The sequence below is a fragment of the Callithrix jacchus genome, chromosome 3 (assembly GCF_049354715.1).
Source record: "Callithrix jacchus isolate 240 chromosome 3, calJac240_pri, whole genome shotgun sequence".
Taxonomy (NCBI): domain Eukaryota; kingdom Metazoa; phylum Chordata; class Mammalia; order Primates; family Cebidae; genus Callithrix; species Callithrix jacchus.
Genome location: NC_133504.1, coordinates 181,317,398 through 181,389,486, shown reverse-complemented (window position 1 = coordinate 181,389,486; position 72,089 = coordinate 181,317,398). Strand labels below are relative to the sequence as shown.

General features: G+C 37.1%; 1 long non-coding RNA gene and 1 pseudogene across 5 annotated transcripts; one reads left to right on the top strand and one right to left on the bottom strand.

Moving 5' to 3' along the window:
- Positions 1-2,032: 2,032 nt before the first annotated feature.
- Positions 2,033-2,936, bottom strand: LOC100391916 (ADP/ATP translocase 2 pseudogene; annotated as a pseudogene).
- A 25,110-nt stretch (positions 2,937-28,046) lies between these two features.
- Positions 28,047-61,162, top strand: LOC118152349 (uncharacterized). Of its 5 annotated transcripts, none has more exons than XR_004741072.3 (5): positions 28,047-28,255; positions 40,127-40,248; positions 45,507-45,645; positions 51,921-52,105; positions 56,489-61,162. It is a non-coding gene; the product is annotated as an uncharacterized LOC118152349 (long non-coding RNA). The 5 variants fall into 5 exon arrangements; XR_013533533.1 differs by lacking the exon at positions 45,507-45,645 and adding an exon at positions 52,897-52,992 and having other exon boundaries at positions 28,048-28,255; XR_013533530.1 differs by lacking the exon at positions 45,507-45,645 and having other exon boundaries at positions 28,049-28,255.
- The last annotated feature ends 10,927 nt before the right edge of the window (positions 61,163-72,089 follow it).

The window sequence follows — 72,089 nt, the reverse complement described above, 5'->3', positions numbered from 1 at the left end:
TATGAAACTTAAAGATGTGTATTTATGCATTTGGAAGCAGTATTGCTATTTCCGGATAAAGTCTTTTCATACATTGGATTACGTCCTTAAGCAATTAGCAGATAAATGCAGGATCCAGGTAAGAAAGAAAAATAGTTAATATCAAAAGGGATAGTGGAAGGGTTGGAAGTTGTTTAATTCAGGATGTATTTTAAAAATAGAGTTGAAAGAGTATGTTGAGGGACAGAATGTGGGTTGTGAGATAAAGACCAGTCAAAAATGACACCAAAGCCTGGGTGTGGTGGCTCACACCTGTGATACCAACCCTTTGAGACCATGTAGCTGGAGGATTCCTTGATCCCAGGAATTCTAGACCAGCCCAGGTAACATAGTGAGACCTCCAGTCCCTATAAAAAGGACTGATAAGACAAAATTTGCTGGGCAAGGTGGCACATGCCTGTAGTATCAGCTATTCAGGAAGCTGAGATGTAAGGATTGCTTGAATGGCTAACATCAAGGCTGTTGTGAGCCATGATTGTGTCATTCCACTCTAGCCTGGCCAACAAAGTGGGACCTTGTCTCAATAAAAATATATATTTTTTAAGCAGACACTGTGTTCATTTTCATTCTGCTGATAAAGACATACTCAAGATTGGGTAATTTATAAAGAAAAAGAGGGTTAGTGAACTCACAATTTCACATGGTTGTGGAGGCCTCACAATCATGGTGGAAAGGGCTGTCTTACATGGTGGCAGGCAAGATAGGATTAGAACCCAGTGAAAAGGCTTTTCCCTTGTAAAACAATCAGATCTTGTGAGACTTATTCACTACTACAAGAGCTGTATGGGGATAACTGCCCCATGATTCAATTATCTCCTACCTGGTCTCTCCCACAACACTTTGGAATTATGGGAGCTACAATTCACTACAATTCAAGATGAGATTTGGGTGGGGACAAAGCCAAACCATATCAGACACCAATGTGTTTGGTCTTAAAAAATGGAAGAAATGAGTTTTTCATAAATGAGATGGAAAGACTGTAAACGGAAGCTGGTTTGCAAGAAAATATCAGTAATGCTATTTTATATATCTTAGTTTTAAGATGTCACAAACATATAAACCTGCCTTTAATTGCACACTTATGTGTATGTTTCTCTCTTGTTATAAAAAAGAGATGATTCAGTGCTAACAGTTCCATTCTATCACGGATTTTATCCCTATTTTCAAGGGTCATCAATCTTTTGATTTATATTTCATCTTCAGGTTTTCCCAAGCTCTACTTGTTCCTTGTTTTTCTGTCTTTTTTTTTTTTTAAGACACCTTGGAAAGTCTTCCTCCTTTTCCCTTTTTCTAGAATCAGTGTCCCTCAGGATCTGCCTTAGGCCTTTTGCTCTCAGACCCATGTGTTCTTCTCCAGGAGTATCACCTATACCCAAGTTCAAAGTCCTTGTCATCAGCTCAATCCTGGACCTGCAGTTCCAATCATGCCCACTGGGTTTCTCATTCTCACAGGAGCACTTCAAATTAAGTACATTCTTCAAAACTGAAAATCCCATTCTCCTCAATGCTCTTAATCAAATAAAGTTTTCTTGGTTATCTATTTTAGTAAAAGATACATTCTACCTAGACCTAAAACTTCTTCTTACCTCCCGTGTCTATATTCTTAACCAATTCAACTTTATAACTTAAAGAGGAAATAGAAAGAAATGGAAACAGATAATAATGTACTCATTCTTTTCAGATGGAAGCTGCAACACCTCACCCCACAAAGTAAATTATTCTTTTTCATTTTTTAATTTTAGATATTTTTATTTCTCCAAATCTGTTATTTACCAGGAGTGACTGAAATAAAATATATAATTGAGTTCCATCATCATCATCATGGAAATAGTTTTAAGAGAAAACTGGTCAGATGAATATTATTGCTTCCCATTTTCAACCAGTAAATAGTTGCCACAGATAAATTGACAGCCAGCAGTCTGTCGAGAATGCTCAAGATACGTTATGTAATACAACATGTCTGTTCATAGGGGGGAAATTTCTAGGAAATAACTTATGTGTACTTCTTGATTTCATCATACAAGACAAGAACAAAAGCACCAACCATGCCTTTGAGAACAATGGACCATGCATCCTTGAAAAAACTTTGCCTCCTTCATCACGAGCAATCTTCCTCCAGCAGTCAAGCATCCCTGGGTACATGATGTCAGTTCCTTTGAGTCTCGACTGCATCATTAGCTGGCACCTAACAGTGTCAAATGGATAGGAAGTCAACCCTTCAATGGCAGTGACACTCTGTGCAATCATCCAGCTGATGACAATGTGAATGTTCCTGGGATCCATAAGCAGTCCCTTTGCAGTGTCATAGATACCGAAGTAGGCAGCTTGGTAGATGATAATACTCTGCACAGACACGTTAAAACCTTGGTACAGTCCCTTAATCCCACCAGATTTGTAGATCTTAACCAGGCAGTCACTGAGGTCTTGGAATTCCCTTTCAGCTCCAGCTTTACCCACATCTGCTGCTAGACAAGTACGGGCAAAATCAAGAGGGTACACAAAACACAAGGAGGTAGCCCCAGCAGCACCACTTATGCCAGATTCCCTGGAAAGTAGTGCCAAAACTGGGTCCTCTGGTCCACACCACCCAGGAAGATCTGCTTGTACTTATCTTTGAAGGGAAAGTTAAGAGCCTGGGTGGGGAAGTAACTAATGACATTGGCCAGGTTACCACGCCAAAAGGATAGGACTCCCTGCTCCTTGGGAATACGGACCACACAGTCTATAATGCTCTTGTATTGCTTATCTGCAGTGATATGCTTGCTGGCATGCTGCACCTGCAGCAGCAGCTTGACCCACTCAATGGGCACTACCGCCATCTTGGAAATGGCTGCGGCCACTCCACCTGCCAGGAAGTCCTTGGCGAAGGACACAGCGGCATCTGTCATGTTGAAAGGAAAGAGGAGGCAGGCTACTGCAGTACAGGACTGGGCTGAGAACCAGTTTTGACTCTGGGACTGTGGGCAAATTATTCTTTTCCTATTATTAAAATAGAATAGAGTGGATTATATTATAGCTTCTAAGTTTTTCTTTCTTTTTGATGATTGGTTTTTTCATCTGAAGATACGTTATATCAACTTCATGTCAGACACCATGAATCACACTATCAAATTACATTCATGGACTTCAAATCACAGTTGGAATTATATCCTATGTACGAATAGATGTGAAGTTTCAGGGAGAATAGGAGAGTGAAATCATTTAAGTACTTCTTACATCTGCCCTCTCATTTACATCTCACATCAGTCATTTGAAATGATAACCAGCATTTCTTCTTTATGCATGAGAGAATTGAGACACAGAATTGTTAAGCAAATTGCTCCACATCACAAATTAGAAAGTTATGAACTTAGGTTAATACACGATTTCACTAAAATCTTTTATTTCTGCTATAACAAAATGCTATGTATATTTTCTTATTCATGACTCTTGACACTTTTCTGTTGAAATTAATAATAAGCACATTAATTGGAGGTTATATTTTATTGCATAAATTTTTGAAATAGAAAGTAGTAAAGGAGATTAGCAGCTGGTGAGCATTAGGTATTATGCTATGTGTTTCACATGAGGTATTTTATCAATTCATTCATCATAATTGTATTACTGGCATCACATTTTACAAAATAGATAGTGGTCTCAGGGAATGCACATCAGGAATCCTTCTTTACCAAATGCTAGAAACAAAACTCAAATAATTTAGGTATACAGAAAGTTTTACAGCTTATTTAATTGAATAAGAAATAGATGGTTTAGGAAGGAAAAAAATGAATAATATAAAGAACATACATATAACTAGGCTTGAGAAACGATTCACCAGAACAAATTCACTCACTCTCTCTCTCTTTTATCTCTATCGTTATACGTAGTATTTTTTTTACACAACACACCTTATTATTTAAGGTTATCCGAAGAAAAGAACCAATAAGAGAAATATAGACATATAGATATATGGATGTATAAAAGACAAATTATTAGAATAATTTACTTATATAATTATGGAGGCCGAGAAGTCCCATAAAAGGTTGCCTGCAAGCTTGAGAACCTGGGCTGCTGGTAGTGTCCCAGTGCAAGCCAGTAGTGGTACAGTTCAAGCCCAAAATCCCCTGAACCATAGAAACCAACAGTATAATTCTCAGACCACAGGACTGAAAACCCAAAGGGCCACTGGTGTAAGTTTTGAAATCTAAAGCTGCAAAAGCCAGAAGTTCTGTTGTCTAAACATAGGAAAAGAGTGTCCCCGGTTCAGAAGAGACAGAGAAAAAAAATCTTTAAATTCTTTGCTTTTGTTGTTTCATCCCAGACCCCAGTTGATTAGATAATGCCCAGCCACAATGAGGGCAGATCTTCCTTGCTCAGTCCACTATTCATATACTAATCACTTCTGAAAATAACCTCACAGACACAGCCAGAATTTCTCTACCAGGCTTCCAGGTATTCTTTAATCCAGTAGTGTTGACAACTAAAATTAACCATTGCAGGATTCAACCAAGAAATAGGAAGTTTTAGAATCCAGGAAACCAGGCATTTGATATAATAAAAAATGCTGAAATAGGGGAAAACAAGATGGACAACTGATAAAGCCAGGTGGAACAGCTCCTACCAAGGGACTGAGACAACTGGCATGCTCCAATCAGAAGGAAGACACTGAGAGTGGATGGAGAGAGGACACAGAATCTGGACTGAAGGCAAATAAATCTGGGAACCCTGTATGGCCTACTGCATACCAGGACTCATTCCTGGCTCTGGGAGAACAGGTGAGTTGAACTAATGAGGAATAACTGCCTCTTACCATGAGCCTCTGGAACCCCAGCAAGAGGAAACCCCTTGACCACCATGACCACCCAAATTGGCAGAGAGAGCTGCTTAGAGTAGTAGTAGGGGCAGCAACCCAGCTGATTTGGACCCCAGAGAGTTTGTTGTGGGATTGTCTAGCAGATCATGGACAGGGACATCTGTCTTCTTCGGTTTGACTCACTCCCATTGGAGACTTTAGCTTTAGGGCAACTGTCAGACCTAATCTCTACAGGGCAGTCTTGCACATCAGACAGGGCTAAGCTGACTTGAGCAGCCCTTTGTCTGCTGGCCTCTCCTGGGGCCTGAGCTTGGCCACACCTGTTTGCAGAGCAGTCTCAGGTGCCCTGGGGACCTGTACAATAGCTTCTGTGCTAGTGCATTGTGCCTGACCAAGGCTGTGTGGCCATAGAGGCCACAAATCAGCCCAACCACTCGCTACCCACATTGCAGCTTCGCCCAGGCCTACAGAATCTACTCAAATCACTCTTGCTGATGTGTGTCTACATGGATGAGTTTAGCCTTTCTTGCCCCACCAACATACAGAAGTGTAGTCTGCCTTTCCTCCTCCTGCCAATCACCATTTCACACAGAGCTTTGGCAGGCACAGAGCCCCCACCAGTGCCCAGCCCTTGTCCTATCACTGCACAGAGAACAGCAGATCCTTCCACACCCTGTGCAATCACTCCTGCTTGTGGGGCACAGAGAAGGCACCCAGTCCTGTGCCCACAAGTTCCTCAGTTTAAACCAACACTACCTGCAGCATGACTGCAGAGACATTCCCCAGTAGTTTGGCCCCTGCTCCCTGCCAAGCTGCATTGCCTCCACCACCATCATGAATGCCCCCAGGGACCAGCCACCCAGGCCCCACCAGCACTCTGCCACAGCTGCTGCACCTTGGCCATCCCAGTGCAGTGGATTATTAGACTTGAGGAGTCAGAGAAACAAAACTGGGGCCCAATACGCATCCCTTAGAGTTAGAGCACCAGGAGTTGGGAGTTTTGTGTTTACCCCAGAAAATCTTTCAGAAATGAAGTCATTTAGCCAAATCTACTGTACACCAAAATCAAACCCTCCGGTCATCAAATAGGATAAAAGAAAAGAAAAAAAAAACCCAAAGATCAACAACTTCAAAGACTGAAGGTAGGTAAGCCCACAAAGATGAGAATCAGTGCAAGAAACCTGAAAACTCAAAACAACAGTGTGCCTTCTTTCCTCCAAATGATCATTTTATCTATCCAGCAAGGGTTGTAAACAAGGCTGAGATGGCTACACTGACAGAAATAGAATTCAGAATATGGATAGGAACAAAGATCATTGAGCTACAGGAGTATGTTGAAACCCAATCTAAGAAAGCTAATAATCATAATTAAACAATGCAAGAGGTGACAGACAAAAAGAGCCGATATAGGAAAGAACATAACTGATATAATGGAGCTGAAAAACACACTAATAGAATGTAATAATACAGTTACAAGTATTAATAGCAGAATAGACAAGCAGAAAAAAGAATCTCAGAGCTTAAAGACTGACTTTCTGAAATAAGACAGTCAGACAGTAATAGAGGAAAAAAAAGAAAAAAAATGAACAAAAGTTTCATGAAATATTTGATTATGTAAAGAAACAATGCATTTGTATCACTAAAAGGGATAGGGAGAGTGAAAACAACTTGGAAAATATATTTCAGGATGTCCTGAACTTCCTGAACTTGCCTAGAGAGGCCAACAGTCAAATTCAGGAAATGCAGAAAACCTAGAAAGATACTTCACAAGAAGTTCATCCCCAAGACCCACAGTTAACGGATTCTCCAAGGTCAAAATGAAAGAAAAACTGTTAAAGGTAACTAAGGAAAAAGGTCAGATTACCTACATATAGAAGTGCAACAGACTAAAAGTAGACCTATCAGAAGAAACTTCACAAGGCAGAAAAGATTAGGGGCCCATATTCAATATTCTTAAAAAAAAAACTTCAATCCAGAATTTCATATTTGGCCAAACTAAGCTTTACAAGTGAAGGATAAATAAGATCCTTTTTATAAAAACAAATGCTGAGGGAATTTGTTGCCACGAGACATGCAATACAAGATACCCTGAAGGAAGAACTAAATATGGAAAGCAAAGATGTTTTATGAGCCACTACAAAAACACTCTGCAGTACACAGACCAGTGACACTAAAAAGTAACCACATTAAAAAATCTGCAAAAAAACCAGTCACCATCATGACCACAGGATCAAACCAATATATATCAATACTAACCCTGAATGTAAATGGGCTAAATGTTTCAATTAAAAGACACACTGGCAAACTGAATGAAGAACCAAGACCCACTGGTATGCTGCCCTGCCTTCAAGAGAACCATCTCACATGCAATAAAACACATAGGCTCAAAATAAAAGGATGGAGAAAAAAATCTACCAAGTAAATAGAAAACAGAATAAAGCAGGGGTTGTTATAGTAGTTCCAGATAAAACAGACTTTAAAGCAATAAAGATCATAAAGAAAGGTATTACATAATGGTAACATGTTCAATTCAATAAGAAAATCTAACTATCCTAAATGTATATGCACCCAACATTTAGGGATGACCTAAATTTATAGAGCAAATTCTTAGAGAACTTCAAAGATACTTAGACTCTAATACATAATATTCGGAGATTTTAACACTCCTCTGGCAATATTAGACAGATTACTGACACAGAAAATTAACATAGATATTCAGGACCCAAACTCCACACTGGATCAAATAGACCTGATAGACTTCCACAGAAATCACCACCCCTCCAAAAAAATCCCCAAAATATACATTCTTCTCGTCGCCACATGGTACATACTCTAAAATCAGCGACATTAATGGAAATATAACACTCTAGAGCAAATGCAAAAAACCTAAAATTATTACAAATGATCTCAGACTACAGCCCAATCATATTAGTAATCAAGACTAAGAGATTAACTCAAAACCATACAATTACATGGAAATTGAATAACCTGCCCTGAATGACTTTTGGGTAAATAATGAAATTAAGGCAGAAATCAAGAAGTTCTTTGAAATTAATAAGAGCAAAGATACAACATACTAGACTCTCTGGGACACAGGTAAGACAGTGTTAAGAGGGAAATTTATAGAAATAAATGCCCACCTTAAAAAAAAATCTCATATTAGAGACCTAACATTACAACTACAATAACAAGAGAACCAAAAACAAACAGATACGAAAGCTAGCAGAAGACAAGAAATAACCAAAATAGAGCTGAACTTAAGGAGATTAAGACACAAAATCATTTAAAAATTAGCAAATCCAGTAGCTAGTTTTTGAAAAAAATTAATAAAATACATAGAACACTAGCTAGATTAACTAAAAAAAGAACAGAAAGACAAGTCAAATAAACACAATCAAGGACAACAAGGGGGCTATTACCATTAACCCCACAGACATACAAACAACCATTGAAGAATATTATGAATACCTCTATGCACATAAACTAAGCATGTAGAAAAAAAATGAATACATTCCTGGATCTGTCACCCTCTCAAGAACTAACTGGGAAGAAATTGAATCCCTGAACAGATGACCAGAAATGAACTCTGACATTAGGTCAATAATGAGTAGCTTACCAGGCAAAAGAAAGCCCAGGAATCGTACCTGAATTCCACCAGATGTACAAAGAAGGGTTGATACCATTTCTGCTTAAATTATTCAAAAAAATTGAGAAGGAGGGATTCCTTTCTAACTTATCCTGTGAGGCCAGCATCATCCTGGTAATGAAACCTTGTAGAGACACAATAACAACAAAAATAGAAATCTTCAGGCCAATATCCTTGATGAACATTGATGCAACAAAGCACTGGCAAACCAAATCCAGTAGCACATCAAAAACTTAACCAACATGATCAAGTTGGCTTCATCACTAGGATGCAAGGTTGGTACAATGTACACAAATCAATAAATGTGATTCATAACATAAACAGAACTACTGAAAAACACACATAATTATCTCAATAGATGTAGAGAAGGCTTTCAAGAAAATTCAACACTCCTTCATGCTAAAAATTTTCATAACTAGGTATTGAAGGAACATGCCTGAAAATAATAAGATCCATCTGTGACAAACCCACAGCCAACACTATACTGAATGGGCAAAAGCTGGAAGCATTTCCCTTGAAAATTGACACAAACAAGGATGATCTCTCTCACCACTTCTATTCAACATATTATTTGAAGTCTTGTCTAGGGAAACAAAGCAAGAAAAAGAAACAAAGCGCATCCCAATAGAAAGAGAGGAATTCAAAGTATTCCTGTTTGCAGAGGACATAATCTTATATCAGGAAATCCTATAGTCTAAGCCAAAAAGCTCCTTAAGCTGATAAGCATTTTCAGCAAAGTCTCAGGATATGAAATTAATTTCCAAAAATAACTAACATTCCTACACAACAGCAATAGTTAAGCCAAGAGCCAAATCAGGAACACAATACCCTTTACAATTACCAAAAAGGAATAAAACACCTAGAAATACAGCTAACCAGGGAGGTGAAAGATTTCTACAAAGAGAACTACTACAAAACATGGCTCAAAGAAATCAGATATGACTCAAACAAATGGAAAAACTTTCCATGCTCATTGATATAAAGAGTCGACATCCTTAAAATGACCATTCTGCCCAAAATAAATTATAGATTCAACAGTATTCCTATTAAACTACCATTGAAATTTTTCACTAACTAGAAAAAACTATTTTTAAATTATTATAGAACCAGAAAAGAGTTTGAATTCCCAAGACAATCCTGAACAAAAAGAACAAAGCTAGTGGCATCACGTTACCTCACTTTAAACTATACCACAGGGCTGTAGTAACAAAACAGCATGGTACTAGTACTAAAACAGACAAGTAGACAAACGGAACAGAACAGAGGACCCAGAAATAAGACCACACACTTACAACCATCTGAACTTCATCAAACTTGACAAAAACAAGCAATGGGGAATGGATTCCCTATTCAATAAATGGTGCTGGAAATAATGGGCTAGTCACATGCAGAAGACCAAAACTGGACCCCTTTCCTACATGATATACAAAAGTTACCTCAAGATGGATTAAAGATTTGCATGTAAAACTCAAAATTCTAAAGTTTTTGAAAGACAACCTAGGCAATATCATTGTGAACATAGGAATGGGAAAAGATTTCATGACGAATCACAAAAAGCAATTTTAACAAAAGCAATTATTGACTAATGAGGTTTAATTAAACTAAGGAGCTTCTGCACAGGAAAAAAAAGATAGTTTAATTTTTTTTCAACAGAGTGAACAGACAACCTACAGAAAAAGAAACTTTTGCAAACTGTTCATCTCACAAAGGTCTAACATCCAGCATTTGTTTAAGAAACTTAAACAAATTTCCAAAAGAAAAACAATCTCATTAAAAAGTAGGCAAAGGACATGAACAGACACATTTAAAAGAAGACATACATGTGGCCAAAAATCAGATGACAAAAGAAAGCTCAACATCACTGATCATTAGAGAAATAAAAATCAAAATCATAATGAGATACTATTTCACACCAGTCAGAATAGCTATTATTAAAGAGTCAAAAAGTAACAGATGCTTGTGACATTTCAGAGAAAATGAACATTTATACACTGTTGGTGGGAGTGTGAATTAGTTCAACCATTCTGGAAGACAGTGTGGTGATTCCCCAAAGAAGTAAAACCAGAAATACCATATTTGTTTGTTCTTGCACTGCTATAGAAACTGTCTGAGACTGATTTATGAAGAAAGGAGGTTTAAGAGTCACAGTTCTGCGGGCTGTAGAGGAAGCATGGTTGGGGAAGCCTCAGGAAACTTACCATCCTGGTGGAAGGGTGAAGCAAGCAGTTTCTTCACATGGTGCAGTGGGAGGAAGAGAGCGAAGTGGGGAGGTGTTTCACACTTTTAAACAACCAGATCTCATGAGTACTCTATCACAAGACAACACTAGAATAGTGCTAAACCATTAGAAACCACCCCCGTTAGACTCCACCTCCAACTTGGAATCAAGATTCAATATGACATTTGGGTGGGGACACAAAGCCAAACCATATCAAATACCATTTCACCAAGCAATCTCATTATATGGTATATACCCAAAGAATATAAATCCTTCTATTATAAAGACACATGCACATGTGTGTTCATTGCAGCACTGTTGACAATAGCAAAAGAAATGAAATCAACCTAAACGCCCATCAGTAATAGACTGGATAAAAAAAATGTGATACATATACACCTTGGAACACTATACAGCCATAAATAAGAATGAGATCATGATCTTTGCAGGAATGTGGCTGGAGCTGGAGGCCATTATTTTTAGCAAACTAATGCAGAGACAGAAAAACAAATAATCACATATTATCCCTTATAAGTGGAAACTTATAAATGATGAGAACATAGGAATATATAGAGGGGAACTACAATGGGGCTATTGAAGGGTGCAGGGTGGGAGAAGAGAGTGGATCAAGAAAAATAACTAATGAGCACTAGGTTTAATAGCTGATTGATAAAATAATCTGTACAACAAATCCTGTGACAGAAGTTTACCTATATAGAAAACCTGCCCATGTACCCCTGAACTTAAAATCAATTATAAAAAATAAGAAAATACTAAAGTACATTTTTATTTAAACAGAGTTTAAGAAGGGTTAATGAGTAATCACTACAAATTGAAATAGAAAGATTTGTGTCTTTCCCCACTAAAAAATAGATGAAGTAAAAGACTGAATGTTTACCTTATGTGTTTTTCTCTATTGAAAGGAACTTCATACTTTTGCTAGATATTTGTGTCGGGAATAATTAAGGATAAATACATAGAAAACTAAGCCAACAGAAGCCAAAATAATCAAGAAAATTTGGAAATGAGAAAATAAGTAGCATCACACCACAAGGAAATGATTCACCATAACATACAGCAACACACAGGCTTAGTATTGAAAAATATTTACTTAGTCATAATGTGTATGTATAAAGAATTAAGCAATAATTGTCACATATGAGATACAAAAATTTCTCTTGGATGCATAGGGTTAACAAATGTATATGGTGAGTGATGAGGAAACAGGGCCAAAGTTACATTTTTCATATTGAGAAATTAATAGATATAATGTATCAAAGTGAAAACAAACAAACAGTATTAATACATTATTTAGAAATATCAGAAATAATAGCTGTAATAGAAATAGATACCTTTAGAGAATGAGAGCAGGGAGTAGAGCATTTTAAGACTTATGGTACTACTTGACTTTTTGAAACTAGGTTCATATGTTAACTTTGATAAGAATACAATTTAGTGAAATAACACGGGAAAAGAAGCCAGGAAGACAAGACCAGTAGTTGTGTCATCTGCATCGTAGGGTGCAGAGATGAATTCTGCTCTTAAATAATTTCAATGTAGTATTGATAATGATGTCACCTTGCACATGTAAACCAGTTTGCAAATAACAAGGAGCCAGTAAAATGATCAAGCAAAGCACATCTTCTCCACGTGCCTTCCTTCTTTACATCACTTCATGTTTTCTGATGTTCTTCACCCTGTGCAATGTCCTTCAGCTCTTCTCAATGGCAAACTCCTACTCATTTCTCAAAATGACTCTGAAACCTCATCCTTTCTGTAAAGACTTTGCACATACTCCTTCCTCTCATAACCACGTTATTTCTTCATTAAGCCTCGCATCACATATAGCCTGTAGTTTTATCATGGCACCCCCATTCTCTGGCACTATGAGTTACTTACCTATTTGTCTCCCTGACAGACTGTGAGCCACTGTTGAGTAGGGATATGTTTTATTCATGTTTATGACCTTGCTGCCTTTCATGGAATCAGGGAACATATTAAGCCACAATTCATATCTGCTTAATTAATGAGCTAGAGCACTGCTGCACATTAGAGAAGAGGGTAGGGCAGGTATCATTAGCTTCCTTTGGCAGGTGAGGGCAGATTCTCAGAGGTCTGAGCATCCTTCCCAAAGTTACAAACTTAGCAACTCTGAAGTACTTTTGGACTTTGACAGAGTTTATTTCATGCACATATAAGTCAAGAGGCGATTATTACCAAGATAATCATGATCTCCCCACCAAGTCCCTTAGTATACCCATTAGGCAGGGAATCTTGGATCAGCTAAGCACAGGGACTGGCCCCATATGTCTCTTGGCCTTTTCCTGGTGGCTAAGTAGCTTTGTGTCCCATAGCAGAGTCATCTCTGAGGAGCCTCAGGGCACCTGAAAGTCAGTGAGTCTCACTTTCCTCCAACTAGGTCCCACTGGGCTCCCAGCCTAGAACAAGATCTGCCTACTTCCAGAGGCCCCAGGCTCAAGACTGACAAGCAAATGGTAATGTGATTCTGCTGCACTGAATTTGAGAGGGTAAACCACAGGGGCATAGAGCAAATAAATGTTAAGGAAGAAAACCACAGATGTCAATATGAAACATGTTACACATTACTATTACGTGGCAATAATAACCCTTTCCTCACAGAATATCTGAGTTTGATGCGTTCTCTCTTTAAGTACCCGAAGCTTATTTATACAATGCAGAGCTATAAATATTTGACCAGGTGTGATTGCAACAGCTCAAGTGCCAACCCTCAAAAAATTGTTAATGGAATGATTAAAGGAAAAGTGTTAATGGAATGATAGTAGTAATAAAAAGACTTTCCAAAATATCCATTGAAATTTCAAATTGGGTAAAATTCCCATGCCAAATATTTCATACCAATTAATCTTCAATGGCTTGGTTTTGATTATTTTCAGTAATACTATGTCTCCTTAACAACAAAAACTCAAGCAAGATATTCTCAATGTTTTTCAAAGAGAACTTGCTTTAAAGCATTTCTTCATTATCTCTGACTCCAACTAATGTGCAAATTATTGAGGCTCCATTGTCATTTTACCCCTTTCCAATAACAGTGAAGTGCTCAGCAACATTTTTTTTTTCCCTTTGGCATTAAAAGCCCAGGGCATTCCCAGGATAGTGTAAATAAAGGGAAACATACAGATGTAATAAACAATATGCAAAATGTACCATGCTAGTTTACTTGAAAATAAATTTCTTCTGATGGATTTGTTCCCAAACTAATCTGCAAATGTATGTGTGTCTACACAGTGTGTGTGCATCACAATGACAATTTCTCTGTAAACTATTGAATGGATATATTGTATAGCGATTACTTGTATCTCTTCATGAACTATAAGTAAATTTGAAGATAAGAAATAGGTCCAGGGTACACAAACTGATGTGACAGTCCAGCATATCCAGAAGTATTTGCATATTATGGAGGTAATGTACAAATGCATTCGTATTGTTAAAAATCAAAACTTTACAGGCTTATACAGAGTAAAATATCAAAGTCCATCTTGTAAATCCCCTCTTCCATTAGTCTCAATGATTAATATCTTTCCTTGATTTCAGGGAATCATGCAAGTCTGTCATTCATTCTTCCAGTCCCCTTTGTTATATATTAACAAATTTAACTACATAATAGATAATATGCAAGTCAATATATCTAATTAACACTTTTATTCCTCCATATTATCCTTCATTTTTTAAATATAAAAATTTCATATCACAAGCAATTAATGCATTTATACTTATTCGTTTTTTCTACTGAACATAACTATAGGCATTTCTCATATTATTTATTGTCCTTCAAAAATATTAAGATAATTGTCACATATTATACCTATTTTTAGATATTTATGTTGTTTTAAAAATTTTGCAGCTGAGCATGGTGTCTCATGTCTGTAATCCCAGCACTTTGGGAGGGCAAGGCCAGTGGATCACCTGATGTCAGGAGTTTGAGACCAGCCTGGCCAACATGGTGAAACCTCATCTCTAATAAAAATACAAAAAATTAGCAGGGAGCGGTGGTGGGATCCTGTAATCCCAGCTACATGGGAGGCAGAGGCAGGAAAATGGCTTGAATCCAGGAGGTGGAGGTTGCAGTGAGCCAGGATCGCACCATTGCATTCCAACCTGGGCAACAAGAGCAAAACTCTGTCTCAAAAAAAAAAAAAAAAAAAATGCTATTATAAAAATTAAGAGGATATGTCTCAAAAATTTGAGATTAACTGTTTTTCATTGATTTCAAAAAAGCTTGAGACATTTTATGCAGATTGACAAATTGTCTTTCTGACAGAATGCACCAGTGTGCACTTCCATTGCTAATTATATGAGTGGCCAACTCTCATAGTTTTATCATTATCATTATTATTATTTTTAATATTTGATCAATTATTAGTGAATACTATTTTTTAAAGACTAAAAAACTCAATTTTTATTTCCTTTATTAGTGGTATGGCTGAACATTAACTTACCATTTAATTTTGGTAAATTAATTGGTAAGTTAATGGTAAGTTAATTAACTTACCATTTAATTTTGTTAATTTTCTGAAACAAAACTGCTGATTTGATTTACTCATTTTTAAATTTATATGTTATTAAATTTCTTATACACCTACCTGTATTGCTATTTCTACATAAAATATATTAATTTCTGAATAATTGTTCCTAGTATACCATTATTTGCCTTTTAATTTTGATTATGATGATTATGAGATGCAAATATTTTTAATTGTTGTCTGTTAAAATCTTCATTATTTTTCATCATTTGCTTTTAGTCTTAGAAAGCAATTGTTACCTTATAGAATCTTTATTTATTTACCTATACTCTATTATAACATATTACCTCTATCTTTAATTTATTTTGGTGGGTTTTATGTTTCATTTGTTTGTTAATTTTCAGTTTCGTTTTCTTTTTGTTTTGTTGAAGTGGAGGCTCACTCTGTCACCCAGACCAGAGTGCAGTGGCATGATCTCAGCTCACTGCAACCTCCATCTCCTAGATTCAAGCGATTCTCCTGCCACCACGCTTGGCTAATTTTTATATTTTTAGTGGAGACAGGGTTTTGCCATATTGGCCAGGCTGGTCTTCAACTCCTGACCTCAGGTGATCCTCTCATCTCAGCCTCCTAAAGTGCTGGGATTACAGGCTTGAGCCACAGTTTCACTTTTTATATGTGTCCAACTTTCATATTTTTAATGCAATAATCTATACTTTCTTTTAAAGTTTTTTATTGCACATTAAGTCCTTACACAATTAAATAAATGAAAGAGCCCAGAGGAACCCTTCAAAAACCTCTCTATTCACCCATTCTAAACCCTATGCTAGTTTTTACAATTTTTTCTTTTGTTTTTAACAATGTTATTCTAGAAAATTAATATATGAGAAATTATACATATCTGAAGTGTATATTTGATATATTTTGACATATGTAAACATCCAGGAAATCTTGAACACGATCAAGGTAATAAAGGTATTAATCAGTCCCGAAAATTTCATTATATAATCGCCCTCATTAATCCCTCTGACCAAGTCTCCACACTTGCCCAGGGAGCCACTGCTCTGCCTGTTGTCACTGTAGATAGCTTCATATTTTCTTGGAATTATATAAATTGATCCATAGGGAATGACATGTTTTTTCATGTGGCTCCCATCATTCAAGTTATTTTGAGATTCATCCATGTTGTAGTATGGATCAATAAGTCATACCTTTGCATTACTGAATAATTTCCATTCATATTAATTCTGAGGGATACCCACACACTTGTTTATTAACATTTGGGTTGTTTCCAGTTAAAGTTATCATAAAGTTTCTATGAGCATTTGCATACAAATATCGCTTGGAATGCTTAGTCTTCTTAACTTTTGTTATTCTAACGTGTGTAGTGGTGTTTCATTACATATTTAATTTGCATTTCCTAAGTACTGACTATATTGGCGTATTTTCATGTACAGATTTGCCAACAATGTATCTTTTTGGTGAAGAATAGTATGCTAAAATCTGTTGTCCATTTTTAATGGTCTATTCAGTGGATTTTTTCATTGAGTTTTGAAAATCATTCATCTATTCTAATACAAATACTTAACAGAAACAATGTCAACAAACATTTTCTCTCAGTCTATGACTTGTCTTTTATTCTTTTAACATTGTCTTTTAAATAGCAGTTTTTTTATTTTGATGCTGTCTAATTTTTTAATTTGATTCTTTATTAATAATGCTTTTGATGTTTTAGTTAAGCAACGTTTGCCTAAACCAAAGTCACAATGTTTTTTTGCTAGAAGATTTGTATCTTAGGTTTTCATGTAGGTATACGATACACTCTATTTAATTTTTGTATATGACATATAAATATATACTAAAGTTCATTTTACATATGAATATATAACTATTCCAGGTTTATTTGTTGAACAACTATACTTTGTCCACTGAATTACTTTGGCACCTTTGTCAAAATCTGTAGTTTATGTATATTTAATTTTATTTGCAGATTCTCTAATCTGTTCTACTAAACAATGTTGACAATATCACATTGTCTCCATTGCTGTAACTATATAATAACATTTGAAACTGAATAGTGTGAGACTTCCAACTTTGCCATTTTTTCTCAGCTATTTTGATTATTTTAGGACTTTTGCATTTCCATAAATATTTTAGCATTATCTTATTGGTTTGTACAATAAGTCTGTGGGGATTTTTATTATGATTGTGTTGAAACTACAGATAAATTGGGGAGATCTGATAGCTTAACAATATTGAATCTTTCTACCAATGAGCAGGGTATAATTTTTTTTATTTTTTAAGGTGTTCTTTAACTTACCTCAACAATAGTCTGCTATTGTGTGGAATGTTCTACAAGTCAAGCTTCTTAATCATGCTCTTTATATCTTTGACATAATTATTAATTTTATATTTATTTCACCAATTATTGAGAGAGAGGTGTGAAATCTCCCACTGTGAATATAGAGTTCATTATTTCTCCTTTAATTCTATGAATTAATATTATATTTATTGGGGCTTTATTAGGGGTATAAATATTTAGAAATATAGTCTCTTCTTGAATGGACCTCATTATCAGGAAATGACCTTATTTAGCCTTGCATAATTCTTTGCTCTGAAATTCTCATTCTGATATTAACTTAGCCTCTTCAGTGTCTTGTTTAGTGTTAGCTTGAAATATTATTTCTCATCCTTTTATTCTAACTTTTTTTTCCTTTATTTTTAAAGTGTTTTTTTATAGGCATCATTTAGTTGGGCTGTTCTCTTTTATCCAACCCGGTAACCTATTTATTAAATGTGTTATTAAGACTATGTACTTTTAATGTGGTATTTAATCATGTTAGCTTTAAATATAGCAGCTTGTAGTATTTGTTTTAATTTTAACCTATTTTCTCTTGTTCACTTTATCCTTTCTTCCTTTTTTAATTATTCCAAAATGTTTTATGATTACATTTTAGCTATGTTGGCTTGTAGACTGCAACATTTTGTTTTGTTATTTTACTGGTTATTTAGCTTTGCATCTTTACCTTACTGTTTTCTACATTCAGGAAATATTCTACTTTACATAAAATAACCATACATTAACTCTATACTCTTCTATTTGGTACTTATTATTCCCAATGTTTGTGTCGTTGCTGTCATACAGCATATTTTTACATGTGGTAGAAACTCTAAATTACAAATTAGTATTTGTAAACACTCGATTAGATTGAAGTGACTTAAAAAATAAAAGTGTCCAGTACATTTTTCTGTGTAGGCATATCGTCTTTCCTCTCTATCCTTTATGTGCATCCATGCTCCCACCTAGTATCATTTTTCTCCCCCACAAAGAACTTTCTTTAATATTTCATATGGTATGAATAACCCGGTGATGAACTTTTTTCAGCCATTGTTTGTCAATAGTGTCTTTTAACTTATTTTGTAAAGATATCTTATCTGAGTATAGAATTCTAGGTTTAATTTTTTTTTACCAAGATTTAAAAGATATAAGACCGAGGTGTGCTGTAGCATCTTAGCTGCTGGAGTGGTTGGGGTGAGAAGAACAATGAGAAGCCAAGTAGATCCACTTGAGGAAAATCCCCAGAACTGAAATTATAGAAAATGAATTACAGCAGTACAATGATAGCTAGATTCTTTTTTTTTTTTTTTTGAGACGGAGTTTCGCTCTTGTAACCCAGGCTGGAGTGCAATGGCGTGATCTCGGCTCACTGCAACCTCCGCCTCCTGGGTTCAGGCAATTCTCCTGCCTCAGCCTCCGGAGTAGCTGGGATTACAGGCACGCGCCACCATGCCCAGCTAATTTTTTGTATTTAGTAGAGACGGGGTTTCACCATGTTGACCAGGATGGTCTGGTTCTCTTGACCTCGTGATCCACCCGCCTCGGCCTCCCAAAGTGCTGGGATTACAGGCGTGAGCCAAGACACCCAGCCGACAGCTAGATTCTTATTGCTTTTGTCTCTAGTTATATTAGTAGAATCCAAATCCAATTAAACATGACTTTACTCTTCTAATTTTGCTGAGATCCCAAAGGTAAAAGACCCCCATCCTTCCAACCAGCCACAGGGCTGCATAAAAACTGACAGACTCCCTCTGTCCCCGGCCCACATCCCTTGACCTTCTTCAGGCTATAAGCCTATTTTGTCCCTGGTTGTGGAATAGCCCAGTTTAGACTCTTGTCAATGAAGTCCATCAGTTCCACCTACGTCTCAATGAGGAGGAGACCTCCAAGACCACCACACCATTTGCTTGACTTGTGTAGGCTGCTGGATACAAGGAGGTACTCAGTATCTCGAGTTTCTACAGTCACAAATATATTTACACTTGGTGTCAAATTTTGTATTTTAAAATGTGATCCATTGTTTTAAAACTCATTCAAAAGCAGCCAGTGGACTAGTTCGCTAAGATCAGACTGCGCCTTCAACTCCTGAGTGAATCCTTGTTCTTTTGTAAATGTGTTTGCCCTGAAGTCACACTTTTTCTAAAATTAATCCAGTTAGTACTTGAAGTATCTTTCCCAAACCCAAGAATGTTTACAGAAAATCATTTTAAGAGGATTAATTAATTTGACAAAATCACCTTGACATCTCTTTGCATACCATGTTGACAACTATATGTACCCTAAGTTTGTGTTGTATTCATATTTACAAGGGAATAGGGTAGTTTGGTTTTTGAAGAATGCACTTTTTTTTTTTTAATTTTTTATTGGATTATAGGTTTTAGGGTACATGAGCAGAGCATGCAAGACAGTTGCGTAGGTACACACATGGCAGTGTGCTTTGCTTTTCTTCTCCCCTTCACCCACATTTGGCATTTCTCCCCAGGCTATCCCTCCCCACCTCCCCCTCCCACTGGCCCTCCCCTTTTCCCCCAAATAGACCCCACTGTTTAGTACTCCCCTTTCTGTGTCCATGTGTTCTCATTTTTCATCACCCACCTATGAGTGAGAATATGCGGTGTTTCATTTTCTGTTCTTGTGTCAGTTTGCTGAGGATGACGTTCTCCAGATTCATCCATGTCCCTACAAACGACACAAACTCATCATTTCTGATTGCTGCATAATATTCCATGGTGTATATGTGCCACATTTTTCCAACCCAGTCTATTATCAATGGGCATTTTGGTTGATTCCAGGTCTTTGCTATTGTAAACAGTGCTGCAATGAACATTCGTGTACATGCGTCCTTATAGTAGAACGATTTATAGTCTTTTGGATATATACCCAGTAATGGGATTGCTGGGTACTTTTAAATGAAGAAACCATGTCAGATCTTCTACTCCCTGCCTTGCTTCCTCAATCTCCCGCGTAGACTTGGGGCTCCTTCCAAGGTGCCGTTAAACATGCCCGAGCTTCCGTGTTCCGTGGAGGATTTCCGCACAGGGAACAACGCACCTCCCTGCAACCGTGAAAACTGCATGCGTATTGACTGGAATCTTTGTAGACATCCTGGACATGCTGGCTCTCCAGTTCTTTCCTTTTCTCCTTTGGACTGTTTTAGCTTTAAGCAAACGGCGTGATGTGGTCCCAAGGCGGCAGGCTGCCTGAGGGATGCTCAGGGCTGCCTCGGAAACCCCCTAGGACTTCAGCTTTTGTGTTTATAAAGACATTTGTAACCAGATAGATGTTTCTTTTTTAATTTGTTATTAAAGTAGGTGCAACAACCAACAACAAAATAATAATAATAAAATAAAAGATATAGGACCCCTGTCTTCTAGTTTGCAGTGTTTTGAATAAAAAAATATAATGCACAGTCCTTGTCTGTGACTTGCCTATTTTCAATGATTGGTTTAAGAGTTTTTTTTATCATTGATTTTGGGCAATTTGATTGTACATATGTACACAATTTGATGGTGTACATATAATAGTGCTCTTAATAATTTGTGTGTGTGCACATGGTTGGGTTCATTAAGTATCCTGGATCTTTAAGTTAATATTTTTATTGACTTTAGAATGACCAATTTTAACAGTATACATATTGTTATTTTTTCCTTCCTTAGGACTGCAATTTTATGTATTTTAGGTTCATTTGTTCCACAGCTCATTATTATTCATTTGATTTTGTTTTTGCTTTTTTTTCTCCCAGTTCCAATTTTGCTAACTTCTTCTGCTCTCTGAGTTCACTCACAGTTTCATCTGCAATGTTTATTCTGCCAATAATGTCATCCAAAGTATTTTCAAATTACATATTGTAAGTTACAGCTCTACAAGTTCAATTTGAGTCTTTATAATGAATGTGTCTCCACTTACCTTTTAAACATAGAGAATACATTTAAAATAAATATTTCTATGTGTTTATCTGCTAATTTCCGATTTGCATCTGAGTCACATCTAGATTAATTTTTAATTTAATTTCCTCCTAATTATGGTTCATAATTTTCTGCTGGTTTTTCTGTCTGGAGATAATTTAATAGATGCCAAACATTGTAAATTGTACCTTGCATGGTACTGAATATTTTTGTTTGTATGAATGCATTTTGTTGTTATTTTTGTACACAGTATAGCAGCTTGGAAACAGTTTGATCCTTTTCAATTGTTTTAAAATTTGTTAAGCATTACCTGAACAGTTCTTAGTCGAGGATTATTACCCATCATTGACGCAAGACCCTTTGGCGGGGGGGATTCTTCTTTTCAAAACAAGACACAATGTCCCAGGAATCACAGGTTTCTCTGGTCTCTCTGGTGGTAACAGGCACTGTTTCCAGCTCTCTAGTCTTTTCAGGTCTCTTTTTTCTCCTCAGCCTCAGGTTATTTGCCCACATTCATGTGCTCATCTGCTAAAAACTCAAGGTCAGCTGTGTTCCATTGTCCAAAGCACTCTTTCTCTGTGTGCAACTTTCTCCGCTCAGTATTCCATCATGTAAACTATCTTAGTCTCCCCAGATTCTCAGCTGTATCTCCCCAATTTACAGAGACTACCAAGTCTCGTCTAGGGCCTTGCATTCCTGTGCTGTATCCTGGAAACATCCATGGCAATAAGAACAAAAAATAGTAGGATTCAGTAGGCCTCCCCAGCCATGCTGAACTGTGAGACAATTAAACCTCTTTCCTTTATAAATTACCCAGTCTCTGGTGTGTCTTTTTAGCAGTGTGAGAACAGAATAATACACTGAGTAATATAAATTACATTGAGATATAATAGTATTTTTCAGAATTGTTTGCAGTAAGGAGGTCATAATGGTGATGAAATCTAATTATTTTTTCTTTTTTTTTGAGACAGAGTTTTTGTTCTTGTTGCCCAGGCTGGAGTGCATTGGTGTGATCTCCGCTTACCGCAACCCCTGCCTCCTGGGTTCAAGTGATTCTCCTGCCTCAGCCTCCCAAGTAGGTGGGATTACAGACATGTGCCACCACTCCCAGCTAAGTTTTGTATTTTTAGTAGAAATGGTGTTTCTCCATGTTGGCCAGGCTGGTCTCAAACTCCTGACTTCAAGTGATCCTCCCACCTCGGCCTCCCAAAGTGCTAGGATTACAGGCATGAGCCAGTGTGCCCAGCCTAATTCTAATTTTAACACCAAAGCACTGATTTTATCTGGGAAGCTGAAAGTTCCTGTTACTCACCAAGAGTCAGTCTTCATAGAGGATCTTTTCCAACAGGTGTATCTGTTGTTGCACGCATCGATTTCAAGGGATTAAAGTACATTTTACCAATAAGAGGTGAGTCCCTCAACAGCAGAGATCTTGATTTAATCAACCCAGCTTATGGAGTGGCTGACAGGTTCTTTGGCATAGAGTAGGACCTCAGTACATCTTGCATAATAAATGAAGGTCTCCGAATTTGCACTCCACAATGTACATTGAATGACCTTTAATATACCTTGGGGCGCCTGTAATCCCAGCGCTTTGGAAGGCTGAGACAGGTGGATCACTTGAGGTCAGGAGTTCCAGATCAGCCTGGCCAACATGGTGAAACCCTGTCTCTATTAAAAATACAAAACTTAGCCGTGTGTGGTGGTGCATCCTTGTAGTCCCAGCTACTCAGGAGGAAAATTGCTTAAACCCTGAAGGCAGAGGTTGTAGTGAGCCAAGATGGCACCACTGCACTCCAGCCTGGGCAACAGAGGGAGATTCTGTCTTAAAAAAAAAAAAAAAAAAAAAATACCTTGGACTTCAAGTCACTAATCCAGCCCAAAGGACAAAAATCAATAGAAGCCCTTTCATATTAAAAGTGCTATGCTGGGTGACAGAATTTATTAGAAACATGAAGGACTTATGAGCCACCCAGCTGTAGGAAAAACAATCAGAGTAAAATGAAAAATAATTTAAGGTACAATAAATGTGATTCTTTATGAATACTGAATAAATTTCCCTTCTCACCTGTTTTACATTGCTTTAGGATTTATTGTAACCTCTTTATGTTTAGAGAGAAATTAATACATAATTGGATTCCAGAATTGCAATTTCTGTTGAAAGTTTAACATCATTGTCTTGAATTTTCTTAGAAATACAACCCCTAATTATTTATGGCAAAGAAATGCCACAAATACAAATCTGTTTGTATTCCACAACAGTTCATAGCAAGAAACCTAGCAAAAGAGAATATAAAACTTCAAATCATTCTGTTGATACTTCCAAGAGTGATAAGTGTCATTCTCCTATAAATTGAAGTAGGTATACTATTAGCTCAGCAATTTAATATAAAAACCAATATTTATATCTCTTTCGCCATATAAAATTATGTTGTAACAATTCTGAGTGTGAAAATCAGTGCATATATGTATGTTTTTTTACACTGTAAAAGTCAATTAATCCCTTTCTTTACTTAGCAGGGTCATGATATCTCAGGCCAAGTTGTCTATGCATTATTAGTCTGATGGCCAGGTAAGGAGGTAGGGATAAATCCTCAGGGAGGTGTAGGCTGCTTTCTAAGGCAAAGATCTCTGCATTGTCTTTAAGCAAGTGGAGAGTGTTGGCTATGATGACAGAGAAGTGGATCACTTCTGCAAGCCCAGAGGGTTCTGGAGAATATTGGATTTTAAGGTTCTTAAATGTTTTGTTTCAGAGATCCTCACTCTGGATATCCCGCTGTTCCTGATCTTTGTCCATCAGACCTTCTTGGGTTGAGAATATAATCTTCTCAGGAGTTTTTTTATCCTTATAATTAATTCCTTGGCCTGACCCTCAGCCGTATCTACCTTGTGGCTGGATGAAATGGGTTATATACCACCAAAGAGGCTCCCTACTTCTACATTTTGTTTCAACTTGGCAATTATTGATAATACTCCTCAAGCTTTTATTTTTTATTTTTCTTTATTAATATACTCAACAAGTTGCATTAGATTTAACCACCTCTGTAAGATAATTTCTCCAGAATCACTAATGCAGATTGGCCCCAGATGACCAAGCAAATATGTATGTTTTTTTCCATTTCTTACAAGAAGGAGACTCAGAACTATATCACATGTTCATGTGATGGAAAATAATACACAAATATGCTCTTACCCCCAATATAAATTCTTCCACCTTTATTATAATATAGACTGAAAGCACCTGGAGAAACTAACATTCTGCAAAATAAGATATTGCTCCACTGTATCCATGCTATCATGGTAAGTGAACTGGATGAGCAACAAACAACAAGTGTGCTGGAGGCCCTGCTAATATTTATGTCCTCCATATGGTCGGCAATAGACTCAAGATTCAGGATCCTGCCGTATCAGTAAATATTTTAGAGCTATAGTGGGCTGGAAACACTGGACCATTCACGATAAAATAAAGGACAAATTGTTGCATCTTATAACTCCGTCTGTCAGGAAAGAAGCAGAGTGCCTGTAGGATTCTCTGGGTTCTTGAGGCATCATTCCGTCACTTGACAATGCTGCTACATCCATTTTCCTCGTGACTGGGAGGGCTGGCAGGTCTGAGGGGGCCCCGGAGCAGGAAGAGGCTCTTGCAGCAGGCCCAGATCGCAGCACAAGCAGCTCTGCCACTTGAGCCATATGACCCAGCAGACTCAGTAGTACTCGACGTATCTGTAGTAAGAAAAGGAAAATTGTTTGTGTAAGATTTATGACAAACTATAATAAGAGAATTACAATGGATACCTATAGGGTCCCAAGGCAAGGCCATGCCATTTGCATCAGAGTTATCCACCATTTGAAAAACAGCCACTGGTGTCCTTCTAGGCCTTAATAGACATAGCACCTGACCACAGAAGACCATGTGATAAGAAGGACTTCGGCCAGTGAATCCATCAGACACTAGCATACAGTACTCTTTCAAAACTGAGTATTGTAATTAAAAATATAGTTGCTACTATTTTAGGCAAATCATAGTGGCTATTTTTATCTAATTTTTTTTTACTTTTTAACGATCTTTAACATTTATTTAAAATTTGGAAATTTAACATTTCTGAATATATATATACATATGTATATATGTATATGTAAATATATGTAGATATGTATATATTTCACATTTTAGAAAGCCTATGCTTAATTCCTTTACTGGTATGTCTATTGTTTTACTGCTCTTTATACATTAAGAATATTTACTTTTAAGAATATTAGCAAATATTAATAAAATTAACATTTGTTTCATTTCCCAACTACAGTGTGCCATTTGACTTGTAGTTTTTATTTATAGCATTTGAGGGCATAAGAAATTGTCCTTATTCAATGTGTAGAAAGTAAATTAATTATTCTTTTATTCTGTGTCTTCCTTTGATGTCAGTACACTAATTTAAAAAGTCAGTTATTCAGTAGAAAATTTTACTTTAAGAAAAATGCTACTCAAAATAATTTAGAAAATTTATAGTGATGGACAACAAAATCCGAAACTCCTTATTCTTCAAACCTAAAAACCATCAATGAATATGTTTTAGCACATTTGTCTCCCAGATTTTAATATGTATATTTTTCTGCTCTTTTTAATAATGCCAAGGTTACAATTTCCCTTTCACTTTTTTCCCTTAACATTTTCCCGTTGCTTTAGTGGCGGCTTTTTCCCGTAACATTTTCCCGTTGCTTTAGTGGCGGCTATCTGCTACCCAGCCAGGGACACTCACCATGACTATTGTTGGAAGGTTTTCTTTCTTCCATATTTTCCAATTATAAATAATACTACAATTAATATCTTTCTATAAAATCTTCCCTTATGCCAGTGAGTAGATTATTTCCACTGGATACATTCAGACAAAATGGGATTCCGAGTCAATGGACGTGGTACTTAAGAATATTCATATGTATTGCCAAATTTCTCAGCAGTGTTCACTTCCCCAATTATATGAGACTTCACACCATTCTTAACAGCAGAATCCACTGCTTTGGTGGTTGTGTTTTTCCCCATAAGCCATAGACACACACACACATATATATACATATCCACAATCAACTCTTACACTCTTACCCATGTTTTAAGTGAAAATTATAAGGATGTGTGCCTCTTTTGGTTGTAGTTTAAGATAAGGAAAAAGTACATTGTGGCTTATGAGTTATTGATTGAAAGAAAGGTATCATTTGTCAAGGCAGTCATTGGCCTGCAATACCAACAACTATACAAACACATATGCCCCAATCACAGATTTTTTGCTCATGTTCTGTTATGGAAACACAAAGTCTTATTGATTGCATTCTGGAATTAAAGCTCAACTCGATGGCTGCAAACATACCATTGCCTATAGTACATTTATTTTTGAGACTTGTTTAACTATAGCAGGTAGGAAAATCAATGTGTGGGGCCCAACTAGACTGACCTTTATCAAACAAAATAACCTTTTATTTCTTTTTTTTCCCCTCAACTCTTCATGTAATTTTACTTCTGCTCCTCTATGGTCTCATGACCTCAAGATACTTAGAAAATTCCACAAAAACTGTATTAGATAGTTTGGAGTAAAGATGACTTGATTGAAACAGAGAGAGAAAGGGGCATTTGCACAGGTTGTAATGAATGCCCCAAGGCAGAGGACCTGTGTAAGCTATTAGATAATTCATTTCAATGTATTTTTTTTTCATTTTTCTCTCTTCCTTGTTTTTGGGAGGTTGCTATCTTTCTTTGAGGGAGTTAAATTTGACACCTTAGAAATGTATTTGAAATGAACAAATCTGGAGTATCATTGCCATGTTGGAGTTTATGAACAGCACTGTCTTGGGGATAGGGGACATGATGGTTGTAATGAGTGTACTTTTACCCCATTAATTATTTTTTAAAGTTATTTATTCATTTATTTACATACACTGAGCACTGACTTCAACCCAGAGACTAGTTGCCTGAATGCTCAGAGTCTGGCTGCACAAGCAGCCACTTGAATCCATGAGGACAACGAATTCACTGAGCCAGCCTAGGAGTTTAAGCATGCACAAAGTGATGCAGGAGACCCTACAGAGCAGTCACCATAGGTAACAGAGTTGAAAAGGGCTTCTGACAGACCAGTCCAGATTCAGTGGGCTGGGTTTGAAAAGCTATGTAGACATTGTTTTTGCTGAGAAGATGGAGAGGGAAGTCCACATGGGGGGAGTAGCAGCTTGCCCCAGATTCTTCAGGGAAGTCTGAAGATGACATGGCTGTAGTAAAGGTCACATAGAGGGACTGGGGAGAGATGAAACTGGAAAGGTATTTGGAGGCCATATGGGACAGTCTTTGAAGCCAGCTGGAGTTTTAATTTGGTTTTCCTTTTCCCGTATGGCAATGATCTGCTCTGCATTTGACCCTTTCAATCTCTTTGCAAATGGTAGCCAAGTTGAGTAAGACCACTTACCACTTTTGCAAAATCTGTAATGACTTCCACTTTGCTCAAAATAAAATCCAACTAGCAATGAATTATAGGGTATCACATGCTTGCCCCTCATCCCTCTCATCTCTTATTGAGCTACTCTCTCATCCACTGTAATCCAACCACTATGACCTCATCACTGTTCCTCAGACACTCCAGAGTCTTCAGCCATTCAACTCCAGGATTCTCACCAGTGGCTCTACAGTTTCTCAGACCTTTGGCTTTGAACTCAGTTACATCATCAGCTTTCCTCGTTTGGAGACCTTCAAACATGGACTAAACAACTCTATTGGCTTTCCTGATTCTCTAGTTTGCAGACAACCTATCATGGGAATTTTCTGCCCTCATAAATGAGTGAGTCAACTCCCCTAATAAACCTTATCTCCCACTTCTCTTTCTCTCTCTATATATATATATATGTATTTTTTTTCCTCTGGATAATCCTGGCTATAACTAAGATCCAGACCAACTCTAGGTACCTGAGTGCTGTTTGGAATGCCTGAGCAGGACCAGAGTGTGTCTCTGGGGAAATGGTGAGTGCATAAAGTGATTCCTGCTCTCATTGATCCAAGGGAAAATTTCCTCATGGTTGGAGAGAAAAGTTCTAAAGAAACAGGTAGAAAATAGAGAAAAGGGCTTTCAGACTGACCTTAAGTCTAAACGTTTTGTTGAAGGAAGGAATCATATTGTGAATGCCAGTACATGGTCTGGAGGTTTTCCACAGAATAGGAAACTAATAGGAACCAGGAACTACATAGTAAATTTTAATAAATAGTATGATTGGTTCATATGTTTAAGTGGCTTATGGATTTAGCAAAAGGATAGAAAGCTAATGAAGTTCTCTTCGTGATTTAGGATTTAGAATTTAAGTCATGATTAACACAATCCCATTTGCTTTCATCATTTGGCTAATACAAAACAAAGTCTCTGTCCAGAGGTAATAGTGGTCATGACCAAGTCAACAATTGCTACTCAAAAGTGAGCAGCACTTTATGTGCCAGGTACATTTAATGAATTGCACATAGCTTAATCCAAGAGTTGGCAACATTTTTCTGTAAAGAGCCACACGGTAAACATTTTGGGATTTTTCAGGACATAAGATCTCTGTTACAACTACCCAACTCTGCTGTTAGCAGAAACACATCCACAGATGGCACGCAAACAAGTTGGCATACTATGTTTGAATAAAACTTTATTTACAAAGACGAGGAAAGGCAGTGTCTAGATTTGGTCATGGGCTGTAATTTGATGACCTCTGGTTAGATTTAGCTGATATTTTTCCCAGCTCTATGGTATTATTTTTAACTCCAATATATTGATTCGGGGACTGGGGCTAGACTAGGGCTAAGCTGAGATATAGAGGGGGCAGTATTCTAATACATGTCAATATGATTCCATTGCCTACATTTTTTTCTTGCATTGAATTTTTCACTTCACTGTGACAAATGAATCTGTATTTCTTCCCTCTATGCCCTTTTCTCACTAAAGGAACCACTAGTGGAATATATGCTGGTTTTCTTAGTTCGTATTCAGCTGCACACCTTGGTGGGGCCCCTCAAAGGGAGTGTGTTTTCTGTTTCTCAAGTACGTTTACCTGCTCCAGTGCCCAAGGATGTTTGTTCACTCTACCTGTTGCCCTTTCTTTGTTGTTCTGCCTGCATTGAAAGTCTGATATATGAATCTTATTTTAGTGTCAAACTCAATTTGTCAATGCTAGAAACTTTCCTTGTAAACCTCTGAAAAACAAGGAAGTAGATTTAGAAGGAAGGGATTGCTCATTGAATACTAACTAACTATACATGTAATTCCTTCTTGCTGAGAAGAAAAAAAAAAAACCAACATGCAGGAAAATTGAACTTTGATCAAGTGGGACAAAGGAAATAGGAGAAAAGGCAACATGCTCTTTGAGGAATAATGCTAAGCCAAGGAGCTGCAATTCATGGATTCACTGGCTCTTTTCTCTGAGCTCCATGGCCTAGGAATCGTCACTTTGGTGTCTCTATTAGGGAATATAAACAACTTAATTGAAAAGTATAACCTTTGGAACTTTCCAGAATTTGCTGTCCTCTGCACATGGATGGAGATATCAAAAGAAACATGAACCTTGGTAGGCACACATATTAAGAGTGCAGCCTCCCAATCTTCTACATAATTAGCACCTAAAGCCTGTCTTTATTATGCTTTTGGTCATCTTGTCCCCTTCCTTATCAAAACCAAGATTATCACTCCTATGCAGAACTGTTTCTCAGTTTTGGTTTCTAGTATGAGAAGCAAGCATCTCCCGCAACAAACTGGCATTACTAACAACTGACCCTTCTTAGTAGATCTGTCCCTAACCTCAAGTAAAATGGCATCTTCCCTCCTGAAAGCTCAGTGCCATACCCTTTCAATCTACTTGCAAATAGTAGTTAAATTGAGTCAGACCACTGTATTCATGGAATTTTTAAGAGAAATCAGATAGAAGCCATGACTCTTCTCTTTGAGAGTATTAAGAAGGGAAACTCCTAAAGAGGAAAACTCTTGGAAACCTAAACTCATAAGATAGTCTTCTGAAATACTCTACAAAACTCTCACACCAGGTACCACCATAAATAGAAAAGCAATTTTCTAACATTAACTCCAAATAATTACATTAACATGCAAGCCTCATCTCATCCAATTTTAACATCCTGTTTTTCTTAAAATCAGGCAATGAGGGCACATTCTGAGGTTGGCACTAATACAAAAGAAGCAAATTCATAGTTCCATCAAGACTGATGTGTTTATTTGTACAAGTGAAGGTGTGTGGCCAAATGTCACAACCTTCAACTTGTAAAGCCAGTTTTCTAGAGTAAAATGCAAATTTTATCTTTAATGGCCTTGGTTGAAATAAAAAAGCATTTTGACTCCCTCCCTCCCAAGAATTCCTTTGTACATGTGGGGGATGAATTGTTCCACTGTCTATTTCCATTTTAATGATTTATTTTTCCTGGAACTGCCTAGAGTCTTGCTTTTCCAATGGTAGTCAAAACTACCTGGGTTTGGTGCTTCCCAGGGAGTATATAAAACCAACTTCACAGAAGACTTAGTGGCTCACATAATGTGACTGAATCCACAGAAGCTTGTTTTGTAGGGCCAGTTAATGTGAAATACTTTATAAAGAATGTCATTATCTGCCTCTCATGAAAGATTTTTCCTTTACCAAATGGAGAATCTCTCTTTCACAACTCTCAGAGATGTTTAAAAATGATTCCAATTCTGATTCCTGTTACATTTATGGTCGGGCCCTTTGGATACTGAGGGAGGAATAAATAAATATGAGGTCATCCTAACCAAAATTTTAAGTTATATTAATTGGAAGATTTGCAGGTAACAGTATGCTTTTTATGATTACAGAGTTAATTTTTTTCAAAAATGTATCTTAATTTTAAAATATTTTATATGTTTTATGTTGCTTTCAGTTTATATAATAATTGTACATATTTGTGGGGTAGAGTGTGATGTTTTGATGCATACGTACACTGTATAATGATCAAATCAAAGTAATTAGCATATCTGTCACCTCAAACACATCTTTTTTATAAGAACATTTATCATTCTCTCTTCTAGCTGTTTTGGAATGTTAAAGTATTATTGTTGACTATGGAATACTTACATTTGTTCAGTACTTGCTATGTGTTCAGTACTTTATATTTTACATTTGTTACCTCTCACAATCCCTAGAAGATACACATTGATATCTCTACCTCACATGAAGAAATTCAGAGGAACTGAGTTGTGTAGTGTAGGAGATGGGTCAGAGTGGTGGGAGAAGCTGTAGGGAAAGGAACAGGCTTTCTGAAAGGTCAAAAGGCTCTGCATAGCTTTGGGGGAGAATAAGCTGAAGGCAGCGGTCCTCTTATCCTGAGGCAGAGGGCAAGGAATAGGTACAAGAAGTATAGGGGAATTTGTCTTCAACAGGCCTGCTTACTTACGTTGACCAGGAACTGATGGTTGATCATCTGCACTGGACTCCTCCCTGAAAGGTGAAACAATAAATGTTAATTACCCTCAGACTGTGTTTGCCCCAGACTTTCAGCATTATGTCTGTACTGAATAAAAGCAAGCAGCTCCATCTTTTCAGGGCTGCTGCATCTTGGCCACTAGAGCCCAGCAGACCCCTAGCCACTCTTACACTTCATACTTGTGTCTCAGTACTCCTTTCATCCGTCGCTTAGCCAGGGTCTGTGGGATGGACCCAGCAGTGTAGAACCATCTAGTATTGTAATATGTAAACTAAGAGCAAAAATTTTATAACTGGAACACCTATATTCAAACTCCATCTCTACCACTTCATGATAAGATTTAAATTTGAGTCTTAGAGGCTGTACTTTGGGACCGATCTTCTCACTAAAAAAAATAATGATAGTTGATAGGTTATTATAAAATAAAACTGTAGCACACAGAATTTAAAAAATACTTTTAACACATAATAGGGAAGATTTGCTAGCTAAGATATAGGAAAGCTTAAAATCTAAAACAGAAAAAAAGCAAAACATTTAAAATATCAATACATAATAGGTAAAGCATATGGTTAAATAAGTAAATGGAGTAACATAAATAAGCAGTAAATATTTTATTGAATCGTCAATAAAAAATTAAAATAATTTTTTGAGACAGTCTCAATCTATCACCCAGGCTAGAGTGCAGTGTTGCAATCTCAGCTCACTCCAAGCTCTGCCTCCCAGTTTCAAGTGATTCTCCTGCCTCAGCCTAGGCCTCCAGAGTAGCTGAAACTACTGGCGTGCACCACCACGCCCAGCTAATTTTTGTATTTTTTAGTAGAAACAGGTTTTCACCATAGTGGCCAGGATGGTCTCCATCTCTTAACCTCGTGATCTGCCCACCTCAGCCTTCCAAAGTGCTGGGATTAAATGTGTGAAAAATTTTAAAAAGTAAAAAATAATATTATGTTATTATTTATGGATTTTAACACAGTAATGTCTGATTTCAAACAAGACATAAAGATCACTGTATTCCAAGTTTATTTATTTATTTTACTCAACCAGTATGAGTGTGTGCATAAAATATGCATATGTAAATCCCATGAAAACTCATAATCATCAATAAACTCTAAGCATGATTAAGACAATGGGTAGAATCCCTAGTATTATGGAATGAATGTTTGTATCCCCTCAAAATTGTTATGTTGGAGCCCTAAACCTCATCATGATGATATTTAGAAGAGAAACTTCGGGAGGTGACTAAGATTAGAGAAGTCATAAAGCTGGGGCATTCATGTGGGATTAGTGCCCTCATAAGAAGAGATACTACAGAGCTCACTCTGTCTTTCTCCACCATATGAGGCAAGAACATGGACATCTACAAGCCAGAAAGAGAATCTTCACCAGAACTTCACATTCTGGCACCCTAATCCTGGACTTCCAGCCTCCAGAATTGTTATAAATCAATTTCTGTTGCTTAAGACACCCAGTTTATAGTATTGCATTATAGCAGCCAACTTGTTAGGAAAGATGTATATAAATCCCCATTTCAAATAGTTTTTTCTGGACATTTTTAAAATTGCTTGGTAACTTCTCACATCAGATAATATCATCATCATTTTTGATATTTTGATCATATTTTGATATTTTGATCATACATTGTTGCTAAAAATGATCTTGTATGTGCCGAAGGACAAATGTGAACTCTGCTAGATTCTTAGCTGAGATTTCTAAGCCATTTTTTTTGGTCAGGTGACAATTAGTCCACATAAACTAGGTAATATACACTGAAAATCCATGAACTATGCCACCCTAAAGTACCTGATGCCACAATAAGCAAAATGAAAATAAACAAGGGAGGAGATCATTCAAATTCTCTACTTTTGAAACTTCTACAGTTTTACCAGTATGCCTCTTGTGTTTGATGTTTAACTTGGTCAGATTTAAGGACATTTAATAGAGTCTATTCTCTGCCTGCATTCTGAAGCAGAATGAAATATAAGACAAAGACATAAGAAGTTGCCTCTACATTTTTCTTTGCTTCTCTGTATTAAATGTATATCATTTCTCTGGATGCTTAAAGGTTACTCTTCATCACTTCTTTTGCTTCTAATTTATTGAAATTTTTGTTTATCCTCCCCTTTTCTCCTGACCCTCCAGTTATATGCATGCTACATCACTTAATGCTGTCACATTGATTATAGACAAATAGTATGTACTATAACTAGTAAGTGTATAAAGATAATTTTATTATACGTAAAATTTCATATATAGATATATGATAATATGTTTGCTATATAGTTTATACGTATGAATATGTATAATATAGTAAATACTTTTCATTATAGCTTCTAATTAAATATATAATTTATATATAATTATACCTTTTATTTTAACGATAATTTTATTTATATAAATAATTGTAATATAAATATAATGTATATAAATAAGTTATAATATAAAATACAAATATATAGTTTTCAAAAATTAATAAATACATTAAAAATCCTATTATTAGGTGAAAATAATTTTTTTTGAACTTACCTGTATCTATCTATATCTGCATCCCTCTGTCCCTATTTATTTAGTATTCACTTTCTTCATGGTTCATTTTAGATAGTTTCACCTGCACAGTCTCATGTTGTTGATGTTTTCTTCATGATTGTCTAAACTACTGCTGACTGTCTACTGCTAGTGATCATCTCTGTCATTTTAAGATCAGGTTTTTAAAAGAAAATTTTTCTCCAATGAGTTACATTTTAATGTTTTTCCCCCATAGGCTAATGTTTTTTAACTGCTATACTTTGTGATTTGAAGTCCCTTATTGCTAGATTTTATTTTATTCTGTTAAAAAGTATTGGCTTTACCTGGCAGGCAATTAGTTATTTTTGTGTTACATTAATAATTTTGACAGTTGTTCTATAGAGATTTTTTTGGGTTGTGGTGAAAAGGTGAAGTTAGAAGAATATTTATTCTAAAAGATACTAACTCCTCTAAGGACACTAAGCACAAGGCTCTCCTGTTGTCTGTTACTGCTGATTGCACTGTATATTCCCCGGCTCCCCTGTTGTCTGTTACTGCTGATTGCACTGCATATTCCCCAAGGTTTCTGCTGGAGAAACACCTAACAATATATAATTTAATGCTATCTCTAATAGACATTTGGTTTATAATGTTTCTTTTCTTGGAAACTTTCCTTATCTGATCTTATGCATTTTCATTCTATACCTAAACAGAACACTAGACACCATGCACTGAAAATCCACTAAACTAGGTCAGCCAGAATTATCTAGTGATAGATGAGCAGATTACATTCAAATAGACATTCACGAGGATCATGTAAAAATATCTGGAACTCCTTTTCTACGCATCTCCCTTGTTTGGGGCACTGCCTCTAACATGTTCTGGCTGCTTTGGCCTCCTTTAACTCTGTCCCCTGCCCCTCTGTTCAGCAAGATTGCTGGTTTCTGATTGGCTTCCCCTGCCTGCCCCACATTCAGTAATTTCCTTCAATCAAAAGCTACAGCAATCCTGGGACCCACCTTGTTTCATTTTCCTTTTTCAGGGATCCCATTTTTTTCTGCATGTTATCTAATGTTTTAAAATAGTTATTTTCTATATTCTGTCCATATCTATTTAGTGTAATATTGCCAGAGAATATTTCTGGACTATTTCATTCCATCATGATCAGAACCTGAAATTAAAAATTTGGTTTTCTAGTTTTTCATTTCAAGTTACATCCAATCATGTTTTATGTATCTTATTAGTGATTCTACAATGAGATTAAATGCTATAGAACGCCCCAAAATGCAAATGATGTACAGATGTTCTTAAATTAAAATGAAACTGTATCCCCAAATTTCCAGAAGAAATTAAAGTACAAAAATTAAAACAGTAACAACTTCACAAATTACAAAACATAGTAAGTTAAGCAAAGGAATTAATGCTTAAAATAATTTTTTTCTTCTTTTATTTGTTAGAGTTTAAGAAAATTCAATTCTAAAGTTCCCTCTTTCAACTTCTTATATGGGCTCAGTTTCCTCAGGATTCCTCTATTGCTCTCTCCTTCTTTCCCTCTTTTCCTGACTCTCTGTTTTAATCCATGGAAAATGTCTTACGTCTTAACAATTCCACATAGAATTTATAATATTGTTACGGTGACAGAGAATGTCACTTGACATATTTCTACCTTCTCACAAAACTTAGAAATATGCAATATTGGCAGGCCAGACATGTTAAATATTTAAACAATTTTTCTTCCTGTATTATATGTGCATGCACATACACACATAGGTACATATATTTTGTCATATTTATACCTGTATCTGTATCCATCCCTCTTTTTTCTTTTATCCTTGAAAACAATTGCCAACATGCAGTTTTTTCCAGTGATGTAATGCCCAGTTTTTCCTGTTTAGACATTTTAAGTTCTTTGGCCCAGTGCCTCCTTCTACGGCTCTTTACTTTGGAATTGTCTCCTAGACCAAAATTTCTTTCCCTGTGAAAACTTGATGAACCCAAAGCCATCTGGCAGGAATGAGCTCATGGATAGGGTCAAGTTCAGGCCCCATGCAGGATAAAGTTTATACTATTTGAAGTATCCTCTGCCACACACACATCAAATAATATGAAATAATAAAAAATCAGCCATGAACATTGTCCCTGCTCCTTTGTATAATGCCTTTGGGTGGGTCATGGTATTCTCAGAAGCCATGCCTACACCAGATGTCTAACAAACACACTGACCCTTCATGAAAGTGATCACAAGGCACATAGATATATCCCACTCAACTCAAACTAAAGCTGGCCCTGTTTGACTTCCCTTTAGTTGGAACCCAAAAATGTCTGTCAGTTCCCTTCCCAAGTTTCAACGGGGGAAGACAGATGAAGGGGAAGATGAAGTCCAAATAAGCACTTGTCACAACCAACGTGGCTACGATATCTTACTTTTGCCAATTTTACAGAATATATGATCTTATAAACACATCGATGAAAACTCTCAGAGAGGCCTGTGTTTTCTTAGCTTCAGCATAAATCTACCTATGGAGAAGTGTGTCTGTGATTCGAAAGTTAGCTCCTGTCCCTGAAAGAAGACTGGCATTGGGAGCACCTGACCTAACCCTACCTGCCTACTTTTGAAATAACAATTTGAAACTAAGGCTCCAGTACTTCTGTACAGTTCATGGGCAACTCATGCACCGAAAATTTGAAAGCAGAGAATATTACTCTATCCTTGAATGTCTAAGGGGCCTAGGAGACTTTTCATCTTTTGCCGGAATGTTTGCCTGGGCTAAAGCTATTTGGGTAAAGTTGAGTCATAGCTCAAGATCAACTTGTAGCAGCTTGACACACCTGTCTGCTGAGGCCAGTTGTAGTCTAGTCTGTGTGGCTAGGCTTTATAGAGCAAGCAACTGCTGTGGCCAGTGTCGTGGGCAGAGTACTAAGCACAAAGCTTTTGGAATTTGTGATCAAAGTCTAAGAACTACAGGGGGTTCCCACAGATTGTGTAGGCCGTCCTCAGCTTCACTGAAGCCTTCGTCTTTGCCGAGGCTAACAGGCCCAACGTTTGCGTGTAGGCCGTCCTCAGCTTCACTGAAGCCTTCGTCTTTGCCGAGGCTAACAGGCCCAACATTTGCATCTCAGACCACATCCTCCATGATTTTGTTGCATCTCGGGACTTCTACGTTGTTACTGATTCCAATGTCCATCCTTTCTCCTGAGTCCTGAGGTCCATGCCTCTCCTACGGTTTCCCCTTTCTTAAAGCAAATACAATTGAGGATCCTATTGCATGAGGGTTTGTATAAATGTGTGGGAAGAAAGTTGCGCAGGTGCCAAGGCAAGAGACAGAAGGCACAGTTTGTCCCAGCATAATAAATAACTGATTACTTAGATATAGCAATGATACAAAATACATTTACTGATTACCTAGCTATGTAATGATCTGTCTACTGATTACTTAGTTACAGTAATCATATATTTACTGATTACTTAGTTATATGTCCACTGATTAGTTATGGCATTGTCACCACATAGATTGACATACAATCACATAATCAATTATCTTATATCACTATTCTCTATTATTAGTCTTTGCTTGAATATTACAGTGTAGGAACATCTTAGTCTTATAGTATAGACATAATCGGGTGAAGTATAATTAGGAACTGAAGGGACATTGTGAGAAGTGATCAGGAGGTGAGAGTAAAAGCCCTCGCGGTAGCACCAGAGCCTGGGAAGGTGCCTGTTATTTAGCAGGCCGTGAAGGGGAGTTTCCCTTTCACTGGGGGTGTTCAGAGAAAACCCTGCTCTGACCGGCTCTTCTGGAAGGCCTGACATTAGCCAGTCTGGCCCGCAGACATCCAGGGGCTTAAATGCCTCTTTGTAGTGCTGTGCTCTGATGGTCATTCTCCTTGTCCACTTTCCCACCCAGTGCTCCTATTAAGTTCTTAGAAGTCATGAGAAGTAAGAATAGAGGAATCCTAAAAGCCTTTGATCTTTCAGGTAGGTGCGTATAAAGATACTGACTCTATATGCCTCCCCTCCTTGCAGTGGCTACTTGATAGTAAGGGGACCCTGGGCTATACCCACGTTATCCTCTGTGCTATATCTGTGTGACCCCTTGTACTGTACCCACGTGGCCCCCAGTATTGGAAGTATGTGATTTGCTTGACCCCTACCAATCATGTCAGATGAGTCAATCTCCTGGCCCTGCCCTGCTGCCTTGTATACAATAAATATCAGCACATCCAGGCATTCAGGGCCACTATAGGACTCTGCGTCTGGGTAGTAGTGGTTCCCTGGGTCCAGCTGAATCCTTCTCTTATCTCTGTGTCCTGTGTCTTTCTTTCCTGTGATTTATCATCTTTGCGCACAAAAGAATACCCACTAGACTCTGCGGGCCTGGACCCTGCATATATGCTGTTGCTTATACAAAACAAATAGCTTGCCTTTGCACAAAGTTACCCTAAATTACAGAGATCAATTAAGTTCTGTGTCTCATGTGCTCTAAGGTCTAAGCCAGATGCTCACAAAGCAGTGGATAAAATCCAGTGGAACTTATTTTAGCATGAGCCTGTATGAATCATGAGGCTTAAAATGTCATACCCACACAATAGGACCAATATAAGATATGCTGACCTCCAAAAAAGATTAATGTTAAGGACATTAATATTGTAGACAGAATGCCAGGGTTGGAATTCTTGCTCTGCAATTTACCAGGTATTTGACATCAGGCAACTTCCCTCCTTTATCTGCACTTAAAACTACACTATAATAAGGGTAACACTCTAATATAGTAGTAGTCTATTGTATGATAACATTGCTATCGGCTGGGTGCGGTGGCTCAAGCCTGTAATCCCAGCACTTTGGGAGGCCGAGGCGGGTGGATCACGAGGTCAAGATATCGAGACCATCCTGGTCAACATGGTGAAACCCCGTCTCTACTAAAGATACAAAAAATTAGCTGGGCATGGTGGTGCGTGCCTGTAATCCCAGCTACTCAGGAGGCTGAGGCAGGAGAATTGCCTGAACCCAGGAGGCGGAGGTTGTGGTGAGCCGAGATTGCGCCATTGCACTCCAGCCTGGGTAACAAGAGTGAAACTCCGTCTCAAAAAAAAAAAAAAAACATTGCTATACAATGACTGATGGTGTCTCCACAAACTATATTATAAAACCTAATCTCCATGAGTTGGTATTAGGAAGTAAGGTCTTTGAGAGGCGATGAGGTCATGACAGTAGATTCTTGATATATTGCTACCCTCATAAGGGACTGAAGAGACCACAGTTCCCCCTTCTACCATGTGAGGACATAGCAAGAAGATAGCCATCTAGGAAACAGGAAGCAGGCTCTTACCAGATCCCAAAATCTGCTAATGCAATGATCTTGGGCTTACCAGCCTCCACCTGTCAAATCTATTTCTATTGTTTATAAGCCACCCAGTCTATGGTAATTTGTTATAGTAGCTTGAATAGAATATGATGAGCATTATGATATAGCATTGTTATAAAGATTAAATGAGTTCATTTATGTAATGCACCTAAGTTCTTTATGCGTATTTGTTAAGTATATTACATACACACATGCAAAAATGCAGACACACATAGCTGAATTAATTACTTAATTAATTAGTTATAGTCTAATTCTCGACATCCCCAGATGAATTCACCCAGTGGAACAAGGCCAATGCCTAGACTTCAGATCCTTCTCTGCCATCACCAGTATCTTAGAGAAAGAGCCTTTACTCTTTTAGTTTTATTTTACAGCTTACTGCATGGAACCATCTGGCCCAATCCATCTAGCCCATGCTCCTGAAGTTGGGGTTTGAAGAGGCTCAATGATTTGTCATCCTTTCATGTACTTAGTTCTGAACAAACAGAGAAATAAGGTAAGAAATAAGTAAAGCAGATGAGACTAAAATACTGACTTTATTACTGAGAAAACTGATGTTAGTGAAAGTGGCTTATATTTGCGTTCCTCTGGGTTTTGTAATGGTGATGCTTAAATTTAAGGTGTGACCACCCCTACCCGGAACAGGTCTCTCTGCACATGTTTTGTGTGTGTGTTTGTGTGTGTGTGTGTGTGTGTGTGTGTGTGTTCCATTCTGTAAAACTTATGACAATAAGAAGTAGAGGAGAATATATAGTCCTGCAGGTATCTTGTATCCAAGCATAATGGAAGAAGGAAAGGCTTGACTATGCATCTCCAATATCTTCTTCCAAACTCACCAATCAGGAAGTTCCTCACTAATAGGGAGGAAGAAGTAATACAATGAGAAGAGGTCAAAAGTATTAGGCTGAGAGATGTCCAATGAAACACTGAATCATAAAACTCATGCACTCAGTGGCCCAAAATAGCAATCACTTATTCACATGCATCTGAATCTCAGATGAGTATTGGATGATCTAGGCTGGCCTCAGCTGAGTGACTTTGCCTCAACCTGCAGGTTTGGCTATGCCTGAATGAGGTGACTTTACCCCCAAGTAGACTTACCTTGGGGTCCAGGATGAAGGGACAGAAATGGCAGAGAAACATCTTTTCCAAGCAGTAGCAGAAGCACAAGGGAGAGAGAATGAAAACACACGAGGCTTCTTAAGACCTAGACTCAGACTTGGCACACTGTCACAACCACCCTTGTGCTATTTAAAAAAGGAAGTCACATGGCCATGTCCAGAGTCAAGAGGTGGGGATACTCTACACCGAGGGTGAAGCCACAGCAATGGAGTGATGCAGGGAAGAGTGAAGAATGGGGCTAGTGATCCATAATCATGCTGGCACGCTTTGCTCTGTTTCCAGTGTTGATCTCTGTATTAAATTGCACTTCCAGCACAGGCACACCTTCTCTAGACAACAATAGCAAGAAAACAAAACAAAATTATCCTTGCATAAATTAATAATGTTTAGTATATGGTAGACGTTCAATAATTTGTTGATAAATGAATAAGTGATGAATAGTGGTATGCCTTCAATGTTACTTAAATTCACTGGGTCCTTTTTGTTATTAAAACACAATTACAGACATTTAGCTATTTAAAATTATTGTTAGTAAAGAATATTGTATTCTCATTAATTCATGAGTTAGCACATTGATTTTCAAAGGTGCTTTTTAGGTGAAGTTTTAATTTTTGAGATTTAAAGTTTTTTCTTTTCTTAATTTCTCTACAACTCTTACTATAGGTAGAATCTCAACTTTTGTCTTGTTTTCCTCTACCAATTTCTAATTTGTCATTTTTAAATGTACTCTCTCTACCTTGCTATAACTTTAGGCTTTTTTTTTTCTATTCCTTAATCCTTTGTTCAGGACTCTGAAATTTAATGGTATAGCATCAAAAATGAGAATAGTGGCCAAAAACAGCAGACTTTACAACTATAAGAACTTATTATCAAATACAGATTACATCTTAATTTTATATAAATGAGTTTATTTAATTTTTTTAAAAAACCTGAAATGTCTATCATAACCTAAAGGGTTAAGACAAATATCGTGACAACATAAATGTCAACTGTGGCTGGAGATCTGTTGATTGAGAGTCCCTATTTTTAATAAATTTGCATGGATGTGGTAAGACTGGAAAGCATTTTTGAGCAAACATCAGAATATATAAATAAATATGAATGTAAAGGACATCAAAATACCTGGGTTGGGAGGATCAGCACAATTTAAAATCAGTTGAATTTCCTAAGTATTTATAAGCACATACTAAATTCACAACATCTAGCTGAACCCTGTGGGTACATAAAGATGGAAATGCCGTATGACAGGAGGTGTTGCAAAGATCTCTTATAAACTCACTGACCTGATTCACTCAGTCCAATTTTTTGAGCTTTATGTATCCCCTTCATTAAGTGACATGACTATAATATGTGGAGGCATCAGGGATTTGATGTGAACATATCTTTGGGAACACCCTTCAACTAACTACAGAGGTCCAAATAGCCCTTCTCCTTGCTCTACTCCTCTGTTTAGAAAACTTTAAGGGCTTTAACCCTGTTCACTCTGGCCAACATTTGCACCACAACTTATCTTCTGACCTCTTCCCACATTTTCTTTGTTACTCACTATACCAACTACAGTGACCTTTTATCTGCAAACATCCCCACACATGTTTATTAGCACAGGTATATGCATACAGAAAAAAAAAATAACCTACTCTGAAGGAGCCTGCAGCCTAGTTTGAGAGTGTGAAATCAGTCACTCAATGAAACGTAGAGTGAGATTGTGAGGCATGAGCCATTAACTGAACATGACTGACCATTGTTGAAAAGGCCTGGGGAAATTTCAGAAAAAGCATAGCATTTTTACCAAACCCTAGAGAATAAAATAACAGTTAACTGTGAGATGGAAAAGGAGGATGCATGTTTCCTACTAATAAAGAAAGAGCTGTGGAAATCCTTGACATAATGTGAATCCTAATATTCTGATAGATTCTTTTCAAGGTTTTGCTCAATTCTTAATTTTCAGTAAATGTTTTACCCCAAAGCCTTGGCTCTAACAATCTTTCACAAAAACCAGGAGAATGGCTGTAACTGCATGTTAACTTTGCCTCATTCCATGGAAGCCCACTCTAGTATTGAGACTTTTATGCTAGAAAATGAGTGTAACCTGATTTTATAAAATTGTCAAATGACATCATAGTATGCATCCATTTTAGTTATGGGTTAGGAAGTTATTAATCCACAACTAAAATGAAAGGCAAAGGTACATTCATAATCATTTAAAAGACTATAAGCAATAGTTTTCATGTGCTTTACCAGTATTAATAGCACAATTGTTGAGTACATGCTATGTGCTTATTACATGGCTTATAACATGCGTCATTCTGTGAAGAAGGTTGACAGGGTTTGACTGTGTCCCCACCCAAATCTTAACTTGAATTGTAGTTCCTATAATCCCTTATGTCATGGGAAGGAGGCTGTGGGAGTAATTTAATCAAGGGGCAGTTATCCTCATATCATTCTTGTGATAGTGAATGAGTTCTCACAAGTTATGATAGTTTTACAGGGTTTTTCCCTTTTGCTTGGCATTTCTCCCTGTTGCCATGTGAAGAAGGATGTGTTTGCTTCCCCTTCTGCCATAATTGTAAGTTTCTTGAGGCCTCCCTAGCCATTCAGACCTGTGAGTCAACTAAACCTATTTCCTTTATAAATTATCCTGTCTCAGGTAGTTCCTTATTAGCAGAATAAGAACAGACTAATACAGTAAATTGATACTGGGTATAGGGACGCTCTGTAAAGATACCTGAAAATGGGGAAGCAACATTGGAACTGGGTAATAGGCAGAGGTTGTGTTCCTGGACCAAACTGAGGGTCGAGTTGCTATTTCTTGTGGCCCAATAATGAGATACAGATGGACTGGGGAGGAAGAGAGTTTTTATTTCTGTAACTGGTTACAGGGAAAAGGGCTGGAGATTATTGCCAGACCATTTTAAAATTACAAAGTTTTCTAGAGCTTATATACCTTCTAAGTATGTCTCCATTTAAGTGTGCATTTATCTAAAGACCTAAGTGGTTAACTTCTTTTAATCTATAATTAAGGTCTGACTCCTGAAGACTTTCCTCTGGAGTCTCAGTAAATTTACTTAATCTAAATGGGTCCAGGTGCTGGGGTGATTACCCTTATGTTGTCTCCTGCTAAATTACAGATATTTGAGGAATTCCTCCAGACCCCCCATAAACTTGTTTCTGGTGGCCTGCGGAATTTCTTCAGACCCACAATAAAACTTGCTTAATCCTAAATGGATCAGTCCTGTTAAGAATTCCTTCATAATTTTGTCATGCTTTAAGGCCCAGGAAAGGCCTAGGCAAAACTTCTTCATGGCTTTTTACATGCCAGCCTTTGTATAAAGACACTGGCTTTTGACATGTAACTGAAGCATTCAGTCATCACTGAAACAATTATTAGTGAGAGCTGGTCTGCCACACTTGGAGCAGCTTGGAGGGCTCAGAAGACAGGAAAATGTAAGAAAGTCTGGAACTTCCTAGAGACTTGGAGGGCTCAGAAGACAGAAAGATGTTGGAAAGTTTAGAACTTCCTAGAGACTTGTTGAATGGATTTAACCAAAATGCTCATAGTGTTGTGGACAATAAAGTCCAGGTTGAGGTGGTTTCAGATGGTGATGAGGGGAACTGAAATAAAGGTGACTCTCGCTATGCTTTAGTATATTGCCCCTGTCCTAGAGATCTGTGGAGCTTAGACGTTGAAAAAGATGATTTAGGATATCTGGTGAAAGAAATTCCTAGGTGGCAAAGTGTTTTAGAAGAAGCAGAGCATAAAAGTTTGAAAAACTTGCAACCTGACAATTCAGTAGAAAAGAAAACCCCATTTTCTGGGGAGAGATTGAAGCCAGCAGCAGAAATTTGCATGAGTAATGAGGAGCCAGATGCTAATCACCAAGACAAAGGGGAAAGTGTCTCTAGGACATGTCAGAGGTCTTCATGGCAGCCCCTCCCATCACAGACCTGGAGGCCTAGAAAGGAAAATTGGGCCAGGTCTAGGGCACTATTCAGTTTAACAATATTTTAACATTCAACTGTGAAATTTATCATTATTCATTATGCCTTGGCTTCTTGAAAACTCAGGTCTAACTCGGATTCTTGAAGTGAGCCTTAAGCCTTAATCTCCGGCTTCCCAGTTCTGGGTTCAAGGCCCCTATGTCAGGCTACCCCAAACCCTTTGGCTTATACCTCTCAGGGCAATAGCTCATTGTGCCTCTTTTTCTAACAATTTACTCTCCAACAGATTAAATGTCAGATGCCTGAAGCATCTAACATTCATTCATTCAGTCTTCTATTTACTAATGAATTATATGACCAGGCATGGTGGCTCATGCCTGTAATCTCAACACTTTGAGAGGCCAAAGCAAGTGGATTACTGGAGCCCAGGAGTTCCAGGTCAGCCTGGGCAACATGGCAAAACCCTGTCTCTACTAACAGTACAAAAATTAGCCAGGCATGGTGATATGCACCTGTAGTCCCAGCTACTGGGGAGGCTGAGGTATGAGGATGAGTTAAGCCCCAGAAGTCAAGACTGCAGTGAGCCATAATTATGTCACTGCACTCTAGCCTGGGTGACAGCATGAGACCCTGTTTCAAATAATAACGCTAGTAATGATAATGAAATATGCTTTGACCTCCATTATATGCCAGGTTCTGCCCCTGGAATACATGTGCCATCAGGTCTTCTGTATCTTCTATACTTCTGGTGCTTGCATTCTGAGGCATGAGTGTTGCCCAAGCGGATATCAGTCAAAAACAATGTGACAGACAAGAAAAACATTTTTGCTCGGTAAGTTTGATGCAGGCATGAAATTTGTGACTGAGATAAAAGAATGGGCAATTATTTACAATAGTAATGAAAGATCGCTTTGATGTGAAATAATTACAGTTTAGTTGAAATCTAAACATTAGAAAGCAGCTATTCAAAGAGCTGTGTATTTATGTTCCAAGAAAAGGAAATAGCATGTACAATGTCCTGGCATGGACAACAACTTGGCATATTTGAGAAAGTGGCCAAAATGACCTGGGTGGCCAATTAAGCTGAGATGGTATGTTAGGCTGTTCTTACATTACTGTAAATAAATACCCGAGACTGGGTAATTTATAAGAAAAGAGGTTAAAGTGGCTCACAGTTCTGCAGGCTGTACAGGAAGGGTAGCTCTAGCATCTGCTTCTGGGAGGTCTTAGAGAGCTTACAATTGTGGTGGAAGGTGAATAGGGGTGGGCATCTCACATGGTGAGAGTGGGAGAAAGTGGAGGTCAGGTGCCACACACTTTTACATAACCAGACTTCATGTGAACTCCGAGTAAGAGCTCACTTATCACCAAGTGGTTGGCCCAAGCCATTCATGAAGACTCCACCCTCATGATTCAAATACTTTCCACCAAGCTGAACCTCCAACACTGGGAGATTACAATCCAACATGAGATTTGGGTGGGGACAAACATTCTAATTATGTCAGATAAGCAAAACGTGATAGAGAATAAAGGTAGAGAAATAATGAAGGGCCAGGTCACACAGAGCATGTGACACAATAATACTAAGCCATTTATATAAATATGTGCTAAATAATGTTTCCAAAGTGAGGGGTTGGTGTGACCAAAGAATGCACCAGCCAAGGGCTAGAAACATGGATACTAATCTCAGTATCATCCAGGGTCCATGATGTACAAGGCACTCAACAAATGTCAGCTGCTCTGTCTTCTTCCCTGCCTCTCGATTCATACATTGTACTCCACCCATTCTTTCCTTTTAGAGTTAAGATATTGTAGTTTTCTATGGGCATACTTTTAGAGAGATGACAGACTGCAGCTGTCCTTTTTCTAAAAAAAACACAATATTCCTTACAAAAAGAACCTGTCTAACATCCAAGTTTTATCAAACCCTCTCTGTTAATTTAAATAAACTAATAAGCACTAAATATTGATCATGTACAAAGGATTTTTGCTGTTCGCTGCAGGTATTGCAAGAGGAACAATCACAGTTCTGTCTTCAAGAAACTGACAACATAAATGCCTCCCCTGGCCAAAATTTCTTCTAATAAGTATATAAATGTAGTGTGTTTAATAAATAGTTTTTAAATGGCAACTGAAAGAATGCTGTATAGTGCAATTCCAGATATAGTGCAAGCCCCTATCAAATATTCTAGAACAAGTCTCAACATCTGACACAACCGAGGTTCTTAATGGATGGTGGATAAAAAAAGAATATAGCCGTTCACTCCACCCTACCCCACCCCACCCCACATCTATCATAAGGTCGTGTTAGTATAGGACAAACATGCCAGTAATTTCTGACCATTTAATTTTCAAATTATATGCCTGGGTCCGTTTTATTTTTCAAAAATTCTATACAAGACTTTAGGAAGAGGAATAGCTGGGCTATTGTATGATAACTTTATGAAGCTAATAACTACCAATGTTATTTAATTTATCCGGAAAGCAGTTAATCAAAACATACCGACCAGTAGTACCGTATATCTGATTTCTTCATTGAAACCAATAATTTTGTTCACATATGAAAAACAATACAATTGCTAGATATTTAAAACATGCAAAAAGAAAACTGGGATTTAACAATTTCCCAAGGTCTCTATAGCAGACAATTTTTCTCACATAGCTGTAATTTTGCCAACATCAACAACTATACTTTTGCCAGCAACAATAGCGTCTTTTTAAAGGCTGACTTTGGCACAGCTTGGCTTAGACTAAGTAAGTATTCTATGGTGTTTATACATTGTAAAACAGACATATTTCTTAGGGACATAAAGCTGGGCTTCAAGATGTCATTTTCTATTTGTTGATAGAGAAATCAACACTATCATGAATTAGATTTGGTACAGCATCAGCTGGCTCACCTGCCCCCACAAAGCTGGTTCCAACAATTTATCTCCTAGTCAAAAAGCTAGTTGCACAGATTGATGTTTTTTTCATTATCTCCTTTCAGTTGAGCAGGGGTAGACGTAGGAATCCCTAACTTTCCACCAATGTGCATTTCAGTATACTGGCTATGCTCTTTGGGGGTAGAGAGAATGAACAAATCTGTGCCCTTCATTTTGAAGCCCTTAAGTGATCTCAGTGCTATTTTAAATGTTTTACCTTCTTAGCTTCTCACAATAGTCATGTGGATTAGACTGAGCAAGGAATCATATGCCATTTTACAGATGAGGATGAAGGTCTGAAGGACCCAGTACCTTGTAACTTCAGTAATCTCTGGAGATCGCTCCAGAGGGCTTACAGAATGATTTTGAGAGTCCCTAATTTCACACCCTTTACTCTTGGCAGTATCAATCTTTTATTCTGCCCAACTGCACAGCTGCATGCTGAGACTTGCTTTTATTCCTTCTGAGGGAGGACCTCTCTGCCATCACTTAATTATAAATCCTGTATGTGGCTCCCTTTCAAAAGTCTGGCAAACTGTAGTCATTGTACAATCTAGCAGCAGCCATTAACTTAAAAAACTTTGTGAGTGATGGAAAAGGAAACTATTAAATTGAGAAAATAGAAATAAAATTTAAAGTACAAAATGGTCTTTTTATCAGCTTACCTCAGGAAAAAAAAATGCTTCTGTTGTGAAAAAAGAAGAGGAGGTCTGCTGTTGGCGCAGAAGATTATGGGAACAAGGAAATTTGCAAAAAGAAAGGGTAGAATTACTGGGATAGTTGGCTATGAATTTTATTAAGTTAGAGACAGAAAATCCTCTTTCACTTTTGCAAAAGGTAATACCATCGAAATATCATTATAACAGGTTTACATTTTCATTTTTTTAACTTTTCCATTTGATAAAGTGTCATAAATGGTATCAAATTATTGAAAAAAATGAAGAAGAAAGAAGTTACCCATATTTTCATTACCCAAAGGTAGTCATTTTAATTTCCATATTTCTTTCTTATCTATGTATGCAAATATACATATTTTAATATAACACTCTTTAAAATGGTCATGAAATATTTGTGTATTTCATGATTCAGAAAGTTCAGTTAAATAATGAAATACATTATTTATCCTGTCCTATATAGATTAACTTACTTTACAACAGACTCAATATTTTATCCATGGTGAAAAGAAATGAAGTTTATTATACAGCAGGTGGGAAATGAGCACCAATTGTCATTTTGTTAGGATGGATTTTGGGTGGTGTGCCCAATGGGGCTGGGAGAAAGTCAAATAATTTGAGGTGCTTATCATGAATGAAAAATTGGGCTAAGATAAATGTTTGAGAAGCAGTGCTTACATGCACAATTTTATATACTACTGGAACAATATCTACGATTAACTTTCTTTAGTCTTTTTCAACCACAGCTTGAATGATGCATACTATTGATAAATATCTTCTTTGTGAAAATATCCCTGTTGATAAAAGTGAGGTTCTTGCTCAAGGCCAATACATTTGATTCAAGGAAGCCAGAGACACTCTTGTAGGATATGATTTTCTACTAAAACAAACTTAATAAAAAGCACACTAGTAAAGCACACCACCACTGATCACTGCTCTTGTGCCTGATTCTCTGCCTCTGCAGTTCTATCTTGAAGCAAAGCCGTCTGTGGACCTCCAGGACCTCTCTCAAAAATTTCTTTAAGTCTTTCCAAAGACTGGGACCTTCTGGGGTAGATGGTAGCATGCCTCCCCTGAATCTAAATGCCCATGCGGAGTTTTTTCTCTCAGGGGATCTCTCACTCTGCCTCTTCCATGTGTCTGGCTAATACACATGAAGGAGTTCCCATTACTTGCTCCTTTGGGATCAGCCTGGCCCAGATGCTGGGGCCCTGGTTCTAGGAGGTGGCTTGTTAAAGGTTGTTCTCAGTAACCAACAATCAAAGCAATATTTTTCCCGTGGGATCACAAGCCCATCACCATAGGTCTGATGAGCTAGTCATCTCCCCCAAATATGCATGAAAATAACTCCCAAAGAATACAACAAAACATAAAAATCACGCACAAAATGTCTGGAAGATTAAGTAAGTTACTAATTGGTAAATGCTTGAATCTAATTGAGAATTAAGAACAAACGTAATAAACATGCTTTTTTCCTCTAATATACACAGTAACATACATTTTTAAAAAGAAATAAACAGAGAAATGTTGCAAAATGTTAAGAACAAAATAACTGAAGTGAATGCGTTTTGCAAGAGCTAAAATGAATAAACTTCAAAGACAAAAAATAGCGAATAAGTATGCAACAGCTGCATTAAAGACATAATATTCTTAATAAATAGCTTTTTAGATAAGTTTTTCAGTGGAAAAAACAGCAAACACGAATAGTAAAGTTCACAAATACTGCATAAAATAGGAAATAATGATTATAATCATATTCAGCACTGGGCAATCAGTTAAGGATGTGATGTTAGAAATGATAGAAATTTGACTCTCAAGGTTAAATTATCAGAGAAATTGTGATAATTCAGTGCTGGAAAGTGTGTACAGTACAATAGTCACAGAGATGAATAGATACAAGTGGAGAAAATTGTATGTTTGAAGAAATTCATACCAATATTTTTGTATAAAGCAAAAATCTAGAAGTAATCTAAGTGTTGAAAAAGATGACAACTAAGTAAATTAGAGTATCTTTACAGGTTGTATTATGCAGCCATTAAAAACGAAGTTTACAAAGATGTGCCCAAGTTGTGTGATATTTTTTAATGCAATGTTAAGTGATACACACAGGATCTAGTTGAAAAAGCAGGCATAAAACAACTCAGAGACAAATGCTCCAAAATATATTTTTAAGTGGATATTTTTACATTACGCATTCTTAAACTTGGTGCAGCTAAGGAGGTTGTCTAAATGTAGACTTCTGGTCTAGAGACCTAAAATCTCTGATTCAGTGAATCTGAAGAAAGGCTCAGGAACAATCAACATTTTATTTATTTATTTATATTTATTTATTTATTTATTTTGAGACAGAGTTTGCTCTATCGCCTAGGCTGGAGTACAATGGCATGATCTCCGCTCACCACAACTTCTGCCTCCTGGGTGCAAGCTATTCTCCTGCCTCAGCCTCCAGAGTAGCTGAGATTACAGACTCTCGCTACCATGCCCAGCTAATTTTTTGTATTTTTAGTAGAGACGGGGTTTCACCATGTTGGTCAGGTTTCTCTCAAAGTACTGACCTCATGATCTGCCTGTGTCAGTCTCCCAAAGTGCTGGGATTACAGGTGTGAGCCACATTGTCCGGCCCAACCTACATTTTTAAACAAGTCTCTCAGGGGCTTGAGATGCAGGTGATCTGCAGACTACTCTTGGGAAGCTGTTCTAATTAGTAGGATTATAGATGTAAATATATATATAAAACATATATAAACATATATATGTACAAGCTGCACAATCAGGAAGTAATATAATATATAAAATGTGTGATGTGTACATAATGTCTGTAAGATGTGTACATAATATATGTATATTCCTGATTATACTTGTTTTTATTTGCAATTATATTTTCAATATGTGTGAGTAGTTTTTTATGATTTGCTCCTTTTTCTTTTCATTTTGAAAAGAATTTGTAGGATACAATAGTCACTAAAAATAATTCCTTTAATCCTCATTCTATTTTATTCCCCAAGTTTACTTTTTAAATGGGAAAGAAAATTTTATTTTGCTTATTTCAAAGCTGAGCCCTCAGTAGAAACAAAATGCAATCTGAGTGGCAGATTCTGGTTCTGTTGTCTTTGTATTAAACTGATAAGAAAATGGAATGGGACTGACATTTGTAAAGTAGCCTGAAAATTTCATTCCGCAAAAACCGAGGCTGTGACTTGGAAGAATATGAATGAAGAGCATAGAGTTAAGAGCCCTTAAGGACATGGAATGATTGCATTTCAGCTCCGTGGGTCATCTACAGCACGACTCCAGGGGCATTAGCAATGTATAGAGAAAAGAGGGCCCTTGCCAAGAGAAAAGCAGCAGGAAGATTGGTGGGGTGGCTTAATCTTGCGCAGAAACAAAAAGTACCTGCTGACCCCGAGTCCACTGAGAAATAAAAGGATCAAAATGATTTAAGGAGGGAGCAGGGCAACTTCAAGATGGGCTCAAATACCACATTTAAACTAATTTCTTCTGTTCCACAGACCAACCATGCCATCCGCAGACCCACAGGGTGATAAAACTGAAAGGACCTGATATTCACAAAACCTGAATGAAATTATTTGTCTTGCTGTTTGCCAGTTGTCCTAACTTGAGCAGTCAACCTATACTCTGTGGATCTTGATTTTCTCATCTGTAAAATGTTTGAGTGGAGACTGCGACCTCTTAGGTATGGAATTGCCAGGCACAGTATTTGGTTCAATACTATGTTCAACAAATTCTTTCTTTTCATCCTATTATCTAGTCTGGTCAAACACAGAAGACCTTAATTTCTTTGTTGATGTTTTTCCTTTGTTCAAGGCATGAAAACTGTGTTAAACTCCCATCGTAAGTTGGTCCTTTGTTATTTATTGCAGGATGGATGTACACATACACATACACAAACACATTCCTGTAACTGCTATGACATTTTCCTCAGGGAAGTAACAATGACGAATATAAGTGGAAGACATAGAAATGTAATAGATGACAGCTAAGACATAGGTGTCCGCAAGTAGCAACTATAGTAGTTGCAAAGTGGAAGACCTGTAATTCTGAAAGAGAAAGAATGAGATAGGAGACATGTTCAGGAGGAAAGCTACATGTGAGCTGTGTTGTAATGTGAATAGGGACTAGAGAGGAGAAAGTGTAATTCCTTTCAGGTTTGTGTCCTCTTGACCAAATTGTTCCCATACTTCATGAATCCTGCCATGTCTCTTACAGGAATCTTCCCATAATACTTCCAGTCCATCCAGTCCATCTTCTGGTTGCCTTCCTAGCTGGCCTGATTGTTATACTATGCAATTCTTTCATTGCCGCCCTGGATTATGCAATGACTTGGATTCATAGATGTCTTGAATTAGCTATACAATATTAAACATGTGTTAGGTGGACCTCTGTGGCATATTCCCTGGTTAGAGTGGGTTTGGCTCAGTTGTCTTTTGAATACAGCCATATCTCTCTTCTCTTTGATTGCCACAGCATGTATGAGCAAGAACTTTCACACTGGTAGAGATATTTGCGTGGACTCTGTCCAATTTCCCAGCCATATTTGGATGAGACACATGAAGAAAAATGGTGAGACACAAGTGGGCCTAGGTTTTAATTTCATGTCTTCCATTTACATGCTGTATGACCTTGGGCAAATTTATCAGCTTCTCTTAGAATTGATGGAGACTATAAATATGCAGGACCTAGTACTGTGTCTGACACCGGAAAGGCAGCTACTGAACGCTGCTATTCTCTCCCAATCCTCTGGGCATGTCAGGCTTCATTACACAGCCTTTTATTGAATCGTCCTGTGTTAGGGAGACTATCCTAAGATAAGACAGCACTTTTTAAATAATCTGGTCTTTTTTTCAAAGAGTAAGATTAGGCCGGGCGTGGTGGCTCAAGCCTGTAATCCCATATAATATAATATACATATATATTATATATGAAACATATGTATGTAATATATAATATATTTTTCATATATATTCATATGAAATTTATATATACATAAATATATATGAAATATATATATTATATACACATACACATATAAATCTCATAATCTGGCATTATGTTACAAATTATATATGCCCACACACATATATAAATATAGATACACACATATATATATAAATGTATGTATATTTATGTACACACACATTATATATGACTATATATGTAATCACTTGGCAAAAGTTAATGCTGGCGACAAATTTTCAGTCTCCCATTTCATCTCTCATTAATGATTCACGAATTCCAAAACCCAAGAACCGCTTAAGATAAGCAGTTTAAGGATATCATACTTCTCTTTATCTGCTTTTCAAATTTTATTCGGGAAAAAAAAACATGTCTTAGGTCATTTCCCTTTAGTTTTCCTTCCAGGGCAAAGATGCCCAATATTTTCATTAGCAACGGTGGTTAGATGGTTTCAAGTTCAGCAACTTTGGTTAGATGGTTTCAAGTTCAGTACCCAATATTTTCATTAGCAATTTTGGTTAGATGGTTTCAATTTCTAGCTTCCCACTTTTGCTTCCTCTGTGCTTTCCCTCTGCCAGACTGAGGTAATCAGGGTTTCTTCCAGAAGGCTGGCCCTTCTCTTCTCTTGTTCAAGCTGTAGGTCCATGATTTGCCCATAACTTCCTTCCCTGACTCATCTTGGCCAAAGTTTTACTCAGGTTATAATAATAAGAGAAATACCATTTTTCTGTTTTCTTTTTGTTTTCATATTTTGATATTACTGCTTGTCTTAAATTATCTGTCCTTGAATGTCCTTATAGATAGATATCTAGAACGAGGGTCAGTAAATGTTTCCTGTAAAAGGTCAGAGGTTAAACATTGTTGACTTTGCAGGCCCAGAGTCTCTCAGGACTACTAAATTCTGCTGTTGTTGCATGAAAACAGCTATGATTTATAAAGGATCAGGCATGACTACATTTTAATAAAACTTTATTTACAAAAGAAGATTGCAGCTGGATTTGGTCTGAGTGGTTGCTGACATTCCTACTGGTGAAACTTTTGCTCTCATACCACTCAGTTCTCCTAATCCTCCTTACAGGAGGATTGGTAGGTTTTAAAATATGGTCTTGCTCTGTTGCCCAGCCTGGGTTGCAGTGATGTGATCACAGATCACCGCACACTTGAACTCTTGGGCTCAGGAAATCTCTGCTTTCTGAGTAGTTGGATCTACAAGTGGCACCAATGCACCAAGCTAGGACTGGTAGGTTTATAAGAGGATAGGTAGGTTTATAAGTCTTCTCTTTTATGTAGCCCCTCCTCTCTCTTACCCCCGTTCTCTCTTTCTCTCCCTCTCTCTCTCTCTCTTCCCCCCACCCATATTCCACTCTGCTCTTTATAAGGTGATAATACAGCTATGACAGAAACCTGTGATTTTCCAGCTGTACTTGTAATTAGGGGGAATTAACTGTCACGTATATGTTTTAGGAATATTTGTTATTCTAGCATAACTCAGACTACTTTGATTGTCACCTGGGATAGAGGGTGAGAAACTACTTCATACAGTCATGTCTATAAATGTGCTTCATCTCAGCATTTTATCTGTAGAATAGCTGTTATTTTAATTTCCACGAGTCTGACTCCTGTGACATTTCAACTGGTTTCAAACCTGAGTGGATGTTGTATTTCTCTCCCAAAGGCAGAGTAGACCTTCACTCAAAGTTTGGTTTGAATGTTGAGAACCATGTTGTCACACACAGCAGAGGGGCTCTAAAAATGTTTATTGTTTACTTTTTGAGGTCCCTGAGAACAGCTGGGTAAGCCTCTCGTCTTGTAATGGCTAGGGAGAACCAGGAAAGGAGACTGACTCTGGGTTTCACTGTGATTTCAGGGTAGGGCCAGGGTCATGGTCCTCACATGTAGGCAGAAGCTTGCATGAGTTTTAATTTTTCATGGGGATCAAATAAGGTAGCACCTAGGCTTTAATCTTAGCTAGCCCAGATATGAGGGACAGGGGAAAAGGGGGTGAGATATAAAAGCTGTCATTAAAAAATAGTCAGACTATTATAGTTGAAAAGAAAGGTTTTATTTAATTAAGAATCTTATCTCTAGCTACCTGGAATTAACAATACATAAATTAGGATTTTTTTTTTTTTTCTTAGTATGTCAGTGAACTCCTAGATGGCAAACTTCTTATCTCTTCAATGTATCTATACTCATAGTGGCAATAACTTAGTAAATGTGCTTAGGCATAATTATAATTAAATGATTCCTTTATCTAAACAATGCAACCCAATTATCTAATGCATTTAAAGAAAAATGCCTGTATAGACTTGTAAGGATTTTGTTGTTGTGACTGTTGGATTAATTGAATGCTGAGAATTCTGTGAACCTTTGTAGTGCTGATAGTCCTAATTGTAACTACATTCTATTGAATTTCTCTGTGATGGAATCAAAGTTTCCTCCAAAACCAGAATTAAAGAGGCTATCAAGAGCACAACGCAGTTCCTTGAATGGTCACATTAATGCCTCACAGTATCTAAAAGGGAAAATATCCCACCTTGCACACGAATAAGAAGCAACATCTGTATAGAAAGAAATCCTATCTTAATATTATCCTACAGAGTAATCTTTGGAAAAGTACTCGAATGAAACCTTCTACGTCTCACCATATAGTGATTGTGCCCTTTCTCAATGCCAAATAAGACATATAGATTTTGAGGTCTGCTGTTTAGGAATAAATGCCAGAGTTGCTGAGACATTTCCAAATATACATTAAAGTAGAAAAATTGTGATTTGCAAACCCCTTGTTCAAAATTCACTTGTTTTGCAATCTTGTTTATGATTATCATTATTTTTGTATGTGTGTGTGAATGGATTATGGAATAATGCATTTGATATCTTAAGCAAGGCAAAAAAAATATTCACTGAAATTCATATATTCACTGAAAGCAAAGAGTTTGTTTTCATTCAGTAAGATTTGTAAAAATGATTGGGAATATGCCATCCTTTTGATGAAATTCTTGAATGAAACAGTGTCTTTATAGACCCGATAGGGGTTGTTTAAAAGACCTTTGTGTATTATCTTTCTCTTTCACCACTAATCAGTGACATTTCTGAGTTCCAGGACTTGTGAGGAATTCTACCTTCAGACACCTGCTCAATTCCATGGCATCTGGGAGAAGAAGATGAAAGCATTATTTCTTGACAGCCACCTAGATTCCAACAGCATCATGTAACAAATGGTGCTAAGTTATTCAGGACCCATGAATCAACACTTATTCATGAAGGCAATGTTTTAAACCTCAGTGGTCAGAAAATGTTTGAGATTTGAAATAGTTGCTTGAGGTTGAGGCAGAGAGTAACAAAGAATACTAAAATTATCAAAGAAACACCAAAAACAAATCAATAGCATCTAAATGATCTTTAACTTCATAGCTGGTACTATTTGTGTCCCCTTTTTGCTTCCTAATAGAAGTTTTTTTTTTTTTTTGGTGATTTGGTTCTATTAAGTTCAAGGACATTTAAGAGAGTAGTATGATTATGATTAGAGGTACAAGCATGACCAGAAGCACAAGTTAATTTATAAGTGATTGAATGAAAATAATTTTGTGAGAAATAAGAATAGGTTCTTTTGGTTTATATTTTTGGCATGCTTTCTTTTACCATTTTAAAGAGATCTTCCCAAGAGAAAATGCATTGCAGAAATACATATTTGTCACCTATTTAGAAATGACATTCATTTATTTGAAAATGGGCCACTATAAACTAGATATATAGAGAGGTCAAATTTAATAAACAGAGGTATTAATGTGAATAGAAATGTGCTAATGTTTACTATTATGGCATTAGTTCACATTAGAGATATGTTTAGAAGAATATCTAGGATCATAGGCGAGAATACATTTTTAAAGGTCGTTTGTGACAACCCTTTAATTTAATAAAAAAAGAGAGGAACAAACTTCGGAATGAATGGCTAAGGTTATTTCCCAAGATCACACAACTACTTGGTAGATATACCAAATTTTAAAAGCAGGACTCCTGGTTTCTAACCAGGCTCTATTTACACAAACTTAACATAATGTAGTTTAAAATTTTAACTCATATTTCAAATTTACTATTGTTCTAAATGAGCGTTGTTTTGTTTATTTTGGCTCTCTATTTTTTTTTTTCATTCCAAGCTGCTCACCTGCATCTTGGAGGGGTTGAAAATAGTTATTCAGTCTATTATAAAGTACAAGGCAATTGGATCATGTGAACATGTCCTGTATATTTTATGTCCATACTCTTGAATAAACATGTGTAGCCTCTCAGAGAGTCGCACTTTCCCCATGATTCTTCATTCAGCTGCCTGTCCCTGTTGGCTTTGCTTGCACTAGAGTCTCTTCTGCAAGACTATAGATGTAATTATCTGGCTTTTCACCAGACAGCTTTGTTCTTACCTAGTTTCTACTACAGAGACATCTCATCCTGTTATGGCTTGATTCAAGCAGAGCTGGAGTTGTGAACTAAGTGTTCGTGCTTGGCCCTGCTTGACCATGTCTCATAGTTGAGTTAACTTTGATGTGATGGGTTGCTATAAATTCTTGCCTTTTCCTCCAGTCTTACATAAAAAAGCTCTAGCTATTCCTATGGTTGGTTTGATAAGAGTATCTAATTCTAGACCTCAATCTTAGCAGGTCTAATTGCCTGGAAATATAAGATATATTTTCATTCTAGCCTTTGAAAGCAGTAAAGGCAATATACCTTCTCCTCTCTGATGAATCATTCACCTTACTTCTCAGTATATTCATGACCCAATAGAAAAGATAGTTTGTGAACTCTCAATTCAAACAAAATAACAGGGGCTCTCTTAGGCATTTGATCCATATTTCTATATTCTGACAATATAGTCCTCTTCCTTTTAAAGTATAGCATGATGTTCTGTAAGCTACCTCCCTTTTAAAAGTTTTGCTAATTCAATAGGAAAAATAATATCAATATACTGACAAATTCTATATTACTCGTTAATATTTTATCACAATTTGAATTCTAAAGAGACTTTTATAATATAATGCAAGTGCCAGATATGTGATACAGTAAAAAGTAATGTTAACCATTGTATGCTTAAAATAGAGACTCCACAAATATTGAACTGCATTATATGAAACTCATACGTAGTTTTGTATTACCTGCATTTAGATTTCTCCCTCCAAATAGGCATGCTTTATAAATAGTTCATGAATCATGTTTATAATCTTCTGCCAATTAAACCTGCAATAACTATACTACAGTAATATTGAGTGGTTTATTGGTAATGGATTATTGTAGTAGAGTTCAGGATATGTAAAGTGCATATGCTAACCTTCTTGATCAAAAAGGAAATCAGGAGAAGGTGAGTGTAAGATCATGTAGTCTGGGATTTTTCAATCTAAAGTATAAGGAACAACAAACACAGTTAGGCTCCAGGAAAATCACATTTCAGTTGCTAAACTCCATAGATAGATTTTTAACTCTTATATGTTAGTTACAATATGTTGAATGTTTTCTCAGGGCAGGGCTTATGAAACCAATTCTCATAATTTGAGGATTAAAGGAAAATTATACAATTTTAGACAGAGATGTGAAAAGAGACCTATAGTAACTATAAACCAAATTCAAAATTTTATTCTTTCAAAACTGAACGCACATAGAGCACAGCCACAAAATATCAGAGACTGTTGGCCTTTACCTCTCTATTTTGTTAACTGGGCCCCAAAATAATCTGAATAAATTTTACATCTTATATGTGAAAACATTACTCATCCATTTATAATTTCCAGCTGGTAGATTTCACATTCAGTGATAAAGAGAAGTTTGAAAATCAAGACAGGACATGGAAAGATATCTTGGACAGTCTGTGATAGTCTAATAGACTGCTTACAGAATGGCTGCAATCATTTCCCTTCTTATATCCATGTCCTTTCACAAAGGAAAATCTATTTCCATACTCCTAAATCCCAAGTCAATCTTGCCACTTGCTTTGTCAAGAAAATGCAATATGCCAGCTTTGAATCTTCCTTCTAGGAATGTGCATACATCTATTTTCTTTATTGTTTCTCTTCGATGCTTGTTACTTACCATGTGAAAAATTTGAGTCTAGTGAGCTAAAGGATGCAAGGTCACGTGGAGTAGAGATGAGTCATCCCACCAGCAATGCTCTAGCAAAACTGATAGCTATTCACAGCTACATGAGTGAATCCAACAGAGATGAGGTGGACCACCTAGTCAAGCCTAGTCCAAATTGCCAACCTGGCAAACCATGAACCAAATAAGTGATTGTTTTGTTCAACTGTAACTTTTAAAGGGATTTTGTTATGTAGCAAAACCTAACATATACTCAGTCTTTTTCATCACTAATTTTGTAAAAGGTTACTGTTTGCCATGGATCATTGACTGTCGCTCTAATTCATGAGGCCCTATCTCAGTTCTCATTTGTGTTGCTTTAAAGGAATACCCGAGGCTGGGTAATTTATTTAAAAAAAAAACAACGAAGTTTATTTGGTTCACAATTCTGCAGGAGGTATGAGAAACATGGATGCAGCATCTGCTTCTATCAAAGACCTCAGAAAGCATTCACCTAAGGTGGAAGGGGAAGGAAATCAGACATCACATGGCAAGACGAAGGAAGAAGAGAAAGAGATGGGAGGTGCCAAACTCTCTTTAATAGCCAGTTCTTTCAGGAACTAAGATGACAAATCACCCCAACTGGTGAAAATGGCCCCAAACCATTCATGAGGCAAGTGCCTCATGGTGCAAACACCTCGCATTAGGCCCTACAGCAACATTGAGAACAAACTTTCAACCTGAGATTTGGAGAAGACAGACATCCAAACTATATCAAGCTCTATTTAGCTAAAACCCAAAAAGAGGGACATTGCCCTTCTAAGACGTCAGTGGCAGTTCATGATGAAATTCTACCTCAGTGCTACTAAAAATACAAAATAGTCTCCTTTCTGGTCCCAAGCACAGAATGATGTGTTTCAACAAGGTCATCTCAGTGTAGGATTAAGAAGTAAAGTAATTAATAAAAAAAAACATCCATTTGCATTCAAGGGCAAAAAAATAAAATGACTTATAACAAGATTACCTTGAAGTTCCTTGCTACAGTGCTGTGGCTTATCATTCAATACCAAAGTGAATAATCAAACGAAAGGTGCTTACCTTAATCAGGCCCAGTGACCATTTAGAGAACTTGATGTGTACTTCCAAGAGGATGAAAAATATAGAAAACAGCATTTGACAACTGCTTTTTTTGTTTGTTTGTTTAATTGTACTTTAGGTTCTGGGGTACATGTGCACAAGTACATACATGGCAAGGTGATTTGCTGCCTTCATCCCCCCATCTCCTCTATCTGGTATTTCTTCCCTCGTTATCTCTCCCTACCTTCCCCATCCCCTGCTGTCCCTCCCCTAGCCCCCCCAATTGACCGCAGTGTTTGATGCTCCTCTCCCTGTGTCCATGTGTTCTATTTGTTCAACACCCGCCTATGAGTGATAACATGTGGTGTATGAGTTCGTGTCTTTCATAGGGACATGGATGAGTCTGGAAACCATCATTCTCAGCAAACTGACACAAGAACAGAAAACCAGACACCTGCTCTGAGAAATCCTCACTATCAGCAGCATAGAGGAGACAGGCTACATTGAGAATATCATGTAGTAATAGAGTCTGACAAAAGCATGTCCAGTCAGATCAAATATGGACCCTGCAGAAAGGAGGTAGAAAGGGCAGTCTTGAGCCCACCAAAAGGGGCAATCCAGAGGACTAGGTGTAGCAAAAGGTAATGAATACTCAGTCTTTTTCATCACTAATTTTGTAAAAAGTTACTGTTTGCCATGGATTATCAACCATCCTTCTTTTTTTTTTGTTTTGTTTTTTGTTTTTTGTTTTTTTTTGAGATGGAGTTTCACCCTTGTTACCCAGGCTGGAGTGCAATGGTGCGATCTCGGCTCACCGCAACCTCTGCCTTCTGGGTTCAAGCAATTCTCCTACCTCAGCCTCCTGAGTAACTGGGATTACAGGCACGCGCCACCATGCCCAGCTAATTTTTTGTATATTTAGTAGAGACGGGGTTTCACCATGTTGACCAGGATGGTCTCAATCACTTGACCTCATGATCCACTCACCTCGGCCTCCCAAAGTGCTGGGATTACAGGCTTGAGCCACCGCACCCGGCCTGACCATCTTCTAATTCCTGAGGCTCTATCTCAGTTCCCAGCCAATGGAAGGGATGATGGCAAGTAAGGGCCTGATAGTTGTAAGTGGTGGAAATGATGAGTCATTATGTAGACCAAGGAAACTGGAATTCAGGGAAATTGCAGAGATAAGTCAGATAAGCCTTCAAATAAGACATGGCATAAAAGAGTCAGCAACATCCAAGGAACTTTTGGACCAAATTAAAACTGGAAAAGTCATAGAGACGTTTTTCATTTCTTAATGTTCTTCCTTTTATCTATTCCTACCCAGACAATAAAAGAAAAATAACAGGAATTGAAGGAGAAAAGGCATGAAAAAGAGACAAGAAAACCCTAACTTCTCCATCACTCCAAGTGTTCTAGTTAAAGAAAAACTTTCAGAATTAGGTGAATAATATGTGGTTTGATATTATGTTTGATGATACTCCTTAAAAATATTTTGGTAAATGGACTATTTTTTTTTTTTTTTTTTGAGACGGAGTTTCACTCTTGTTACCCAGGCTGGAGTGCAATGGCGCGATCTCGGCTCACCGCAACCTCCGCCTCCTGGGTTCAAGCAATTCTCCTGCCTCAGCCTCCCGAGTAGCTGGGACTACAGGTGCACGCCATCATGCCCTGCTAATTTTTGTATTTTTAGTAGAGACGGGGTTTCACCATGTTGACCAGGATGGTCTCAATCTCTTGACCTCGTGATCCACCCGCCTGGGCCTCCCAAAGTGCTGGGATTATAGGCGTGAGCCACCACTCCCGGCAGGACTATTTTTAATTACTTGAAAGTAATCGGGTAAATTTTTTTTTCCTTTGTATTATCTAACGTTGGAGAAAAGCATCTTTCAGGTAAAGTACTTGGGAGAGACATTGGAAAGAAAGTATAAACGGGCACAGGACAAAGGACAGCTCCTACCATACCTCAGCTTATTATACACAAATAAAATTCTGATTCCCTTTAGAAGCCCTATATTTAATAATGACAATAACAAAATTACCTTTAAGAAGATAATTATTTTATTCAACCAAAATTGATGGCCCATTATGTATCTATTAGTCATAAACGAAAACAATTAAATGCCAGGTTTCTTCCCACAGTTCCTAGCTCACTGCTGTTTAACTATTTTTCACTCACTTAAAATATTTTTAAATATTTAAAACTATCTTCCAACTTTTTGTGGCAAAATGATATTGTTTTTCCTTTATTGCAGCAATATTTTTATACTAAGAGTAGATTCCATCTAGGCCTCTTCCTGAGCATTGTTTTACTCATTTTATTTTTACCCACTCAGCTGCTTTTTACTAATAATATAGTGAGCAAAATCATGTGATTGTTTCTAGAGATAAAATGTGAGAGCCACACCTCAATCCCCACAAATGTTTCACAACATGATAATGAAACTGAAACAACTGACAAATCCATTTGGATAATTAACTGAAATAAATATAGGTTTCTTTGAAACACAGTGGAGGCTGCCTGCCTAAGCCAAAATGCGATGGGAGGAGGAAATTTTTCTGAGATAACTATTGAAGGACGAGGAGAGATGTTCTAGGCAGAGAACCAGGAAAAGGGAGTCCTAGCAGAGGAAAACATTAGGTGTAAAGACCCAAAGACAAGAAACCTGCATGGTACGATCAAGGAATGCCGTGGGTCTCAGGCCAGCTGCAGAGAAGAGCATTTAGTTTCAAGATACAGATGATGATAATAAAGATATAAAAATCAGACTTTGAACAGCCCTATTCTTCAGGCAGCCAATAGCCCAGCAGTGGCAAAATTAGCTTCCGTATTTACATGTTCCTGTGTAAATGCTGAATTGATCTCAAAGGCATTTGCTATCTAACAGCCTGACAGGTTTATGCTCCATGTTCTGACGGAATAGAGCTTGTGTAAGTTTCTCTTCCTCTCTACAGTGTGGACCGTCAGGTAGCCACCCTTGTCTAGTTCCTAAAAATATGATCAGGAGTTTTGAGGATGAGAACTGAAGAAAGTAGCTGTAAAACCGACAATCGTCTGCCCTTTTAACGTCTCTCTTTTATTTTATAACTTCTTTTACAAAAAATACATTGAAGAGAGTGGAAAATGTTTACCAGAAAATGAGAGAAAAGGGGCTAAGTAAAGAAGAGATGAAAGACACAACTAAACAAAAATCAACCTTAAGAAAATAAGGAAAACCAGGACTAAAAGAAGAGAAGAAGTAAGCTTGAAAGAAGTGATAGATACTAACCAAAATTTGGCAAGTACTTAGATTGACACTTAGGGCTCGGGGGCAGAAGAAGAAAATAATAAAGCAGGCAAGCAAAAGAAGTTTAATAAAGGAGTATAAATATAATGTTGATCAAGAATATTTCATCATCATCAATTATTAATTTACACTGCATTATTAAATCACATATCACATATAGCATTTAGGTGCCATCTTGGTGACTCTTACAGAGATAATATTACTGGGAAATTAGAGAATTCATATCTTTTTTTATGTCTAAAAGGGCAAATAAACAATTAGGTGAGTCATGTTTGCATGTTTGCATGTGGTCAGTGCTGATAGGAAATCCTGGTTTCTAATGCCATCTTTATTATTTCACAAACAAGCTTCTCAGCAAATGTTTGCTGCTGAAAGTGATGAACATGAAGGCACAGAGTGAATCAATGGGAAATACATAAATAGAACGCCAGACTCCTGACTTGCATTTTTAATCATGGCTCTGCAAAGTTGTTCTCACATGCATAAAAAGCAATAAAATTACTTGAAGGAGAGACTTCTTTCTGCTTCCTCATGATGCAGCACCTTAATTTAGTGTAGGATTTCTCAACTGTGGCACTGTGAACATATGGGTCCAGATCATTCATTGTTGAAAGGAGGAAGGTTCTGTGCATTGCAGAATGTTTAACAACACTTCTGATCCCTACTCACTAGGTCTTAGCAGCATTACAACTAAAAAAATGTCTGCAAATATTGCCAAATGTCCACTGGGGAACAATAATCACTCCCAGTTAAGAAACACTGGGGTTGGATGTGGTGTCCCATGCCTATAATCCTAGCACTTTGGGAAGGCCAAGGCAGGGGGATCACAGGAGTTTGGGACCAGCCTTGGTAACATAGTGAGTTCCCTATCTTTACAAAAAAAAAAAAAAAGCCAGGTGTGGTGGCACATGCCTGTGGCCATGGCTACTCAAGAGGCTGAGGCAGGAGAATCACGTGAGCCTAGGTGTGCAAGGCTGCAGTGTGCTGTGATTGTGCCACTGCACTTCAGCCTGGGTGACAGAGTGAGATCCTGTCTAAAAACAGTAAGAACATTGGTCTAGTGGAAGTTGAATAGACCAGGCTGCCACAGGTAACAGACCAAGCCCCATCACAATGAATGGGGTGACTAGAGACAAACCAGCTTTGTTACACTCCATTTCTTTATCTGTCTAGTGCCCTTTTACATGACCAATATGTGTTAGCTGTGAGTTTTATCAAAGCAATAGTAATAACAAAGATGTATCAAAGCAAGTCAAGACTGCAAAGGTGTTTGTCCACAGTAGTCATTGATGCAGGGAGTCTGGTGAAGCTGGAGTCCTGGATAAGAATAAAAGTTATTGCTTGGGCCAAGCACGGTGGCTCACACCTGTAATCCCAGAACTTTGGGAGGCCGAGGCAGATGGATAACCTTAGGTCAGGAGTTCGAGACTAGCCTGACCAACATGGAGAAACCCCATCTCCACTAAAACTACAAAAATTAGCTGAGCATGCTGGAGCATGCCTGTTATCCCAGCTACTCGGGAGGCTGAGGCAGGAAAATTGCTTAAACCCAGAAGGCGGAGGTTGTGATGAGCTGAGATTGTGCCACTGCACTCCAACCTGGGCACTAAGGGTAAAACTCTGACTCAAAAAACAAACAAACAAAAAAACCACGGCATTGCTTGTGGGATAGTCATCATTATTAACAGCAAATTGCCCAGTGAGTGTGGAAATTGAAGAATGAGGAACAAGACTGATGACCCTGGGAAACAGTAGCAGAGCGGAACTGGATTCAAGGAAATGAAGAGTGATGGGCAGTTAAGATTCAGGCAGAGCTAAGGCTGGAACTCACCTGTGCGCTGGAGCAGCCTGCTTACGCAGAACCTGGTGCCTGTTTGGAGGGTCAGCACAGCACCTGACACAGACACAGTTTGGAGAATTTCACACCTAGTGTCTCGATGTCACACTTGCATGTTTTGTTTTAATTCAAAAAGTATTTATTAAATTTAAGGCACTTGCCTGGGCACTTTATGATCTTAGACCACTTATTAAATGTCCCAAACGTTGGTATTTCTATTTGAAAAAAAAAAAAAAAGAAGCAGTATCTTTTGAATAATCTAACATATATAAAATGAACTACAACAGAGGTTGAGCCAGAGTAGGTTCTTAATAAAGGCTATATATTCATTTCTTTCTTGGAAAACACAATGATAAATAACGTAATGCTTTCTCCCAGTAGCTTCCATGAAAGGGGTGAGAGTAGAGGAAAGAAATAGTGATTGGGTGCTTTCATAGCATACCATGCATGTAAATGTCTGTCTTTACACATTTCTATGAAGTACATATTTCTATCTTGTTTTAATGAATGAAAAATATGAGATCCAGAAAGAGCAAATATATTACTTAATACTCATGAACAACTAAATAAGCTGAAAGTCACACCATTGCAGGTGACCCCAAAGTCCATGCTATTTCTCTTATAGCACATTTCTACTCTCTAAATGCTATCCTGGTAGCACAAAATGGGTAAGTGTTATTTGCAAAGAATAAACACGCTACAAAATATAAAATGTTAATATTATTTCAAAGTCAGGAAGAGAAAAGCAAATCTGACAGTTGGGAACCAATTTGGGATTCCAAATACATCATTTCTCATCATTTTAAAGGAATGTTTTGTTATCATGTTCGCTTGTGAAAGTATCCAAACAATTCCAAAAACATTTGAAGCAGGCATCAAATATTTGAAAATTCTCCAAATTTTTCAAAAGGAGTTGGCAAGCTTTTTAAATGTGGACTCTGTTTTCAGCTTTTCTACCTGAAGAATGTGGATGAGTTTGCAATTGATGAAAATACTCACAATAATGATTTTCTTTACTTAAAATGTGCAGAATAATTTCTGAACTTATAAGACTGTCATAAGGATCCAAGCGAACTATTCCTTCTAAATGACAAAGCAATTACTTATTTCTTAAGAATGAGAGAAATGAAATGTACCTGCATGGATTAGACGGGATGTCCTGGCAAGACACAAGCAAAAAGAAATCTTTCTTCATCATAGTTACTGTAATAATACATTTTCTGAAAACTTCTTTTTTTAAATTCTAAGAACAACCAAAAAAAGGATAATCAGTGAGCCCTTCCTACACATTTGAAGAAGCTCATATTTCATAAGTCTATGTTTTCTTCCATTGTCTTCCTTGGGAAAAAGAGGAAGTTGAATGAATCTGAGCAGTTGCGTATAATTGTGCTGCTTCAAATTCGTCTTTGACATTTTATCATTGCCATGCATTGGAGAAAAATGCTCTTAATAGGGTAGTATTTAAAATAAGAAACCACAACCTTGTTATTATTACTAGCACAATGGAAAGGCGCACTGGAATCAGCCATCCAAGCTACGGAGGGGCTTGGAGTTAATTACATTACCTTAGACAATAAGTTGGTCTTTGTGGTTCCAGTTATCGCTGCACACACTTGGCTCTATTTTTTGTTGTTGTGTAATGCCCCATTAATCACAGTTACATTTGTTCCCTGCCATGTGATTCATCATCCTTTCCCCCTGAAATGAATTCCTTTCTCCAGGACTCAAGATAAACCACTAATTTAAAGTGACAGTAGCAAACCTTGGCTATCACAATGGCATAGTTTGAATGAGGAGAGTCAATGGCAGCACACACAGACTCCAGACATTTCAGTCGATTCAAATTATCCCTCGTGATTGGGTTCAGGCACTGGGATAGAGATCAGGTGTGACAATTACAGGACAAACTCTTGACATGAAACTGAAGGTGTGTTTGCCTTTGAAACTTTTCCAAGCACACTCATTTGAAAAAGATGACAAAGTGAAATGTGTGGAGAGGGAGAAAAGTATAGTGAAAAAAATCATGGGCTCTGTTTGGAAAGAAATATATTCTCACTTTAGCTTTGAATAAAGATATGTGTGACCTTGAGCAAGTCATTTTATCAGCTGGTCGCTTTTAAAAATTGGGAACTTGGAAAAGGTAGTATATTTATGTAGTGTTATTATTTTTCTTTTTCCTGAACTCTGATTTTTTTTTTTTTTTTTTTTTTTTGAGATGGAGTCTTGCTCTGTCACCAGGTTTAAGTGCCGTGGCGCAATCTTGGCTCACTGCAACCTCCGCCTCTTGGTGAACTCTAATTTTTTAAATTTGAGAATTAGCATGGAGAGGCTTCCTTTTAATAAAATATCAACAAAAGTATTATGTGAAGCATTTTGAAGTGTTTCTAATGATTCCAATATTGATTATTTGGAGGATACATTGTTCCCTGTTCTCAGCTGTCTGTTACAGCTCTTTCTCCTTATCAAGACCAGACTTCAACATTCAGCAGGCTGTTGTTTATTAGCATTTCATCTCCTGCTAATTCTAACTTTGCCAAATAGCCATAAATCCCCTCTAACTCTCTTGTTAATTATTTTGTACAGTTCTTTAGCCTAAGAAAAAAACTCCCTCCAAGGTATTTATTGAGTTTGGGTGAAAGGACCTATTCAATAGCTCAAGTAGCCAATCCCAAAAGCAAATTTCCAGAGACTTAGTCTATTAATAGAAAGTTTGAAATTATAAACCAATCATTAGTTTATTAATGTTTTCATATAAATATGATATATGAATTAACTCCTTTTATCACATCAGTTCTGAAACTTAAGATGAAGCCTTTCAGAAATATTGCTCCTCTGATTCATTAATTTATGATAACATGACACCTTGAATTGTCATTATTTCTTTTTCGTTTCAATTTGTTTGTTTTTTGTTAGTGAACTTCTTAAGATGAGTTTCGATCTCACACATTTGAAGATAGTTTCTTGCACAATCCCTAGACAGAGCACTCAATAAATATTCCTGGCAAAAAATGTGTTGTCCAATGAAACTTGATCAAGTATCATGTATTTTCCTTGCCTGCAGCCCCTCCTTTACGTCTTATAAAGATCTCCCAGTTGCTAGTTCTTTGATTTTAGGGAACTAATAGGAGCCACAATCATATATTTTCTTTTTTTTTTTTCTTTTGAGATGGAGTGTTGCTATGTTGTCAGCCTGGAGGGCAGTGGCGTGATCTTGGTTCACTGCAAACTCTGCCTCCCAGGTTCAAGCGATTCTCCTGTTTCAACCTCTCTAGTGGCTGGGACTGCAGGCATGTACCACCTCACCCAGCTAATTTTTGTATTTTCAGTAGAGAATACATGTTGCCCAGGATGGTCTCAATATCTTGACCTCGTGATCCACCTGTCTCAGCCTCCCAGAGTGCTGGGCTTGCAGGCATGAGCCACCATGCCCAGCCTAAGAGCCACAATCACATATCTTCTAATGTGTACTACTGACCATATGTATTACTATTAAACTTCACAATCTCAATGTAAACTAGCTGCCTCCACTTGCTTTTTATAGACCAGAAGACTGAGCCATAGAAAGGTTAAATTATGTTTGTGAAATTGTATTCCTCCAGTAAGTGAGTTGAGAGCCACGCCCAGGCCATCTGTCCCTAGTGTGTGTGTACTTCCTATTACTTAGTGCTTCCTACATCACATAACCTAGTGAGCTTATGATTACCGGGAGTCATGAATTTAATCCATGTGAGACCCTGAGGAAATCACTTGGCATGTCTTTCTCTTACAGACAATATGCCAGCTACCATAAGATCTTCTATTAATACCTGATTAACATGAAAGTGAACACAGGAAATATTTAGAAGAAACAAGAATAGGCTTTTTGTGGCTTTTAAAAAACTATCAGTACCTTCATAAAGTTGTCTTCTCAACCAGGGACAATTTTGTGCTTTGCAGGATATTTGGCTATATCTGTAGGCATTTTGGTTTTTGGAGTTATCACAACTGTGGTAATGGTATTGGTATCTAGCACGTGGAGGCCAGGGATGCTTTTAAGCATCCTACAATGCACAGGAGAGTTTCTCACAACAATGAATTACGTGGCCCAAAATGTCACCTGTGTCAAAGTTGGAAAACCCTGATACAGACAGATAATAATTCATTAAAAATATATAACTAGAAAAAATTGAATACCCATGAACAATAACAACAGACTCTATAAAGTACATAAAGACAAATACAATCAAAATGTTCAGGATCTTTATTAAAAATGTAATAAAATATCATTATAGGATGTGTTTAGAAAAAAGAGATAAATAAATATAACTCATTCTTGGATTTGGGAAAGTTCAATAATGTATAAATGCTAAAACTCTACAAATTCAACTCTAGTCACTGAGATTCCATAGTATTAGTGCAGCTCCCAGAACTGTTGGGACCTTGTAGAACACTGTAAGAACTTTGACTTTCCTCTTAGTGAGAGAGGATAACACTGGATGATTCCCGCAGATGTGATTGTTTTTAACAAGCTCAGTCATGCGGCTATGTGGAAAATAGTTTGTGTGTTATGTTGTGAGAGAGGCAATCAGGACTGAAGCAAAGCAACAGCTTTGAGATTGCAGCAGAATACACTTAAACAGTGATGCTGTTTTTTCTTGAGAGGTGACAATGAAGATTAAGGAAATTGATCAGTGAGGAGACATCTGAGGGTAAAGCTAAGAGCATTTGTTGTGTGATAAATTATCTACAAATATTGGGAGGGAATTTAGACAGAAATAATTTTGAGTTTTTGCCTTGTGTACCTAAAAGTTAGGATTTGCCATTTTCTGAGATGGAGATAACTGAGATAGGAGTAGATTTGAGTACAGGTAGAAAAGCAGAGTTAAATTTTGGATGTGAAGTTTGAGTTGTGTGTTAGACATTGGATAGATTATCAGGGACCACTAGATATACGAGTGTCAGTTGATGAAGACAATCAGAACTTAAGATATACATTTTGGAGTCATCAGGGTTAAGGCAGCACATAAGGAGATTCAGATGATGAGATGACCTAGAGTAAAATCTGGCAAAGAACAGTTTATGAACCAAGCCTTAGAATATTCTAATATTTAAAGATATGAAAAAAGAGCTAAATATAATGAAAATGGACAGTGTACAGTAACACTAGGAGAAAAATAATGATGACATAAAAGCTAAAGTGTAAATAGAATATAATTTCCAGTGCGATTGATAAAACAGTTTTGCTAGCAATGGGACGGTTTTCCCAGATTAATAAAATGTTTTAAATAACATTCTAAAGATAAAAACAATTTAAAAAATTTTAAAGAATATACCATTAAAAACTCAAAGTTTGGCAAAACTTATCTTAAAGTGATAACTGTTTCTGCTTTTCTGCTTTTTTCTATAAGCAATAAAAAAAGAAAACAACTCATAATCTCTTCAAGAGGGAAAGATTGAAAATAAACTATAGAATAATATTTTTCAAGAATATTAACTGATCTAGACACAAATAATGTAGTAAAGAGACAGTAAAATAATATATAAATAATATGATGTCAATTATATTAAACTATAAATGCACATAAAAATAAAAATATCCATATAATGTCTGGTTGTAAGGTGACAGGAGAGAAAATGGGATAAAATAAAAACAAATATCATACTGACAGTTAAATTGTGCATGTATTTAAACTTTCAAAATTACATTTCTGGTATTTCATAAATTTTTATAATCTGAATATAATCTTATATGTATTTCAATGTAACTTAACACTGTAAAAATAAAATATATTATCATGGGTACAAAATGTATTACTTTTTGTTTTATCTTTTGTCTACAAAGCTACTTACATTATCACAGGTAATTCAAACTTTGTTCCAGATACTACTCTGTTTGAATAATCTTCCTGTATTTTTAGTGTGACTCGGCCCACTGCCATGACAACTATGAAAATTTTATTTGTGTGCTACGTTTTCTGAGGAATTATTTGCTCACACTTTGAGGAATGCCTTTGATGACCTCACCCTGTGGGAATAACAAACGTAAAGGAAGAGAGGAAATCGGCTGTGTATGCCGCCACCAACACTTGACCACATTTACTACTCAAATCCTCCCACTTTCTATGGCCGTGAATTCATTTCAGTGAAACAGTGGCTCTTTTCCCATGCCTCCTTCCAAAAGTAATTTTGCATTATTTATGAATTGATTTTTGATAAAGGTTTTAAGATAATTCAGTAAGAGAAAAGTCTTTTTAACAAATAGTGCAGACATAACTGAGTATTCATGTGCAGAGAAATGAAGCTGGACTTCCACCTCATACTACACACAAAAACTTACTCAAAAGCAATCACAAGCCTGAATGTAGGAACCACAACTACACAATTAAGGTAAGTGTTTGTGACCTTGGGTTACAGACTACATTTTGGATATGACCCCAAAGTCTTCAGCAAAAATGGAAAAAAAG